General features: G+C 42.6%; 4 protein-coding genes across 5 annotated transcripts in view; 2 read left to right on the forward strand and 2 right to left on the reverse strand.

The window, feature by feature from the left end:
• Positions 1–2,521: 2,521 nt before the first annotated feature.
• On the forward strand, positions 2,522–38,585 carry crlf1a (cytokine receptor-like factor 1a). Of its 2 annotated transcripts, none has more exons than XM_079573862.1 (8): positions 2,522–2,807; positions 3,473–3,602; positions 4,348–4,517; positions 13,379–13,536; positions 27,158–27,232; positions 30,432–30,525; positions 36,331–36,516; positions 38,498–38,585. In XM_079573862.1, exons 1-8 carry the CDS (start codon positions 2,567–2,569, stop codon positions 38,512–38,514), a joined length of 1,071 nt encoding a protein of 356 aa, XP_079429988.1. In that variant the 5' UTR covers positions 2,522–2,566; the 3' UTR covers positions 38,515–38,585. The 2 variants fall into 2 exon arrangements, with proteins under 2 accessions (XP_079429988.1, XP_079429987.1); XM_079573861.1 differs by having other exon boundaries at positions 36,331–36,512.
• A 7,159-nt stretch (positions 38,586–45,744) lies between these two features.
• Positions 45,745–53,275, forward strand: odf3l2a (outer dense fiber of sperm tails 3-like 2a). Its single transcript, XM_079573672.1, has 5 exons — positions 45,745–45,943; positions 48,381–48,491; positions 50,673–50,786; positions 51,276–51,417; positions 52,861–53,275. The coding sequence occupies exons 1-5, from the start codon at positions 45,892–45,894 to the stop codon at positions 53,204–53,206; spliced, it is 765 nt and encodes a 254-aa protein (XP_079429798.1). The 5' UTR covers positions 45,745–45,891; the 3' UTR covers positions 53,207–53,275.
• Positions 53,276–55,473: 2,198 nt separating this feature from the next.
• ebi3 (Epstein-Barr virus induced 3) lies at positions 55,474–58,865 on the reverse strand. Its single transcript, XM_079573673.1, has 6 exons — positions 58,740–58,865; positions 58,547–58,661; positions 58,374–58,473; positions 56,798–56,915; positions 56,542–56,705; positions 55,474–55,652 (listed from the first exon to the last, which is right to left on the reverse strand). The coding sequence occupies exons 1-6, from the start codon at positions 58,822–58,824 to the stop codon at positions 55,506–55,508; spliced, it is 729 nt and encodes a 242-aa protein (XP_079429799.1). The 5' UTR covers positions 58,825–58,865; the 3' UTR covers positions 55,474–55,505.
• Positions 58,866–62,649: 3,784 nt separating this feature from the next.
• Positions 62,650–71,298, reverse strand: part of LOC306976331 (rab GTPase-activating protein 1-like) — a gene marked incomplete at its 3' end in the record, with an annotated part of 11,458 nt that continues 2,809 nt past the window's right edge. The window contains exons 4-8 of the mRNA XM_079574251.1: positions 67,010–67,114; positions 66,850–66,933; positions 66,692–66,763; positions 64,871–65,107; positions 62,650–62,919 (exon numbers count right to left, since the gene is read on the reverse strand). Of these exons, the coding sequence (XP_079430377.1) occupies positions 62,650–62,919; positions 64,871–65,107; positions 66,692–66,763; positions 66,850–66,933; positions 67,010–67,114 (768 nt within the window). The remainder of the gene's footprint in view (positions 62,920–64,870; positions 65,108–66,691; positions 66,764–66,849; positions 66,934–67,009; positions 67,115–71,298) is intronic.

Below are 71,298 nucleotides of genomic sequence, written 5' to 3' on the forward strand. Positions count from 1 at the left end.
AACAACCTGCTGTGAGAAAATATCCATATGGGCCCGGTTTATACCTGACTATATTTCTATGTGATAAATAAGTTCATATTCCACCAGAAAATGGCTAAAAAGAGTGAAAAATTGTGTTTCTCAAAAGATTCTGTTTTCCCCCTCGGCGAGGCCACGCCCCCTTCTATGACGAGATGCCGTCTGTATCTATACATATTCTGAATGTAAGCTCAACAGTGAAGGTGCGCTCTGGTGTTTGGGGAACAGAAATGTATGAAAGACATTGCATGCTGGTGGTGAATATTCTCACGAGGCCTAAAAGGGGAAGCCTCGTCCGCAGGCCGTCCCGGGACGCTGCACTGCGGTCGCCCACTGCTCCGATCTATCTTGTGCTGCTCAAACACGTCAGCGGTGTTTGAACATCGAACCGCCAGTGGTTTGGGTCAGTCACATGGCAGCATTGTGAAAAGTGGGTGTAACATAACAACGGCAACACTTTTATTTGTCAAAGCTAAATATTTAACGGATTTGTTTGTTTTTAAGACTTGACCGTGATTGAGGAGAGGACAAGCCTTTTGGCGCTGCATTTGCTACTGATTGGATCGAGCGTGCCGCTGTTTATTTACAGTTATTTTTCTTAACATTAACAGCAGGAGAGAGAAAGAAAAACACCCATCCCACACCAAAATGCCTCGCCAAACGATTTAATATGATTTAATTATGATAGTCTGTAAGTTCGCAAAGTGAGGAGCGATAGGGTGAAATTTGAAAGTCAACAAATTCCTCCCCTCTTTAACCTCTTAACTCCCGCCTGAACCGAGAGGATCTTTTTCCTCACGTCAGATATTTTTTCCATCATTTTTTTGTTGGGTATTCAACTAATTTTTGTAACTTTTTTGTCATTTTTTTGTCATTTTTTCGTCAATTTTTTAAATCAAATTTTTAACATTTTTCTCTCACATTTTTGTCAATTTTTTTGTCAATTTTTTTGTCAAATTTTTGTCATGTTTTTGTCTCATTTTTGTCATTTTTTTGGTCAAATTTTTGTCATTTTTTTCTTACATTTTTGTCACATTTTTGTCAATTTTTGGTCACATTTTGTCACATTTTTGTAATTTTTTGTCACATTTTTGTCATTTTTTCGTCAATTTTTCAAATCAATTTTTTTATCACATTTTTTTTTTCTTATTAAATTTTTTGTCAATTTCTTGTGACATTTTTGCCATTTTTTCATCAATTTTTCGTCACTTTTTTGTCAATGTTTTCTCACTTTTTTGTCACATTTCCATCATTGTTTTCGTCTCAGTTTTGTTGCTAATTTCACAGCTTTTTTTCCAGAAGCTTTTGGACTGGGGTAAAGCCAAACAGCAAAAAATGTGCTCGGTTCAGGTGGGAGGTTAAGGGGTTCACCAGAAAGCCAGTCCCAGTTTGCAAAACGAGCACGAGCAGGAACAGAATCTTCAAAAATAAATGATCGAGCTCCCTCCCCCTTCTCTCCTGATTGGTCCTGCCAGGCTGCTTCACAGGAAAGCTCGTCTCATTGGCCAAAGTGGTGCCCCGGAGATTCCGATGAAGGCAGGGACTTTACAAAAACGATTATTATTTAACATTACTTTCTTAGATTTTTTGATTAATCTAGCCCCTTTAAAATAGTTAAGATAAGAGTAAATAAAGATGTTTGACAGTTTTATTTTCACATGAAGTAACTTTTCTATATCCACAATGCTGATCTCCTGGGCAGCATTATCCAAACCCGGGCAGACTGACACAGATGAGTCACTTCGCTGCTCCCTGGTGTCGTGACGCGGCTCAGAGCTCTGTTTACTGCTGTGGAGTTGTATCCTTTCATTAAATGTTTAAACCCTTTTCCCATTAAACTTTAGTGCATTACTGTATAATAAGCCTGCAGTAAATGTGTTTGCTTTTACAGCAGCTGCCACTCATGTATTTACCGACTAACCGCAAAAAGTATATTATGCTTTTTATGGCTCTCATATCGCGCTCACTTTGTTCTTATTGTTCGCCTTCTGAATCACACCAGGCCGCAGAATATTGCAGGCCGTAAATTTGATCTTCGAGCTGTAAATCTTACATAAACTGACGTGAGACATAACTGTGCTGATAATATTTGTGATAATAATGCCTTACATGGGAATGGTCTGAATGTCACAGAGCAGTTGAGAGGAAGCTTTAAAATCCTATCTCCAGATCAGAGCATTCAAGTGGGGAGACACATGAATCAAAATAGCTGCTGCTACTATTAAGTCATGTTAGCATGAAGGGTGTGCACGCAGCTCACAAATGCCCTTCCCAAACTTTAAGTGCAATTTTCAAATGCACAGAAAAAAGTGTTCTTATAACATAGACCTGCGGTGATTGTTCTGGTCGGCAGTCCCTCTGCAGGGCACTTCTCAGTGAATCAGTGTGTTTGTTGTGGGATCCTCAGTAAATTAGGGACTTGATCATATATGGCTTGATGAGATGGTGCCACAGACACTCTCTTTTGGAGCAGTGGTTATAGTCAGTGACATGTGCGTCTCTGTGTCCAGATGTGGCTGCCGTCTATCCCCAGGATCCAGTGCTGCGCATGGGCTCCAACCTGACGGCCAGCTGCTGGGTGCACCCTGAGCTGGGGGTGCACGCCAGCTCTCTGTTCTGGACTCTGAATGGACAGCCCCTAGCCAGCTCTCTGTACAGAGTGCTCAGCCCCACCAACCTCAGTGTGACCCTGGCTGGACTCAGCGCTTCCAGGCAAAAGTCTGGTGACAACCTGGTGTGTCACAACCACAAGGGCCACATCCTGGCCGGCTCCTGCCTCTACGTCGGCAGTAAGTGCAGCCTGACTGAACCCTGTCTGATGGTGCATGTGCTCTCTGTGTGAGGATGATCAGGGCAGATAGGGCAGGACAGGGCTGTGGTTGTGTTTCAGTTTAATGTGTGCTCTCTGTGAGGGGCCTCTACAGTGTCACTGCTCTGACCACCTGTGTGGTCCATTACTCGCACTATCACTCATCAACAATAGCCTGACATGTGCACACACCCACGCACACGTGAACCCATGTTCCCCAGGAGACTACATTGCATAATGCATTCCTATCTTTCCAAAATAAGACATCAGCTTCTTTCTTCTTTTAACATTGTCAAAGTGTCTTTGAGACACTGTGTAAAGAACATCACTGCTGACGTAGTCCAGAACCAGAAAGTCACTGCGGAGTTATTTTGCACGTGGCTGGCCTTAGAGGGCACCACATAGTGAGTGTTCCCATAAAAAAGGCTCAGAGGTTCATGAAATTGCATCCCTGCTCTAATGCTGAGAAGCCTGTGTTCTCACACATAATCGGCCCTGGCAGGGGCCTGTGCTGCAGGGACACACCGAGGTCACTGCCCTGGTGGCTCTCTGGGCTTCCCTTTTCACATTTACAACTAACTGTACTAACACTGCTGGCCTTTTAAATCTGTGCATCACTAAGTGTGTGCTCTGTGTCCTGTGCAGTGCCTCCAGAGAAACCCGTCGCTCTAACCTGCTGGTCCAGGAACACCAAGGACCTGACCTGCAGCTGGGCCCCGGGGGGAAGAGGAGAGACCAACATCAGCACGCACTACACTCTGAAGTACAAGCGCAGGTACATACGACACTCTGAAGTACAAGCACAGGTACATACGACACTCTGAAGTACAAGCGCAGGTACATACGACACTCTGAAGTACAAGCACAGGTACATACGACACTCTGAAGTACAAGCGCAGGTACATACGACACTCTGAAGTACAAGCACAGGTACATACGACACTCTGAAGTACAAGCGCAGGTACATACGACACTCTGAAGTACAAGCACAGGTACATACGACACTCTGAAGTACAAGCGCAGGTACATACGACACTCTGAAGTACAAGCACAGGTACATACGACACTCTGAAGTACAAGCGCAGGTACATACGACACTCTGAAGTACAAGCACAGGTGAACACTATACTCTCAAGTACAAGAGCGGGTAGATCATACTTTGTAGTTGAAGTAATGAGATGCAAAATGTCCTACACTTCCGCTACAAAGTACAGATGATGTCAACTCAAGCTATGGTGGACAACTCCTGTACGACTGAGAGCTCTCCCTTCTTTTTCCGAAGCACAAAATAAACTGCCGTGGAGCTGAAAACAGGAGAAAATATCAAATCCCATCCCAATGTCTTTGGCAGACTGCACTTAGTACAATGCTGGTGGAAGCCAGAGGGTAAAGCCTATTGTTCATAGCAAGTTAAACTTTACGAGAAAAGCAGCCTTTCATTTGGCACCAGTGCGACGTGAGCAATGGCTTTCACATGGGCTGTAATTGAACCATTGTCGTCTGCTCTTTGTGCTGTGCAGGTGGTACGACGAGGAGAAGAAGTGTGAGGACTACAACGTGGGCCGGCCCTACTCCTGCCGCATCACCAGAGACCTGTACCTGTTCACACCCTACGAGATCTGGGTGGAGGCCTCCAACCAGCTGGGCTGGGCCGTGTCAGACGTGCTCACCCTTGACATCCTAGACGTGGGTGAGTTCAGGAAGTCACCTCTGACCCGTGTGAGGCTCCAGTGTCAGGCGGCCTGGGGCTCAGGCTGGGCCGCACAACAACAAGGACATGCCAGATTTACAACGCTCTTTTTATCTTCTGCGCTAAGCTTACAGGTTTCAGTGACCCGAAAATAAATAAACTGAAATTCTTACCTCCTAAAATGAACAGTATTAAAGGCTTAAATGGAAACGGCCCTCAGTTTGTTCCCTTTGTGAGCATTGGCTCTGAGCGGCCTGTTGCCAACAGTTTGCTTTGTGCTCACTGAACAGTGAGAACTTCTCTTTTCTTTGTATCCCCAAATCCTCCACATTTAGTCCAAACACATGTAGGCGCACGCACACCTGAGTGGGCTCACACAGGCAGGCCCTCCTGTGAACCTCGTTCTGTGGAGTCGGAATGTTCCGGACTGATCCTTATACCTAATCCCCCTCTCAGTCTCTCGCCCAGAGACTGCCCCTGGGGGCCGTCTCTGGGCTTTGAGGCTTTAGGACTTGGAGCAGAAATAACACAAGATGATGAGCTTGGAAGGATTCCCCTGGTTTGCTCTGATTGTTCTAAAGCCTTGTGTGGCAGCCTGTGCCAGTGTCCATCTCCCTGTGTGCTCTATGGATGAGCCTGCTCCCACACACCTGTTCACACAGCCTCAGGGCAGGGCTGCTCCGCTCCCGCTCACTGGAGCTGGATTGTTTTGGAGCGCCGTTGCCCGGTCGTCCCCCATTCACTGTTACCACAACATGGCCACACCTGGGCAGGCTGAGTCACTCTCCATATGCGCTCGGAGGCGCCGGAAACACCTACAGCCATGCATTCCACCAGCACCGACGAGAGGCAACATGAAGCTGTGTTGATACTGAGATGACACAAGGCCTGCTCATCCGCTCCGGCAGACGTCATCTAACAACACGCTGACAACACAAAACATTTACAAGTGCGTGGGCAGATGTGGAGGCTTCCCGGCATTTAGGGGTTGCCTCTATGAATCATCTCATCCAGAGGCCTTTCCTACTTCCTATCGTCACCATCTACCCAAACTTGGGAGTGAATCCGTCCCAGTACATCCTTATGCTCTTTTAGCAGTTTGAGCTTTTACTACATTAGTGCTGTTTCCCCTTTAAAACATACCAGGACTATATTTTTGATTCATTTTCACGCCTACTTCTTTTTGGTGCCTCTTAATCAAAAGCCCAGACACTTTGCAAAGATGCTTTCTCGTCGCTTTCCCCTTTTTTTCATCCTAGCGCCAAAGCGTCAATCTGTTAGCGTCATGTTTACAGACATGTTTCTAATTTTGTATTTATAAATTGCTATACTCCCCTACTGTTGCCAGAAGAGGTTGTTAGCGCCTCATCCAAGTATTTGAATGAATAGTTTGATTATTTATCTATCTATTAGTTTGACATGGACCAAATACACTCATTCTCAAAACCTGGCAAGCAGTTCAGGACCCCCGCTTTACTTTGAGCACCTGCTTTAATACTATAGATTTACATAATATGAGCTTTATTCACAGAGTTTGCTGTTTTCAAGCCAGAATTTGATGAAATATAACGTCAATAACTTTCTTTATATTTTGGGACCCCGACCTTGTGCCTTGCAACCCCCTGAAGGATCTCAACCCCACTTTGTGCAACCACTGCATTAATTCACACTGTGTGCATTTATATGGGGGAAAGATACATTTAGAGAGATCAGTTTAAATAGTTTGAGGTAGATCACTGGCATAAATGTGAGGTAAAAATGCACAATGTATTGATAAGATAAGATAAACCTTTATTGATCTCACAAAGGAGAAATTCACTTATTACAGTCGGCGTTCGAGAAGATCACTCAGTTAATAAAGTGCAGCTGATACAGAGATTATTGTTACTTCACAGTCTTATTGTCCAGTCTGACAGCAGTGGGGATGAAGGCTTTGCGGTAGCGCTCCGTCCTGCACTGAGGGTGTCTCAGTCTGCCACTGAGAGAGCTGCTCAGCTCTTCTACAGTCCCGTGCAGTGGGTGGGAGGTGTTGTCCATGATGGAGGTGAGCTTGGCTAACACCCTCCTGTCCCTCACCTCCTCCACAGAGTCCAGGGGGCAGCCCAGGACGGAGCTGGCCCTCCTGACCAGCTTGTTCAGTCTGTTCTTGTCCCGCTCTGTGCGGCCCGGGGCCCAGCACACGGCAGCGTAGTGGAGAACAGAGGCCACCACAGAGTCATAAAAAGTCCTGAGCAGAGGCTGCTCACTCTGAAGGACCTCAGTCTCCTCAGAAGGTGGAGGCGACTTTGGCCCTTCTTGTACAGGGCGTTGGTGTTGGGGGACCAGTCCAGTTTATTGTTGAGGTGAACACCCAGGTACTTGAAACTGTCCATCTCCTCAATGTCCTCCCCCTGGATATATCTGTATATCTGATATCTGTCATTTTAAGTTTTTGCGTAAATATAGGCCATTTTATGCATAAAAATGACCAAAATTCATGAATTACTTAATTTCAGTGATGAAATCTAAATAATGATGAAGCCAGCTTTAAATGGGGTTTATTTTGTTGACATTTCAGTTACAAAGACTTTTTAGAAGGATTTTGGATCTTGTTTAGTAATTGGACATGGAAAAAAACTGTAAAAAAATAAAATAAAATAATAATAATATTATTTTTTTTTAATTGTTTCTTTGCGGATCAAAGCTAAATAAATCAGGCTAGGAATTAGATCTAAACAAATCTTTTTTTAAAAAAAGTCGATTTACCGTTAAATGGGAAAACGTTTGTAGTCGGTAGGAGCTGCTGAAGTGGTGATGATGTTGCCAGATTGTCGACGAAAACCTTTGTAAAGACGACATCCATTGCCATTTTTCTCTTCGTTTTTTTTTGCTACTGCTGTCTCCAAGAAAGGAAATGACCAGACTTAGAAAGCAGTGTCATCTCGGTCCCCTTACGTGCTTCACGTGGATACCAAACATGCCCATATTTATGAATGATGAAAAATGAAGGAGTGCCACCACGCTGGTGTCGTGATTCCCTGGAAAACTCCATTGCCAATAACAAAACATCATGAAAAAAGCATTGTTAAAGGGTGAGATAGGCCTAGTTATTACTCTGACATTACATCCAAGATGTTAAGGGATTTCTCGCCTTAACTATACTTATAGTTGAAAAGAAACTCGAGTTTTGGGGTTTTGGTACAACTAACCCCTTCCAGGAGCCTCCATAATCCGATGAGGTTCAGTTCTTGGTACAAATTTCCCCAAATAGATTCATCAACCGAAGTCAGTCCACTCTTTCCTGCATATTTGTTCCCGTTCCCTCTCCTTCCCTCCTCGCCGCCGTCCCGTCTGTTTAAAGCAGCTCCTCTCGAATCCGCGGCGCTCTCAGAGATCCCCCCGAAAACCCAAACGCAAAAGGAAACTTCAAATAATGGACTGTCACCGCGTGTTTGTTTGTTCAGAAAGATAATCGTTGTCAGATGATGAAGCCCCTCCGCTCTCGCAAAAATCAAGCCCCCCCCCCACAACAAACCGCAGCGCTCACTATAGAGACATCACTCCCATCCCTCCCCAACGCCGCCGCCGCCCGCGATGTGAAGGAGATGGATCGCCTGACCTCCCCGTGCAACCTTAGGACGGAGAACAAGCCCCCGAGCTGTTAGTTTTGCAGGCAGGACGGGGGGGGGGGGGGAATCCTAATCTGCGCCATGTGTTGGGCTTTATCTGGACACTCGCGAGAGAAATGGACTGGCTTTGAAGGACTGGAGGAGCGGTGAGTGCTGCTCACGGCATCTGCGAGCATTAACGCCGCACTTTGAAATTCAGTTGGTTTGTAAAAGAAGCTTCTGAAGTGGAATCCAACGCTCATGATGGGACTGGGAAATTGGGAGGATTCTTTGTTAAATCTTAAGTAGAGGCTGGTCTGGAGCCCGTTCTGTGGCAGTAACAGCTCGGGGCTTGGAGTAAAGTTAAGAAAAATATGTCATTAAATATCAAGTTGGGCCTGACCGATCTATTGATATTTGGGGATTTCCCATATCGGCTATCGGCCAACATTGGCTGGCAAAAAGGCCGATGTCTCCGGAAACAAAAGTGATAGACTCCCCGTTTTTTGGGCATCGGCCTCCAAAAAACCCACATCGGTCGACCTCTAGATATTTCCATATATTGTTTGTTTTACATTATTGTCCCCGTAAGGAAATTTGTCCTCTGCATTTAACCCATCCTTCGATGCCACTGGGGCAACCCGTAAGGAGCAGTGGTCGACGGCCGTGCCGCGCCCGGTCAGAATCACCTGGCTGGAGGATTCACCTATTGCACATATTTTTAGTGGTAGCGGAAACCAGAGAACCCAGAGGAAACCTACGCAGACACGGGGAGAACATGCAAACTCCACACAGAAAGGCCCCGTCCTGGTGGGAATCGAACCTGGGACCTTCTAGCTGTGAAGCGGAGGCGCTGACCGCTGCGCTACCGCCCAATATATTTCTATGACTGATACCTTTGCTATAATAATACATGTTTAAAGCAGTACTAAGTAACTCACGCCTCAAGAGGCCATATGCGCCACTGCAGGTGTCGTAGCATGTTGTGTTTTTTTACTCATTAATTGTCCGTGACAATTAAACTCAAACTTGGCTGTAAATACTGTTTAAGTGGTGCTAGCCCGCAGTTAGCTTTGCCCGTTAGCCTTTTAGCTTCCTCTTCCTGATTCCATTAGTGTGTATTGGGGCCTCCGGGTCAGTGCAGGGAAAGCTGCAATTGTGGTTTTCTGGCCATCAACACTTGTATTACCCCCAGAGGGACTACGGAAAGGATTAATTAAGGAAACAAGTTACTTAGTTCTGCTTTAACTAGAGGCTAGTTAAAAGATTAAAAAAACAAAATGACATCAAATTAAAAGATCGATACTTGATACTTAACCTCTTAACTCCCACCTGAACAGATCCCGTTTTCTCCAGTTTGGCTTTACCCTAATAAAATAATAAAAAGCTTCTTGGGGAAAAAAATGAGAAGAAAACAAGGATGTGAATGCGACAAAAATGTGACAAAAATTCAACAAAATGTGACAAAAAATCAACAAAAATGTGACAAAAATTCTCCAAAAAAAATAAATAAAAATTCAACCAAAATGTGACAAAAATTCAACAAAATGTGACAAAAAATTCAATTTTTTTTTTTTTTTTTTAATTCAACCAACGGATCCCATTTTCTCCAGTTTGGCTTTACCCTAATCAAAAAGCTTCTTGGGAAAAAAGCACCAAAACAGCCACAAAAAATGAGAAGAAAACAAGGATGTAAATGCAACAAAAATGTGACAAAAAATCTACCAAAAAGTGACAAAAAAATCAACCAAAAAGTGACAAAAAAATCAACAAAAATGTGACAAAAATGAAAAATAAAAAAACAATGAAAAAACAAAACAAAAAGGTGACACAACACAGCAACAACGCAAGGAAAAAGATCAGTTTTGTGGGTGTTACACAGGCCTGTATAACAGCCAAAGAGGACAGAATGCATTTGGTTTAGGCGAGTGGTAAGAGGTTAAAAGTAGTCATTTGTGAGAAAATCAGCCTGATGCGAGAAGTTTGCTCCATATTATGATATGCTGATGTTGGTGAATGATGGTGTATGGCCAACCCAAAGAGCCAATATGTGACTAAAAGGGGTTTACCTGTTTTCATCGCATATGACTCCGAAGGACGACCGTGACAGTAAAAATACCCATTTCGTTTGACTAAAAGTGTTGAAAATCAGGTGTAGTCCCTTGAAATGACTTAAAATATCGGCCTATATATCGGCTATCGGCCTTTCCAACCCCCTTCATATCAGTGTCGGACCCAAAAATCACTCTCGGTCGGGCCCTAGATTTTTTTCTCCTTCTTGCCCCATCTGATTAAGCTATCATGTTGCTTTGGAGTTGTGTTTTATTATGTTGAACCCGTCTTCCGCCGATGCACACACATATTTATACATTTATTCCTAATATTAGCGTTTCAGTTGACATTTTACATTACACAGTATGGCACACGTTGCAGACATTTTTCCCCGCATCGCAGAGTTGTTATTTGACTTCACGAAAGGCAGACAGACGTTCCTCATTCTTCTCGTTCTTGGCAAAGCATCAAAAACGTGCGTTGAATCATTCCTGACAGCAACATCGTGTCTACATTCCTGCGTGCATCGCGATGACGATCCCCTGCAGGGACGAGCATGTTTCCGCACCACATTCACAAATGTAAATCGGAATATTAAAGCGACACACGTCGAAATGAAGGAGCACGCCCCACTGCCGCCGCGGGGGACACGTATCATGACCCCCCCCTGCCTCACCGTGTAATGTACATTCAAAGTTAATATTTTGATTATCATTTAGACCAGGTACGGGGGTTTTTGAACTCACCAAGAGGGCCGGACCTTTTTCAAACAAGCACAATTCCCAATTTGACTGTAGTCGCCTAAACGCATAACAAAAGAGTTTAACCATTGCATATCAGGCCTGGTCAGGTCTAGCGGGCCAGATTGTAGGACTGGGTGAGCCGCATTTGGCCCACCTCTGGTTTAGACGATCTTTAAAAATCTCTAAAAAATATAAAAAGGGTGACGTATTTTTCTCGCAGAGGCAAAGGCACACCGCGTAGAATTTTCCCCCCAAAATAAAATTGAAATGCAAGGTACAAGATATTTTCATAATTGGAAAATACCTCATAAATGCACAAAAAAACATGAGCTTTTGCTGTGAGCGGCTCAGCTCAACTAAGCCATGACTGTAACTTTACCAGGAGTGGGTACGTCTCCAACTCGTCTCTATGGAGATGTGACTAAAGTCAGCAGAATTTGAGATTTAAACAGGTTAGGCCCTCATCCAAATCCATTCAAGTTCAAGTTTAATGGTTTTGTATAGCCCAATATCACAACAGAAGTCGCCTCACGGCTGCACCAAACATTGAGGCAATAAAACAGAGCAATAAATATGACAATTAAAAGTTCAGGTGAATCCAGGCAAATATAATGTCCCATAGGAGGTAGCGATGAGCGGCGTGGGCGTCCCCCGTCCTTAGACTCTCCAGCACGGCAAGGAAAAACTCAAAAACCCGGCGGGGGAAAAGGGAAACCTTGGGGAGAACCACAGAACGGGAGATCCACTCCCATGGACGGACAGGCTATAGAGACCCAGGGCCGAAGGATCCCTCAGCAGACGGGCCAATCACAGACCGTCCAGTCCTCAGATTCCAGAATGCAGGGTTCCTCCGTTCGATCTAGACAGGCACTCCCGAGGGGGAGTGGGACAGGAGACACCATGTGAATAGTGATGAACAGACTACAGATAAATTAAATATTGTATCTTGATAAGACAAAGTCTGCAGTAAGAAGAAGAGGATAGAGCTCAGTGGACCGTACTTCCCAGCAGTGTTTGATTATCCACTGCAGCAATTGCATTTTTTGTGTCGAACTACCATGTTTTGCACTGATGGCAAAACGTAGTCCAAAATGTTACGCAGTGTACCTTTAAATACTAATTTACTAATTAGCTTATCTTCATTTGCACACAGGCGAAATAAATGCTAAAGCACAGTGCAAACTCATTTATATCAGATTTGCACCACAAATGATATAAAATGTTTCCCATGATGTGACACGATATCATTTTGTATTTATTTATCTATTTATTTTTTAGCCGTGTTGCGATGATGCCAAAAAAAACATACCTGGAGTTGTGTTTGGAGCTGCTAGCGCATCTTTGACTCTCTCAGTGGCGAGTCTCCATAAAGCTCCTCCCTCCTTCCTCACCTCTCGATCTCTTGCTAAGCTTAACCCTTTCATCTAGAGGTCAAATCGCTCACCATAGCTTCACCGGTGGAGCGGTAGAGTGGATCGTTTCTTTTCTCTTCATTGAAACAGCTGCACAGCAAAGGGGAGCAAAGAGGAAGGGGGTGGGAGGACGGAGATCGTGTGAAAATTCAGATTTGTGAATTTTCACACGAAAATTCCCCCCCCTGAACCGAGCACATTTTCTCCAGTGCAACATGAGTGTTGAACCGGAGCTGTTAAGGCGAGACACTGCAGGTGAATAGGGAAAAAATGTATATTTACAGATATCAATTTGAAACTGTTGCTGTCGATCACTGGCATAAATGTAAGAAAAACATACATTGCAAGTTTTCTGTCATTTTATCTTTTCTTATAAGAACAAGGTGTTTTATGCCTAAAAATGCCCCAAATTTCCCATCTTTTTGGCAACGAAATCTGAGTAACGGATAGAGCTACATTCAAATGTATGGTTTAATTTTATTGATAAATGAGTTGCCAAGACTTTTTCAGAGGGGATTTTGGATTCTTGTTTAGTTTTAAAATAAGCTGTTTTTTAGTGGAAAAATTTGCAAAAATTACATTTTCGGCTTATTTTTTGACATTCAAAACTCAATAAATGGGGCTTAGGGATTAAATAATAAAAAATCCCTCTGAAAAAATCTTTCAAATATTGTTCAGTCCAAGGCTGGAAAATGTGAAGTCTTTAGGTCCGACTGACGTGGACATAGTGTCGCCACAATGACAGAAAAATGTGTTTTGAGAAAAAGGCCCTTGAAATTGCATTCTCCCATATAAGTCTATGGGGGAACATGGAATCAGCGCAATATTTAAACATGCTATTGTGAAGATTAGGCGTATTTTCTGTTTCCGGGTGAAAGCTTGTATGTTCAGAGACCAATTTGGCCCAAAACCTGAAAACTGAAAAAATTGAGTTTTGCCTGTAAGATGGATATTCTGTTAGATCACAGAAAACATCCCTTCATGGGCTCTTGTTATGAGTAACTAAACATTTGTTCGACTCTCACATTGGGATATTTCTGACCCGCGTCTTTCTCCCCTCCCCGCAGTGACCACGGACCCCCCCTCCGGCGTGTCGGTCGGCCGCGTGGGGCAGTTGGAGGACCAGCTGAGCGTGCGCTGGGAGGCTCCGCCCGCGCTCAAGGACTTCCTCTTCCAGGCCAAATACCAGATCCGCTACAGGCTGGAGGACGGCCACGACTGGAAGGTAACTGAACCGGGGGGCGGTCCGCGGCGAAACCCGGCCCCAGATGTGGCAAAAAAAATAAAATAAAGAGAAAGTGTTAATCAGTCATCTGGATGGGATCGGTGGGAATCGCGCTCCAAAAGTGTGAATGGATGGGTGTAGGGAACGCAGCCGTGCAGATGGGGGATTTATCACCGACTGTGGTCCTCGGGGGGGGAAACGCGGACATTGTTTGGTAATTAAAGGGGAACTCCGCAGATGGGATACACGCAGCGAGGGATCAGGAGCTCGGGGCCCGCGGATGAACGGGAGAGATGAGGGATTACGGCTAATTGTTTCTGCATACAATCCTACCATATTTCTGCAATATGGGCTCTGGAACACGCCGGGTGCGCAAGCGTGTCCAGCCATATTTTGCAATAAGCCGGCAATAGTGACACAGTGCGGTGTTTTTTCTTACCAAATGTGTGAGTAAAGTAAGAAGCAGCACGTCGGGTGTGCATAGATTTCTGATAAGTCTCTCAGTGCACTACAAAAAGTAAATATCAAGCATTGGCTTAAATGACTTGAATTGAGGAAATGTATCTTGTTTTGAGCGGTTTTCACTTATTTAGACACTTTTCCTGATCGGACCAAGTTTGCTTTGCTTGTTTGAGGACATTTCAGACCAGTTCTAGGGTAAATCTCGCTTGACATAAGAAAGTAAAATTGCCAATGAGATAAGGCCAATATTCTTACCCCATTGGCAAAGAAAATGACCTGAAATAAGGACGAAATGTATCGAAACGAGTCAGAAACGTCTACAAGTGAAATAATCTCAGACAAATGCCCAAGAACTTCTTAACTAGTCAAAACAACTAAAATTTGGATTATTTTGCTCAAATTGAGATGTTTATACTGATCTAGTTAAATACTTTTTGCAGTATGTGGGAATATTCTCATGCTGAATGTTACAATCAACCGCTGTGTGTGATATTTTTGGCCTCAAACTTAAAGGGGCCGGTCACTAATGATCTTTTAATAGCAGACTGAATCCATACTGATCACGCAGGCTGATCTCCCATTCTGTTTACTCAGGCTGTAGACCCATTTCATGTGACTCGGTCGCAAAACTCTGGAAAAACTGGCATTTGTTTACGTATGGAAAAGCAGCACAATGCCATCGTGTTGCGCCGTTGATTGCACAAATAGGAGCACCAACAATCCAGGACTTACGTTGTATAACAAACCGGCAGGTGTGCCCCGTTTTCAGAAGGACAGATTTATAGTTGCGTGAGTCAAACAAGACGAATGGTCCGAAGTTGAGATCAAGAATGCTCATATTTGTGCTGCTCATTTTATATCTGGTTGGATTATTTTTATTTACAATGAAATGGTTTGTTATGATATAAAATAATTTTGTATTTTAAAGCAGAAATAAGCAACTCATGCCCCTAGAGGCCATAAGCGCCACTGCAGGTGTCGTACCACTCAAACTTGGCTGTAAATACTGTTTAAGTGGTGCTAGCCCGCAGTTAGCGTTGCCCGTTAGCTTCTTCTTCGTGATTCCATTAGTGTGTATTGCGCCTCCGACCCGGTGCAGGGAAAATTGCAAGGGTGGTTTTCTGGCCAGAGACACCGGGGGGAGGTGAAATCATCCCAATCATCCCAGTAACACTTGTATTACACCTACGCAAAGGATTTATTTAGGTAAACCAGTTGCTTAGTTCTTCTTTAACGTTATCGTAAACCAGTTCAAAGATCTGCATTAATATGGCCGATGTCATGACGGCAACCGTTGAAACTAATGTCGATTCCAGTATTTAAGACGTGGGTTATATTTCTTGGCCTGCATAGTTTGACGTGGGGCCAGGAGCACACATCGGCTTACCATCACTGGTTTTCGGGAATGCTGCACGGGACCCGCAGTCGTTCTCCTGTGCTTTAAGAGAGTTTCCTGAGCTATTTTCGAGTATGTAAACAATGTAAACGACTGATAACTAATATAAATAACCAATATATGGTATTGGAAGCTCATGGTTTCTGCACAGAGTATGCGCTAGTTTTGAGCTAGTTAACTCAATAAATCATGATAGGAATTATACTGTTTAGTACAAGAAAGAAAAATTTACGTAATGTAGGTGCGAAATTCGATTACAAAATTAGCATAATATAAAAGAGATTGTATTTTTTTTATTTTTGCATTATTTCAAGGCGCTGGGATTATTTTCCCTTCGCATTTCACGTGCCGTGGCTCATGCTTTTGCCTGACATAAAAAACAAACTGCGCTGTATGATGATGTCATCAGGCCGCGCTGCTCAGTTTACTTGCGCAGGTGTGAGGGCTGGCCAGCAGGGGGCAGGTGTGAAACAGAGACCTCTCCTTAATCGAGGCAAACTTGAAATTATTTGTACTTTTATGACTGTCCAGAAAACAGAAAATATTCAGCATAGTATTTTTTTTATTAATAAAGATATCAATGAAATAAAGGCAAAAAATAATCGCTTGAATAATCGTGATTTCAATTATGACTAAAATAATCGTGATTATTATTTTTTCAATAATCGAGCAGCCCTACTACAAATAAAAGTAGCAAAAAATGGCCCTTGGAATTACAATGTCCCATATAAAGCTATGGAGAAACGTTGAATCTTAAGAAGAAGAAGAAGAAGAAGAAGAAGAAGAAGAAGAAGAAGAAGAAGAAGAAGAAGAAGAAGAAGAAGAAGAAGAAGAAGAAGAAGAAGAAGAAGAAGAAGAAGAAGAAGAAGAAGAAGAAGAAGAAGAAGAAGAAGAAGTTCGCCTGCAGTAACTTCATATAATATAAAAATGCAGAAAAGTATCTCTATATTTACGAATAAAACCCAGCATAAACCTCTTTTATTATAGAGATTATACTCTCGGTTCGAAAAGGCCAGAACAAAATGGTTGAGCCAGCTGTGACAAAAGATCCCCTCCGTGTTCTTGAGATTGCCTCATTGGAAAAACAACAATTTACAGCTCCTCTAATGCCGCTTTAATCACATCCACCATTTACTTCAAACTTGGTTACGATGCGTTTTTAAATGTAGCTCTGCAGGCGCGCTCCCCTCTGTCAAATAACTCCACGGTCGGCCGCCGCGTCAACAGAGCGAGTGTATTTTGATTTTCCCCTTTCAACGCTCATCAAGTGGAGAGCGGGGGGTGGTGGGGGCTGTACGTGAACACGAGCGGCTTTTTAAGGGCTAGTGCTGGAGAAAAATAAAACGTCCATTTGCAGGCAGAGTGTGGAAGCAGCTCTAATCATGAGGTCATGCTGAGGAATGGAGGGATCTATCTCGGCTGCTAATGTCTTCAGCATGTGGGTTTAGGCCCGACGATCGTGGGGAGGGAGGGGGGGGTCTAATTGTGAGGTTTCTGACAGGTACGGATACAGACGGCATCTTTGCAAATGCCCATATATGCCCATGTAGCAGCCAGAGGGGGAAAACAAAAATAAAACTTTCTCCTATTTCTCCACCATTGCTTGAACAAACGCTGAATTATGAATATATTTTTCTTCTAAATAAAGATACAGAGACATGGAGAGGAGCAAAGTGGGTCAACAGCCCATAAATACTTAAAAAACAAACCAGGCTAACCAGGAAACTATGCCAGCTTCATGCTACGTATGCTAATGTTAGCTAAGCGAGTGCCTTTTTTCATTTCTGCTGAACCATTTGCTGTAAACAATCATCTTGATAGCCCCAATTTTGGCTTGACTCTATTGGTGTGAGATAAATATGGTAATAGTCCACCAGAAAACGGCTTCTTCCCCCTCGGCTAAGCCACGCCCCCTCGTATGACATGCATCCGTCTGTATCTGTTGCTGTTAGATTCCCAGTTTATTTGACAAAATTTCAAAGGGAAGTATCATGCAAAAATGTATTTGGATTGTTTCCTTAGCTAAACCATACTTTAAAGGGACTATACCGAGTTTAAAAATGTTAAAAAACTAAGTATTTTCATTCCCCTACTACATGTTTCAGCCATGTCCTATTGTGTAGAATGAGCTCAGACCTGTTCACCACAACTGCCTCTAAAATCCTGCACTGTCACTCAAAAAGTTGTTGCTTCGGGTCCGAAGTGATGTCATGCACGAGCTTAATATAGAGACTGCAGTTACACGTAAGACCTGAGGTGGCAGTAGTGAGCATAAATGAACTTCAAATCAACTTGCATCTAGTCTCTTGAAGTCGCATTTCACTTCATTAACACAAATCCCAACATTTCTTCTTTTGAAGCATAAAGTACGCTGACATGGACTTCCTGCATGTTATCATGTTAATAACTAGAAGCCTGATCAAACCTCCACGTGTTGAAAGTCAGTAAATTGTCACCGGGCCCGATCAAAAGTGTGTCCATTGATTTGCTATCATGCCGTTAGCTAAATAACAGTGTTTATAGTTTCGGTTTTCTGTTTATCATTCCCACTGTTGTCTGCAGAGGGCGTTCTGGCGCATTTCTATCAACACGGCCTTCTCTAATACACTGTCTTTACAAAACATGGACATTAATTTCAGTTGTAAAAATGTAAAATAACCAAAAGAATGTTTAGAAGTCTCAATTATGCCTGGTATGTCCACTTTAAACTAGATGTATCAAGTTTGTTGAGCTTTGAACCCTGTTCCAACGTTGTTTCCTCATCAAAAACAGACCTGGAGCTAGTGTTTGGCTTCATTGACGCAAGCTTGAGTAATCTCCTTCACTTTGATAGTTTTTACCTCTGCTGCTGAAATGCTCCGATCTGTGTTTCCTGGATTCTTTTGTGTCATAGATAAAACGCAGAACTGTCCTCGTTTTTTACCGGACCTGTTGTGAGCTTTTTTGTGCTAGTCTTGTTCCAATGCCGACACTTGGGCGAGTAGTAGAGTAGAGTAGTCATGATCGATACAGACGGCATCTCTGGAATTGTCCATATATGGTCATGTTTGAAAACAGTTAAGGGGGAATACAATTGAACAACGTAAACTTTCTCTAATTATTCAAAAACTACTTTGACAAACGCTGAATTATAAATATAGTTTTCTACTAAATAAAGATACAAAGACATGGAGAGGAGCAAAGTGCTTCAACAGCCCATAAATACATAAACAACGGAGAATGCTAACATGATGCTACATGTTAGCATCGGGCTAATGCTAGCGGTTAGCTAGCGCTAGCAACAACTGCCGTTTTCTCACTTCTACTGAACAATCTGCTGTGAGAAAATATCCATATGGGCCTGATGAAGTTCATATTCCACCAGAAAATGTCTTAAAAGAGTGAATATCTATAATAACCATAGCGAGGAGCTGCAAGGATGCTAAGCTCCAGACCAAATGGCTCAATATGCTAAATAAAGTCTTGGTCGCGCTGCTTGATTCGGCCAATGTTCTGCTTCCACTCTAAAGACAAAATAAAGGTGCTAAAAAAACAAAGCAGAAAGGCATAACTGTCCAATTTTTAGGATTCAGCCATGAAAATCAGTGTTCGCTTTGTGTGAACAGCAATAGCAATAGCCACTCCACAGTAAACTGCTGCGGATTAGCATTGGTTCAGGTACTCACAGAAACGGTGGCATCAGTGTAAGATCTGTATCAGTATCGAAACTTGAAGTGTGTGGATTTGCTAGCGTTAGCGAGCAAAAGCATGTCATCATTGTTTTATTTCATCATTCCCACTGCTGCCTGCACAGGGCATTTCAGGCCATTGTGAAATCCTGACCTGCTCACTCTCCTGCTCCTGCCTTTTCTTTGTAGACATTCACATTTGTAAAACTGTAAATATCACTGCGGGCACTGAGGCACCCCAAAAACATCTTTTTTTTAAGCCTCAATTATGCACTTTGAAAAACAAACTGCGCCGTTCCGATCATTTTGACCGAGCTAATTGCGATTACGGTAACTTGCCACTGATCCCGCGGCCCTGGTGTGGTTGCAGGAGGCGGCGGGCCCCTCTTGTCACGTCGTTAGCCTGTGATGCCTGTAATTTCCCGGCTCTGTTTTGTGTTGGAGCCGCTCTTAACAAGTGTTTACAGTGGACATGCCAGAGAGAGACTCAGCCTATTAGCTCCATTATTAACTGCAGAGGGAGCGCTTTGTTTTTCCCCTTTCGGCACTCGGACCAGCACCTGCACTGCAAAAAACAAAAAGAGAGAGAAAAAAAGCAAAAGAGGAGAGTAGAATGTTGTGTTTATGTAGTTATTGGACCCATTTGGTGCAAACCACTCCTGCCAAGCCGCCTCCTCTAACATATGTACACTTTTTAATACTTTACTTAAACTGTTAAATGCTCCTTCTCTCGTTTGTAGACATTTTATGTCTTAAAGAAGAACTAAGTAACGTGTTTACCTTAATAAATCCTTTTCATAGTACCTCTGGGGGTAAACAAGTGTTAGAGGGACTAAATAAAGTTAGCCATTTTATACTCACTACTGCCACCTCAGGTCATACGTGTAACTGCAGTCTCTATATTAAGACCCGAATTAACACCTTTTTGAGTGACTGCAGGATTTTAGAGGCAGTTGTGGTGAACAGGTCTGAGCTCATTCTACACATGAGGACATCGCTGGAACATGTAGGGGGAGGAAAATACATCATTTTAACATTTTTAAACTCTGTATAGTCCCTTTAATGGGATGATTAGGGGGTCTTTCATCTCCCCCTGGTGACTCTGGCCAGAAAACCACTATTGCAGCTTTCCTGCCTCCATGTCGGAGCCACCAATATAGACTAATGGAATCACGAAAAGAAGCTAACAGGCTAGCGGGCAAAGCTAACTACGGGCTAGCACTAGGGCTGAAAGATATCGTTGTCGTATCGCTATCGGGATATGAACATTCAAGATATCAATATCACAAAAGAAAAATATATCGTTATTGTGTTTATATTGAGATATGAACATTTAAAAAAAATAAAATCGAAAAAGCAAGATATAAACATTGTAGATTTTCATCAATAAAACTGCACTCTTGTATGATTTTATTTTTCCGAAAAATTCCGAAAATTTTCTCTCAGTGTAGTATTTACTCTCACGGACAATTAACGAGTAAAATAACACGACATGCTACGACACCTGCAGTGGCGCTTGTGGCCTCTAGGGGCATGAGTTATTTAGTTCTGCTTTAAGGTGCATTGTGAAACTTTTAATGTGGAAAAGAAAGGTGATATTTGTGTGTATTGGCCCTTGTCGTGACCCAGCGACACAAATGTAAACTTTTAAAAAGTTGCTTGATGCTAGACTGCTGTTTTCCATTCACTACTAGCATTTTGCAGGTGTTTGGTAATAATGTCAGACACATCTTTATGGAAATCTTTGTTGGTTAGAAAATGCAATATTGATCTCCCCATAACCTGCCCTTGCTCCACTTAGCCGTTTCAATAAAGGGAAGGCAGAAGACCATGTGGCTGTAGTCAAACTATGGCGAGTGTTTTTACTTCACGATGAGAGCTTGGTGGGAGATCGAGAGGTGCGGAAAGCATTTTCTGGAGGGTTAGCTGTTAAGAAAAGCTTTGTGGGAAGTGTACTCAAAGAGGCGCGAGTGGGTAGAAACACAGTTCCAGATTTGTTTTTGATGAGAAAATAACATTGGAACATGTAAAATCTGCGTTTTAGAGCTTTTTATCACATGTTCCCCCCTTTAAACATGTATTTAACTTTCAACATGTACATGTGATTTGAATGTGCAAAACAGATCAATAACAGATTCAATTTATTATGGCCATATTTAAGTACTTCCTACAGCAAATACTTCAGTACTTTTACTTGACTGAGCGACGTTTACTGTTGTTTTATCTGCAGAGAAAATAACTGTGTATTTGAAACCTCAACATCTTCCAGTCTTCTCTCTAATGTTGACGCTCCAGGCTGGGCATGTTCAAAAATGTGCACTCTGAAGCGAATCCTGATTTCATAACATGCATTGCAAATCAATTCACAATCTGACAACGCTTAACATAAATTTCATCATTTCGGATATTTCTCCAAAATTGCTCAGCCTGAGTTTGAAACGCATCGCATTGTTTTTTCCAGCTGAATGCCCTGCCAGTATGGAGGACCGTGGCTGCCAAAACTATAAATATATACATAAATAAATAAATAAATAAATAAATTTAAAAAAGATAAAATTTGCAAAGAAATGCGTGCAATTATGAGAATAAGTGCATTTATTTCTGTATTTATTTATTTATATATTTATTTATTTCTGTATTTATTTATTTATTTACATATTTATTTATTTTTGTATTTATTTATACATTTATTTCTGTATTTCTCTATTTATTTCTCTATTTCTGTATTTATTTTTGTATTTATTTATTTATTTATATATTTATTTATTTCTCTATTTATTTATTTATTTCTCTATTTATTTATTTATTTTTGCATGTATTTATTTATTTCTCTATTTATTTTTTTATTTATGCATTTATTTATTTATTTCTGTATTTATTTATTTATTTCTGTATTTATTTATTTATTTCTGTATTTATTCATTTATTTCTGTATTTATTTATTTATTTCTGTATTTATTTCTGTATTTATTTCTGTATTTCTCTTAATGAGATGCAAATCATGGGGTGGGTCGGGATGCCTCTGCTGTAAGCTCATTGGTCAATCTTTTTCCTTGCTCCAGAGCTTGTCCAGCATAGACGGCCATGTTGAGATCACTGTGTTCTCGCTATAGCCATGTCAGAACGGAAAAAAAAAGCATTCTTCCATATGCAGCAATTGCATTGTGTGTGTGTTTTTTAAACAAATAAGTAAATTATCCTTTGCTCTGTGTCGCTGAACAGCCTCCATTTTGGAGTGGTGAACGGTTGCATGTTGGACCTCAAGCATATCTAGTTGGGGACTGCTGTGCTATGTTCTAATGAGCTGAGAAGACTGGCGGACAGGAGAATCTGTAGTGTTGACTATATTATTTTCCGTTTGGATCAGTTACGTAAAGTCCCGTCGCCAGACGTCAGTCTTAAGGCGGCATTAGTATTACTATAAAGAACATATTTTTCGGTATTCGCGTAGCCCTGGCGCACACTGATCATTACATTAAACATAATCAACAGCAAATATGACCAGACCAACTACAGCTGTAACATCAGTCCTCGTGGCGGAAACGTCAGTAGGCCTACATACGTTTCTCCGAGCTGAGCCTCCTCATCAACACATCCTTCTACTCAGACTTGAACTTATGAGTGAGGCGGACTTCAGCGCTTTGTAGTAAAATACACAGGAGCACCTGTCACTGCCTTTGCCAAAAGTCTCTCACGAGCATCGTGGACTCTCAGGGCGGAGGATGATCGTTGATACCCCTCTATCATATCAGCTATATTTTATTTTGTGCCCAGACAACACGGGCACGGCTCCCGTGGAGGGAACCGTGCCAGAGAAAGAGAGAGAGTGATGAAATGCCGCCGGTCCTCTCTCTCCGTGAGGAGGAAATAGTTAGGTTACTTGTTGTGGAGTTTGGGCTGGTCTAATCGGGCAGAAAGCGCGAAAGTAACACTGTGCAAATGAGTGATCTTTGCCCAATTTGTAGTGGCTATACAGCAGGCCTTCTCGTGGTTATACGGCGTATGTCTGCGTATCACGTAGTCTACTAAACCACATCTGTGTCGGGGGGGCGGGCATGGCCCCGTATGGCCAGCCCATAGCGACGGGTATAACCACTAGAAAACATGCAGGATTGCCGGATAACCACGACAAACCGGGCCAAGATACGTATCACTCATGTGCGAAGTGTTACTTTGCGCTTTCAATCGGTTTAATACACCGCACGCGACGAGCTCTCGCGCAAAGTGCGTACATGTACATTACAGGCGTGCGCTGAGAAGCGCCATGCTGTCAAGATGCGCGTGCCCACTACAAACCACTACAAATTGGGCAAAGATCACTCATTTGCACAGTGTTACTTTCGCGCTTTCTGCCCGATTAGAGACCAGCCCAAACTCCACAACAAGTAGCCGAACTATTTCCTCCTATAGCACGGAGGCGGCATTTCATCCCTCTCTCTCTTTCTCTGGCACGGTTCCTTCCAAGCTGCGCTCGTGCGCGATTGCGCACGGCTCCCGTGTTGTCTGGGCACAAAATTAAATATAGGTGATATGATAGAGGGGCATCAACGATCATCCTCCGCCCTGAGAGTCCACGATGCTCGTGAGAGGCAAAGGCAGTGACAGGTGCTCGTGTGTGTTTTACTACAAAGCGCTGAAGTCCGCCGAAAAGTCCCCGCGTTCGAAGTGTGCGTTTTACACTCAGACACTGGAGCTTTCAGTGAAGGCTGAGAGAGACTGAAAAGTGGACGCGGCCACAGCACTGACCGAGCCATATTCATGGTACAAACGGTGGCGCGAGTGTGGGGGTGTGTGTGGGGGGAGTGTGGGGGGGAGTGTGGGGGTGCAGGCGCTCGTTCTACAGCCCCAGGGTCCGGTCGTTTTCCACGCTCAGAAACGTGTTTTCGTTGCATCGGCGCAGTATTCTGCACAGACGCAAAGCCCAGCTCATTCAGCTGCTTTTGAAAAGGACCTCACTCATAAGTTCAAGTCTGAGTAGAAGGATGTGTTGATGAGGAGGCTCAGCTCGGAGAAACGCATGTAGGCCTACTGACGTTTCCTCCACGAGGACTGATGTTACAGCTGTAGTTGGTCTGGTCATATTTGCTGTTGATTATGTTTAATGTAATGATCAGTGTGCGCCAGGGCTACGCGAATACCGAAAAATATGTACTTTATAGTAATACTAAATGTGCCCCTGCGTTGATTTCATATGCCCCCCTGAAGACTGACGTCTGGCGACGGGACTTTACGTAACTGATCCAAACGGAAAATAATATAGTCAACGCTACAGTTTCTCGTATGCCTGTCCGCCAGTCTTCTCAGCTCATTAGAAATTTCACTCCAAAGCGAATCCATTTCTATCTCGAGTCTCCGACTTGTTTGGCAAGCCACTAGTTGTTGTAAGGGGTAGTAACATAGCACAGCAGTCCCCAACTAGATATGCTTGAGGTCCAACATGCAACCGTTCACCACTCCAAAATGGAGGCTGTTCAGCGACACAGAGCAAAGGATAATTTACTTATTTGTTTAAAAAACACACACACAATGCAATTGCTGCATATGGAAGAATGCTTTTTTTTTCTTTTCGTTCTGACATGGCTATAGCGAGAACACAGTGATCTCAACATGGCCGTCTATGCTGGACAAGCTCTGGAGCAAGGAAAAAGATTGACCAATGAGCTTACAGCAGAGGCATCCCGACCCACCCCATGATTTGCATCTCATTAAGAGAAATACAGAAATAAATACAGAAATAAATACAGAAATAAATAAATAAATACAGAAATAAATAAATAAATACAGAAATAAATAAATAAATACAGAAATAAATAAATAAATGCATAAATAAAAAAATAAATAGAGAAATAAATAAATAAATAGAGAAATAAATAAATACATGCAAAAATAAATAAATAAATAGAGAAATAAATAAATAAATAGAGAAATAAATAAATATATAAATAAATAAATAAATACAAAAATAAATACAGAAATAGAGAAATAAATAGAGAAATACAGAAATAAATGTATAAATAAATACAAAAATAAATAAATATGTAAATAAATAAATAAATACAGAAATAAATAAATATATAAATAAATAAATACAGAAATAAATGCACTTATTCTCATAATTGCACGCATTTCTTTGCAAATTTTATCTTTTTTAAATTTATTTATTTATTTATTTATTTATGTATATATTTATAGTTTTGGCAGCCATGGTCCTCCATATGCCAGCATCATCAAATTGTCTCACACCACTTTCCAATTTCTTCTTCTTTCGATACAATTTGGTGAAAAAAATTCAAATTGCTTGTGATTTTTATTAAAGTCTACTGTATTGGATTGAAACGGTTCAGTAAAAGATGGCAATAACATCGTTACGGCATTCAAGACAATTATCCTATCGCTACTTCTTTCCTCATATTGTGTAGCTTTCTAGTTTTGCATCGTTGATAGAAGTTCTTAAAGGCCCTATATATGGTTTTTGTATTAAGTAATAAAAAGAGAGTGAACGTTTAAACTGTTAGGTGTGTCCAAACTCGTTCCTAACATTCCCAGCACATTTCTAACATTCCAATTCATCACAATGATAAGTTTATAAGTGCATTTCACAACTTTTCATCGTCACTTTTCAGGGTCACCGTCAGGTTAATGCTAACGAAAACTAGCCTGCAAGTTCACAATTGATAAAAAATGCTTCATTAAGATGACAGTCTTTTTCACAAACCACTGCTTATTCAATATACTGTCAAATTAAAAGCTCTGCTCTGTAAATTTAGTTCTAAATGGAACATTAAAGGGATATTTCAGGATTTTTGACATAGGGCCTAATTTCCTAGTTATCCAGAGTGTTGCTGATTTCTGGAGATATTTTTTTTTGTAATTCTTGCAGTTCTTATATTTGAAGAGTTACGTGGCGCTAGGTTAATGCAAGGCTAGTCCATTTCTACGGTATCAGCTAGCCTGCATTAAAAACAGTCTGACCTGCTCCACAGAGCACCTGAGGCAAATCACTTATAACACCAGACTAACCATATAAATGTCTGTGTCGGTGGAGTAATTTTAACCATTTTGCATTTAAAATAACTTATATTTGAGCAGCATCTGCAGTGATCTGCTAGAAAATAGTCCCTCAAAATGCGATCATTCATGTGATGCAAGGTCAGTTATATTGCAAAAATTATTCTATCAACACAGACATTTATATGGTTAGTCTGGTGTTATAAGTGATTTGCCTCAGGTGCACTGTGGAGCGGGTCACACTGTTTTTAATGCAGGCTAGCTGATACCATAGAAATGCGCTAGCCTTGCACTAGCCTTGCATTAGCCTAGCGCCACGAAACTCTTCAAACATAAGAACGGCATGAATTACAAAAACAAAAAATCAGCAACACTCTGGATAACTAGGAAATGAGGCCCTATGTCAAAAATCCTGAAATATCCCTTTAATGTTTTAAATGCCAAAAAACACAGACTTGCACAAAAGTCACAGTTCAAGTCTTAGAATGTTTACTTTGCTGCATATTTGATTTATTCTGCTTATAATAACAAGATTATTGATATTCCCTTGTGTGTTTGAACGTAGCACAAGGGCAGTGTGTGGAGGGGAGTGAGGGGCGTGCGTCACAGGTGAGGGGGGGCAGAGCAGGGTTCAAACTGACTGACAAAATAAATTCCAGGAGTGTAAGCTGAGGGCAGCTTTAAACACGTCTACAAGCATCAACATTTTGAAAGACGACTGAAAGAACCGAGTTGATGGGACTTGAATGTACAGTAAACTAGAGCAGTAGCAGCTGTTACACAAAACAAGACCCAAAGGAAACACAAAGGGCATTATTATATGAATCTGCTAATAATGACTAATGCATTTTGATATTGCATTGTTCTCCCGGCCCCTGTATATAATCTAGGTCCTGTCACTATGTCAATCTAAATCAGGTCTTTCCTTTTTTTGCAGTGCTCTGTGTGCTTAGGAGCACATTCACGCCGAGGGGCACGCTCAGGCCCTCGTGTTTTCATAAACACGCTGATCAAACGCCGCGGCGGTGGACACATGCGTACTGCGGTCCTTTCGGCTCAAACCCTCTCTCTGCTTTCCCTCCGTTAGGTCATCGAAGACGTGGGGAACCAGACTTCATGCCGACTGGCTGGGCTCCGACCGGGAACAGTCTACTTTGTCCAAGTATGTATGAAAAGTATGTGTTCTGGAACTCGGAGACTAGGAGAGGAGGAGGAGGAGGAGGAGGCGGCGTCGTTGCCGATACCGTTTCGTGGAGTTTCTGTGAGCCAGGGTTCAGCCACAAGAATGCTACGTCGCGTTGGCCTGTCAAGAGGCTGATTGCTATTTTAGCATCAGGTCCAAAAGGCTGTCAGTCACTGGTCCCATACTGTGCCTTATTGTGTTAAAGCCACAATGCGAAACATGCTCATTCCAGAAGAGCTGCTTATTTGTACACAAACTGATGCACTTTTCCCAATTTCCGACTCGTTTCATTTAATTCACGGTTTACACATAGTAATAGATATAATTGAATAGGAAGCTGTTTTAGCCAGTTCCCCAGTATATTCCTGATTTGGTCTTAATCTAGGCCTGGTGTTAGGTTTTTAACTCTCTGTGGTCTGACTGCAATACTGATATAAAAAATTCGCCTGGAATATTTTCCTTGTAACTTGTCTTGTAGGGCCAAAAAAAGAGATATCAATGTGTGGTTTGGAAGTTATTCACAAAAGTACCACTTCTTTATATATTTAAAGTTTCAATAACATAGCATTATTACTTAATGTGTAATTGCTGTTGTAAAAGAAGAACATTTCAAAAAACGGAAATTAATTTTAGCCTTTTTTATTAGGCAATAAGAGAAAAAGCATCAGGAACAACTGTGTAACACAATAAATTAGATCCTAGAACCATATTATGCATTCACACAAAATAGAATGTTCACTAGGCTTCTAGTTTAGCTTGTACAGTCTTCAATATGAAGAAAATTCCAGGCGTTTTTAGGTTGACATAGCTGGCCTAGGGTAACATTTTAACTTTTCAAAGAAAACAATTCTTGGCAAAGCATCAGGGCCAACTGAATAACACAATAAATTGGATCCTAGGACCATATTATGCAATCACACAAAATAGAATGTTCACTAGGCTTCTAGTTTAGCTTGTACAGTCTTCAATATGAAGAAAATTCGTAACCTATCCCTAAAATGGCTGCCATCAGAGTTTGTACAGATGACTCAAAAATACGTGAAGGCAACACTTCAGGCATGTTTTTAATGAGGGAGTGACATAATAACATGATGGAAAGCTCGAAAAAGTCGATTTTGCATAATACCCCTCCTTTAAGAGGTGATTCTTTGTATAAGAAGTTTGAGAAACACTCTTTAGAAAAGGACCTAATCGTTTCTCAACCTGCTGTCAAAGGAAAGCAGCAACTTCTCCATGGAGACGAGCTGGTTTATCCCATTTTTTTGGGTGAAATGAAACGCAGCGTGGTTTTACATTTGTCAACGTCATGCACTCTGCAGGCCTTACAGCGAATGAGCAACAAAAAAGTATTGTTTTTGTTCAACATTAACAGTAATGTGCACGGACTTATTGTTGACCATTTCCCATTTGGTCATGTAAAATGCAAACCACACACAAACGATTGACTACAGGGTATTTTGTATAATATGCTCAAGTAAGTCTCCCATCTCTCCGTTCTTTTGATCAACTCCAGCCGCATGAGGTTACAAGCCAATTTTCTTTTCCAGTCTAAATTAGATTGTTTCTGGATGGGCGTGAAATCCAGTTTGAAATTAAAATCACGTTGAATGAGTACAGGTGCCGAAAACACCTTTTAAACAACTAAAAACATGCTTTTGAGTTGTGTCCAATCTAGTGCCTTTAAAGGAACAGGCCACCGCTTTCCCACACTGAGATATGTTCGTACCTGAGCTTAGACGAGTTGATGTGTACCTGTCTGGTCTCTGTGCCCGTGGAAGAGCGTGGTCGCTTCTAACTTCAACCCGTTTGGAGCCATAGGAATACATAGGGAGAGGCCAAATGCTAACAACACCTTTGGTCGTTTTCCGTGACTAAGCACACGCACAAAGACCAGACAGGTACGTATCAACTCATCTAAGCAGGGCCTCTCGCACTAAGTGTCACCAGCACTGAGCCGGACCGTCCAATTGGCTGACCGGCAAGACACTGGATGACCCTTGACCCAAATGAAGGCCATTACTGGACGTTTGCGACTCGAAGAGACCTGCCGGCTAGAGCAAGACTTGACTTGACCTCATGACCAATTGACTTGGACTTGCTTGGGACTTGCATTTAGTGACTTATTTATATGTATCTTCATATACTTTATCGGCACACCAGTTAGCGCTCGTGCTTCACAGCTAGAAGGTCCCAGGTTCGATTCCCGGCTGGACGGGGCCTTTCTGTGTGGAGCTAGCATGTTCTCCCCGTGTTTGTTAGGTTTGTTCCGCTTTCCCATGTGGGGCCAGGACTCCCCTCAAAAAGAGAATCCTAAACTTAGCGGGACTTTGCTGGTTAAATAAAGGTCAAACAAAATAAAATAAAACAATTTCTCATTGTTTTTAGATGTTTCTGGCGGACTATAAGCATGTTTAGCGCACACAAACATGGCTGGAAAGTTGGGATGATTGTCCAGTAGAAGTGAAAAGATGTGGCACTCAAAGCTAGCTCTTAGCATATAGCATAAAGCTAGCATTAGTATTATGACTAGCATACCCTGTTATTTATTTATGTATTTGTGGGCTGTTGAACCCATTCGATCCTCTCCATGTGTCTGTATCTTTCTTTGATAGAAAATGCATCCATAATTCAGCGTTTGTAGTAGTAGTAGTAGTAGTTGTGTTGTAGTATTTTCCCTCTGGCAGCTTCACCTATGACCATTTGTGGGCGTCTGCATCTATGTTACACAATGAAGCATTCAAGAAGCCGCGGAGGCAGATCTGGGACACCGTGCCGTTGACAAACACATTTCCAAATATTCCTGACATTTACTTTATAGTCCTGCGGAAATCAACATGTGGGAGACAGTTCTTATTACGCGTACAGCAGTCGAGCACTTAGATCCGCCATGAGAGAAATTGCCTCTTCTGCGGAGCTAAGTTGTTGTTATTGAACTCATCTTTGTTCAATAAAAGGGACACAGTGTCCAATCTTTCAGCAACAATACGTGATCTGTGGCTCGATGACAGCGCTTTTTAACTTCTCACAAATATGTTTCTCATTGGGGCCTATTGTTTTTAATTCTGCCATAGCAACAAGTATTTTCCGTCTTTGCTGCAGTCTTCTCCCTCTCTCTCTGGTGTCCATGTGTCCAGATAATTAGCCAGCTCTTGTAATGCGGTGCGTGTGTTGCGTTCAGGTGCGCTGTAACCCCGTGGGCATCTACGGCTCTCGCAAAGCTGGCATCTGGAGCGAGTGGAGCCACCCGACCGCCGCCTCCACCCCGCAGTCTGGTGAGATCCTACACACGGAGTTCGTCCTTAGACTCAGCCCGGGCTCGGACCCAGTGGAGCGCCGTTATTTCCACAACTCAAGAGTGTTGTCGTCATTTTTAGTCAAAGTCATATTTTTGCAAGCTAAAATGAGACTGCAGCTATCATCATTGGCACTTAAAGCTGCATTATGCGACTTTTTATATGGAAAAAAAAAGTTGATATTTGTGCGTATTTCACCTTGTAGTGACCCAAAGTTACTAAAATCGTCAGATGTTTTTGGTGAGTAATAGAAAGTAAATTAAAAAAAATTAAAAGAAGGAACTAAAGTGTCTGTTTGAAACATTCAGGAACATGTCTTTCGTTAATGTGGTAATATGATTTAATAGGTTTGAAAATAATAACACAAATGTAAAGTTGACCAAAATATGTTTTAATTTTTAATTTAAGTTTGGTTTTACACTTGGTTTACCTTTATGATGTCGCTCCAGGGTCCGCCATTGTTTACGCTGCAAAAAGTCATATCTTGACGAGTTGAAATGACTGGAATTAAGAATATTTTACCCTGATATGAGTTATTTTGACTTGCGAAGTAGAAAAATCTGCCAGAGCCTTAAAGCAGTCCTAAGGTCTTTCATCTCCCCCGGTGTCTCTGGCCGGAAAACCACAATTACAAGTACTACTTAGTTGCCACCAGGTCGGAGCCACCAATACACACTCATGGAGTCACGAAGAAGAAGCTAACAGGCAAAGCTAACTGCGGGCTAGCACCACTTAAACAGTATTTACAGCCAAATTTGAGTGAAAAAGAATCATCTCCATCGTGTAATTGGATGTACAACATTCCTCTCTCCCTTTGTCCTTTCTCTCAGCGTAGTATTTACTCTCATGGACAATTAATGAGTAAAATAAAACGCAACATGCTACGACGCCTGCAGTGGCGCTTATGGCCTCTAGGGAGTTACTTAGTACTGCTTTAAAATAAGAAAAAAAAATCCATATTTCAAGTAAAATTTGATTTATTATCTAAAATTAGGTTTATCATCTAATTTTAAGCGGAATGAGATATTTTTTCTTGTTTTATGTGCAAAAATACTTCTACTATTACTACTATTATCTAATCAAAGGCAAATAAACTTATTTCAAGCAAAATTGACCTATTTTTAGATTGCTTTTTTGTAGTGTGCATTGCTAAAACAATGACATCTTTCAAATTAAAATTACCCAAATTAAGATTATTGGACTTTAAAGTGATAATCTGTAAATTTAAATGTTTTACAAATGCATTAAATTGTGTGTAATTGACCGCATGGGCCTGCAATTTGACATAATTAAGTAACATCATATAAATATATTTCTTTTAAGTCCCTCCCTTTGCTGATCTCAACGACTAATCAGAATCCCCGGTGCCATCACTTTGACCAATGATATGGTGGAATACTTGGATACTTGTTCCACTGGCACTTTTTTAAATTAACCTACTAAAAGAAAGTTGAAGAAAAGTTTAGTGATTTCTTGAATACTTCTTGTAGTCTTCGATGAGTCCTGGAACAGATTTAGTCCTGGCTCGGCTCTAGCTTTAGCTTTAGCTTTAATGCTAGTTTGGGAGTAGGACTAAACATACATGCCTTGTTCCTTCCCATTGTCTGGAGAGCGTTGCACCGCTTGGTACCAGTGTGCGCTGTTTTCCATCTTTGGCACAGGCCACATTCCCCTGATCAGCCTGATGAGAAAACAGGCCTCCTATTCTTTTTGGCAGAGGCTCTGGTCGAATCAAAATAAATCAAAGTAAATCCTAAACCAAACATTCTTTGTATGTAATGTTTGGTAGCAATAGGCTTTACGCAAACGACTTCAAGATGGAATATTTTAGTAATCAATAACAAAAGGCCACATTGAACTGCTGCGTGAGGCCGCGTGGAGGAGGCGCAGCTCTGACTACCTGCTCTGCTGTTGGATGGGCAGTTCTGTCTTGGAACAAAGGTTCTTAGGCTGTCATCTGTCCTGGGCTGTTTAAGTGCCCGAGGAGGACATTGTGCCATCTCAAAAGGCTTCGTCAGCAAGTAATGACCTTGTGGATTTATTCTGATCTGAATAGGGAGGTGTTTACCGTGTTATTGGTTCCACTCGTCTTTATTCTAAACGGCTACTCCAACTTGTGGAATATCAGTTAGTGACACACAACTGTGTCTCGCTCATTAGCGCGATAGTCTCGTTGATATTGTGGTCTGGACGAGGGGCGGAGAAGGCTATTGCAAGCCCACATCTGGATTCCAAAGTCCCATCTTAACACCATTCATTTGACCATAGTAAAAAAAAAACAGGGATAAACAGCATATTAATGTAATGGAAGCTTTTCACATGACACAAGTCCCCCAAAGCACTTCACACAGGGTAGGGGATTTGTGATATTAAGAGGTTTAAGGTGATTTATGCAACTTTTTATGTGAAATTAATATTCGTGCGTGTTTGACCTTGTAGTGCGCTTCAGGAATTGATCCTGGAGTGTCCTAGAGACCACAGTGATGGAAAGTAAAGGCGTCATGCTGACCACTGTTACAGCTGCTGGGTCACTACAAGGTCAAATACACACGAATATTTACTTTTTCTCACATAAAAAGTTGCATAATGCAACTTTAAAAGCTCAACAGGTGCTAAAAGGCTATGGGGCAACTACTAATCATAGGGCAACATGTTCAATGAAAGAAAATATCAAATATTTTGAAACATTACTAAATAGTACTAGTTCACTGTTGTCTCAATAGTGCGTTTTATGGCTGGTTTAGCCTCTTAAAACTCTTGATTTATTTATTTTTTGTCCTGAATATTGACAAAATGAATAGGAATTTATATTTATTTATTTATTTGAAAAGGAGGGACAATACATATTAATGAACATTGTTACAAATGTAAATATGCCAGATTATAGCCTTAGGGTAATTTCCATCTGCAGACCCCCTGGCAGGTTGATGTTACACACGAGTTAGTAAAAACATACAGAGACACTATATACAGACTATGTACAGAGACAGGAATGAGAACAGTGATCACATCATGTTAAAACAAATAACAATAACAAGAGTGGACAATATTCCAGAACCTCGAAGGGGGCGGGCCCTAACGCCAGGCTCACATTGAAGAGCGGTTATGGTACAGCCCCCGCAAGCAATCAAAACTCATTGAACTCGATGTTGATGGCTCACTGTGGCCCCGCACAGCAGCTCCAGTGACCCAAGCCATAAGGCGCTACAGAATCTGCCAGGAGTTGTTTTTTTGCCACAGCATTCTCTGTTCCTGGCACCAGCCAGCGAAGAGAATTTGATGATGTTCAGACTAAAATCAGGCACAAACCTACGCTAACGTGGCCAAAACAGAGACTTGCGGTACAGAGGAGCTGTTAGAGGATCGCGGAAGAAAAACTATGGCTGTATTTGGATCATGTGGTTTTCCGAGGCAGCAGCAGAAAGGAGCAGGCGTTAGCTGGACTTCACAGTGGACAGTGTAGCTCAGTTCTGACCGCAAGTTTGACCTGTCTGTTTTTGTTTATTCTATTTTTCTTTTGTTCCGACGTGAGAGGGTTCCACACAGGAATGCTCTGCAGAGGCAGACCCAGGCGTAGGCAGACCCAGGCGTAGGCAGACCCAGGCGTAGGTGACTCAGGCGTAGGCAGACCCAGGCGTAGGCAGACCCAGGCATAAGCAGACCCAGGCATAGGCAGACCCAGACCCAGGTGTAGGCAGACCCAGACCCAGGTGTAGGCAGACCCAGGCGTAGGCAGACCCAGGCGTAGGCAGACCCAGGCATAAGCAGACCCAGGCATAGGCAGACCCAGACCCAGGTGTAGGCAGACCCAGACCCAGGTGTATGCAGGCCCAGGCGTAGGCAGACCCAGACCCAGGTGTAGGCAGACCCAGGCATAGGCAGACCCAGACCCAGGCGTAGGCAGACCCAGACCCAGGCGTAGGCAGACCCAGGCGTAGGCAGACCCAGGCGTAGGCAGACCCAGGCGTAGGCAGACCCAGACCCAGGTGTAGGCAGACCCAGACCCAGGCGTTGGCAGACCCAGGCGTAGGCAGACCCAGACCCAGGCGTAGGCAGACCCAGGCGTAGGCAGACCCAGACCCAGGTGTAGGCAGACCCAGGCATAGGCAGACCCAGGCGTAGGCAGACCCAGGCGTAGGCAGACCCAGGCGTAGGCAGACCCAGACCCAGGCGTAGGCAGACCCAGGCGTAGGCAGACCCAGGCGTAGGCAGACCCAGACCCAGGAGTAGGCAGACCCAGGCGTAGGCAGACCCAGGCGTAGGCAGACCCAGACCCAGGCGTAGGCAGACCCAGGCAGAGGCAGACCCAGGCGTAGGCAGACCCAGACCCAGGCAGACCCAGAACCAGGCACAGGCAGACCCAGGCGTAGGCAGACCCAGACCCAGGCAGACCCAGACCCAGGCACAGGCAGACCCAGGCATAGGCAGACCCAGGCACAGGCAGACCCAGGCACAGGCAGACCCAGGCACAGGCAGACCCAGGCATAGGCAGACCCAGGCGTAGGCAGACCCAGGTGTAGGCAGACCCAGACCCAGGTGTAGGCAGACCCAGGCGTAGGCAGACCCAGACCCAGGTGTAGGCAGACCCAGGCATAGGCAGACCCAGACCCAGGCGTAGGCAGACCCAGACCCAGGCGTAGGCAGACCCAGGCGTAGGCAGACCCAGGCGTAGGCAGACCCAGACCCAGGTGTAGGCAGACCCAGACCCAGGCGTTGGCAGACCCAGGCGTAGGCAGACCCAGACCCAGGCGTAGGCAGACCCAGGCGTAGGCAGACCCAGACCCAGGTGTAGGCAGACCCAGGCATAGGCAGACCCAGACCCAGGCGTAGGCAGACCCAGACCCAGGCGTAGGCAGACCCAGACCCAGGCGTAGGCAGACCCAGGCGTAGGCAGACCCAGGCGTAGGCAGACCCAGGCGTAGGCAGACCCAGGCGTAGGCAGACCCAGGCGTAGGCAGACCCAGGCATAGGCAGACCCAGGCGTAGGCAGACCCAGGTGTAGGCAGACCCAGGCGTAGGCAGACCCAGGCGTAGGCAGACCCAGGCGTAGGCAGACCCAGGCGTAGGCAGACCCAGGTGTAGGCAGACCCAGGCGTAGGCAGACCCAGGCGTAGGTAGACCCAGGCGTAGGTAGACCCAGGCATAGGCAGACCCAGACCCAGGCGTAGGCAGACCCAGGCGTAGGCAGACCCAGGCGTAGGCAGACCCAGGCGTAGGCAGACCCAGACCCAGGAGTAGGCAGACCCAGGCGTAGGCAGACCCAGGTGTAGGCAGACCCAGACCCAGGCGTAGGCAGACCCAGGCAGAGGCAGACCCAGGCGTAGGCAGACCCAGACCCAGGCAGACCCAGAACCAGGCACAGGCAGACCCAGGCGTAGGCAGACCCAGGCATAGGCAGACCCAGGCGTAGGCAGACCCAGGCGTAGGCAGACCCAGACCCAGGCAGACCCAGACCCAGGCACAGGCAGACCCAGGCATAGGCAGACCCAGGCACAGGCAGACCCAGGCACAGGCAGACCCAGGCATAGGCAGACCCAGGCATAGGCAGACCCAGGCGTAGGCAGACCCAGGCGTAGGCAGACCCAGGCACAGGCAGACCCAGGCACAGGCAGACCCAGGCGTAGGCAGACCCAGGCGTAGGCATAGGCAGACCCAGGTGTAGGTGACCCAGGCAGCCGCCTTGGTCGCCATCTGCTGGAGGGGCATGACTTAAGCATTTTAGTTTAGGACTGTCGGCTAAATGAACTTCTTGACCATAAAGCTCATGGTCCTCTCTGCTCTCAGTGATCATGACCGGCTCGTGCGACTCCAAATCCTCGGCGGACTCCAACTCCACTCTGCGGCGCGAGCTGAAGCAGTTCTTCGGGTGGGTGCGCAAACACGCCTACGGGTGCAGCACCATGTCCATGAAGCTCTACGACCAGTGGAGGGTGCTCATGCAGAAGTCCCACAAAGCCCGCAACCAGGTAGGTAAGCATCGCCAGGAGCAGCAGCCAGAACTCACTACGTTTACACAGGTTTTTCCAACGCACTGTTTGGTTATAGTCGTTTCTCCAGAGAACAGCCACTGGAGAATATTCAAAGATTACTCAAAGATGCGCAAGTGGCTCGACTAAATAATTTTACTCCAGTACAAGTAAAAAGTAGTGACCCAAACTATTACTCAAGTAGAAAAAGTACTTGGAGAAAAATTTGAGCGAAAAAGTGTGATTTATTTTCAATGATGCCATAGATTGTGTGAAACAAAACAATTATTATGTGGAAATCGTGAAGAAAATTCCAAGTAAATACAGAAAAACTCAAGTAATTCTGACTAACAAGGAGCACGAGACGATCTGCATACATTTCATCAATCAAAATGAAGTGTTACTCAAGTAAGAGTTCAGATACTTCATAATAATAATAACGCCTTACACTTGTATTGTGCTTTACAAGGCTGTATCACCAAGTTTCTCAAAGCGCTACACTGTCGTCATTATTCATTCACTCAATACTCGGTGGTGGTGAGCTACTGTTGTAGCCACAGCTGCCCTGGGGTAGACTGATGGAAGCAAGGCCAACCAGTCTGTGCCAATCTCGGCCCCTCCGACCACTCACTCACTACATGCTAGGCTTCCTGTTCCCAAACGGTCTCCCATCCAAGTATCGACCAGGCCCTTCCCTGCTTAGCTTCCTAGAGCTGATTGGGCAGGGCAAAGGCAGTGTGGTACTTCATTATAATTGTACTCTAGTAAAAGTGAAAAGTAATGTATGTTAAAATTACAATTTATTCAAAAAGTTACATTTACTTGAGGTAATTTATTATTATTCATACAGTGTTTTGTACAGTTTACTGGGCACAATGTTAGTAATGTTGGTAATTCTCTATTTAGTTTGGCCCAGTGCAAGCAAATATCCATCCATCCATTTTCTTCCGCTTTATCCGGGGCTGGGTCGCGGGGGCAGCAGTCTCAGCTAGGGCTGCTCGATTATTGAAAAAATAATAATCACGATTATTTTTGTCATAATTGAAATCACGATTATTCAAACGATTATTTGTTGCCTTTAAAAAAATCCATCAAAAAAGTGCCAAAATCCATCAAAAAAGTGACAAAAATCCATAAAAAAGTGACAAAAATCAATCAAAAAAGTGACAAAAATCCATCAAAAAAGTTACAAAAATCCATCAAAAAAGTTACAAAAATCCATCAAAAAAGACAAAAATCCATCAAGAAAGTGACAAAAATCCATCAAGAAAGTGACAAAAATCCATCAAAAAAGTTACAAAAATCCATCAAAAAAAAAGGCAACAATCCAGCAAAAAAAAGACAAAAATCCATCAGAAAAAAGACAAAAATCCAGCAAAAAATGACAAAAATCCAAAAATTAAAAATTAGGAAAAAAAAAAAAATTTGAAAAAAAAAATTTGAAAAAAAAATAAAAAAATTGAAGAAAAAAAAATTAAAATCGATTTTTTGCGATTATGCTAATTTTGTAATCGTTTACTGTTGTAATCGAAATCGTAATCGAATTTTGATTAATTGCACAGCCCTAGTCTCAGCAGAGATGCCCAAACTTCCCGATCCACACACACCTCCTCCAGCTGTTCTGGGGGGACCCCGAGGCGACACCAGGCCAGCTCAGAGACATAGTCCCACCAGCGTGTCCTGGGTCTTCCACGAGGCCTTGTCCCACTAGGACATGCCTGGAACACCTCCCGCGGGAGGCGACCAGGAGGCACAAATAGTCACAAATAGTCACATAGAAATGACTAATGAAACCCGGTGTTATCCAGCCCATGACTAACATGTAAAAGAGAATCATTTATTTACAAAAACAAAAGTAATCGTGCAGAGCTTTTCCTGCCATTTAGAGGTCATAATAAACGGGGGTATGGCAGTAATCCGTTTGTGCACGTAAACATGTTGACTGTGGTTAGTGACCAAACTAAAATCTGTCTTCTCCTACTCAGGTTCTTCAAGGGGATAAGTCATAGCATGGGATTTCACTCGGAAAACGGGACTTAAAAATGACTGTGGACTACGTTCCGGGGCACATCCGTATGTAAAAAAAAAAAAAAGAGACACTTATATGGGTGTGCTGCATTCCCAAATGTATGCGAGGAGAGTCAACACAAAGCAGAGGGGAACGCGGACCGGAGGCGCCATCTGCTGGCTGGGAGAATGCACCGACCACATCGTCTACATTCAACACGTCCCAAATGGAGCGTCTGAGAAGCTTCCAGGAAGGATTTAGTGTCTGTGGAGAATCTGCTGACTGATGCAAGGCCTATATTTTTGTACTGAGCTCAAGGGGGCATATTTAAAACTGTGTAAAAGTCGTGTTTTTTTGTTTTTTAAATGCTTAAATTATGTTAAAGATGACTGACTGAAGGATTTCCCTGTACTCCTTAGTCCATTGTACATTTCCTATGTTGTGCTGGTGCTGTGTGAGTGTGTACGTGTAAGCCCCGCCCACTTCAAAACCCACCCTTAGAGTTCAAACCTCTTAACCCCCCACTTTAACCGAACACATTTTTTTTCAGCTCGGCTTTACCCAAATTTAAAAGCGCTTTTTTTTTTTTTTTTTTTTTTTGCTTTTTCATCACCCTTTCGTCACCTCTTTTGTGTGTTTTTGTAACTTTTTGTTTTGTGCCATTTTGACTCTTTTAAGGCGAGACACTGCAGGTGAATAGGGAAAAAATGTATATTTACAGATATCAATTTGAAACTTTTGTTGTAGATCACTGGGATTAATGTGAGAAAAAAATACATGGCAAGTTTTCTGTTTTTTTATCTTTTCATATAAGAACAAGGTGTTTTATGCCTAAAAATGCCCCAAATTTCCCATCTTTTCGACGACGAAATCTGAATAATGGATAGAGCTACATTCAAATTTATGGTTTCATTTTATTGATAAATGAGTTACCAAGACTTTTTCAGAGGGGATTTAGGATTTCTTGTTCAGTTTTAAAATAAGCTGTTTTTTAGTGGCAAAAAAATTGTAAAAATTAAATTTTCGCCTTATTTTTTGACATTCAAAACTCAATAAATGGGGCTTAGGGATTAGATAATAAAAAAATCCCTTTGAAAAAATCTTCCAAATATTGTTCAGTCCAAGGCTGGAAAATGTGAAGTCTTTAGGTCCGACTGACGTGGACATAGTGTCGCCACAATGACAGAAAAATGTGTTTTGAGAAAAAGGCCCTTGAAATTGCATTCTCCCATATAAGTCTATGGGGGAACATTGAATCAGCGCAATATTTGAACATGTTATTGTGAAGATTCGGCATATTTTCTGTTTCCGGGTGAAAGCTTATATGTTCAGAGACCAAATTGGCCCAAAACCTGAAAACTGAAAAAAATTGAGTTTTGCCTGTAGTGTCTCCCCTTAAATTTGGGTAATGCCAAACTGGAGAAAATGTGCTCAGTTACGGTGAGGGATAAGACGTTGAACAAGTTCATTTTTTTCTTCTCATAGACACAGAACTTTGGAGGCAAATCAGCTATTCAATCAAATAGTGCATATGACTGGTTTGAATGCTTTTTAAAACATGACTTATATATTTAGAAGGATTAGATCAATTGCATGATTATAATTTAATTTCACTGAAGAAATGTTGGGCAGAAACGCTATTTTTATTGGATTTTTAAAGCTGCTGACAGGAAGTGACATTGATAGAGGTAAAGTTCATAGATACAGACGGCATCTCTGGAATCGCCCATATATGGTCATGCTTTAAGCAGTTGAGGGGGAAAACAAAGAGAAGAATCTAAACTCTCTATAATTACTCCAAAACTACTATAACAAATGATAATAATATGAATATAGTTTTCTACCCAAAGACACAAAGACATGGGGAGGAGCAAAGTGGTTCAACAGCCCATAATCGCATAAATAACGAAGAATGCTAACGTGCTTCAGGTTAGCATTAAGACCACCATTGTTTCCATCCACATCGACCCAGTTTAGACTTTAGACTTTATTTGTGTGTGATGAATGTGTTTAAAGGGGCTGGATGCAAGTTGGCCATTTTACACTCACTACTGCCACCTCAGGTCATACGTGTAACTGCACCTTCTATATTGAGCTCGTGCATGACGGCACTTTGGACCCGAAGTGACACCTTTTTAAGTGACAGTGCAGGATTTTAGAGGCGGTTGTGGTGAACAGGTTTGGGCTCATTCTACAAATTAGGACATGGCCGGAACATGTAGGGGGAGGAAAATACATCATTTTAACATTTTTAAACTCTGTAAAGTCCCTTTAAAGTCCACCAGAAAACGGCTAAAAAGAGTCTCCCAAAATCTGCCATCTGAAAGCCTCTATCTATGTCACTTCCTGTCAGTGTTCAATAAGGAAGTGAAACTATAAACATCACAAAATCTTAAATATATTTGTGCTAAGTGTGTTTTAGCAAAAAATGTGTCTAATGTGTCCCATGCACTTTAAACACATTTCTTATATCCGACTAAAAAGAAGCATGTAGCTACATATTCAGAACCTCCATCTTTCTTTTCCTACTCTTATGAGACAAACGTAAGGAAGAATGCCTTTTTGGAGTGGGCGGGCCGTTCTCATCACAAAGAGTGACCTAAATACACATCTGACCTATGTATACTAACTTAGGTGTTTTATTTATTATGTACTGTATATTTGTATTTGTATAAACCTTTTGAATTTGTAAAAATACATGTCAACACAAATATCTGTTCGACCAGTCATTCATCCTCAGACCTCAATGCTGATTCAGGCTTTGTTCCACAGACACAGGGTTAGAACTACAATATAACATCTCTTATGTATTTATGAAAGTACCACCGGGTGGAGCTGTTATCTTACAAAGCCGCACTTCCCTCACTGCTTCCTTCCTAGCCTGGTACTGGTCATTAGCCTCTACAGGTGTCGGTTGTTCCTAAAGGGGAGACTTCCAGAAAGAATCCGGTGTCAGTGGCTTGAATCTTGGCAGAGGGACTGGAGCCGGGAGCACAATGCGACGGGAGAGACCCGATCTGTTATTTAATATTTAACAGTGCGCCGGGTACTTTAGTTACATGTGTAGGATATGATGCATGAATCGGAGAGAGGAGGGGGGGGGTCGGAAGCTTCTGCCAGTAGAGTGACCCACTTTTTCAATACAGTTTAATATGCGTAGACCAGGGGTGTCGAAGTCGTTTGGGTCGAGGGCCCCACGGCGGGTCCCGGGCCGCATATACTGTAAAGGACTGTGGCCTCAAAAATAACAACAGCTTAAACTTATTGTGCTTTGTCAGCCTGTGTCACATGTTTAAGTGCTACATGAAGTCATTATTCATTCACTCCACACTCAATGGCAAGTTGTAGCCACAGCCGCCCTAGGGCAGACTAACCATTTGCCACGTGGCTATAATGTGTTGTTTATATCCTGATCTCTTATTATGTGAGCGTCCTCTGCTGGACACATGGGTAATTCTTTCCCTTTTTTTTATTTAGGCTGCCCCCTTGTGGCTGGAGTGACATGCTCAGGAATTCATGGTCCTCAAAGGGCCAGATTACATAATTTCGTGGGCCGCATGTGGCCCGCGGGCCTTGACCTTGACACATGTGGCGTAGACAATGACAGATTTCTGATCCATTAAAACGTCTTAGCCCTCCACCTGAACCAAGCACATTTTCTACAGTTTGGCTTTACCCAAATCTAAAAACCAAAATAGTGATGAAAATGATGTGCCGGAAAAGCAACAATAACTCAATAAACAAGTGACACAACTAAAAAGTGATGAAAAATCCACAAAAAGTGGCAAAAACATGACCAAAAAAAAACAATCCAACAACAAACGCTAAAAAAACACAACAATGTAGCATCAAACAAAAGATGAAAACGCAACAAAAACGTGACATACGTAAACGTGCAAAAAGAGCGTCGAAAAACGTGCGGGAAAAGCAAAACTGAGGCAATAAAAAAAGCAACTAAAACACGACAAAAATGTGACAAAAACACAACGAAAACACAACGAGCAAGTGTCAAAAAAGTGATGAAAAAGCAAACAACAAAAAGAATCTAGGAAAACGTGACAAAAAAGTAGATTTGGGTAATGCCGTACAGGAGAAAAAGCGCTCGGTTAAAGCGGGGGGTAAGACGTTGTGCCAAAATGACCAAAAGGCACTAACGTTGTTTTGAGTGGTCATTAAATCTACATTTCTTTTTTTTTATTTATGCCTTAAATTCATTAAAAATACAAACAAATATGGTCCAATCCTCCTTCAGCTGCATCTTTAGGGTTATTATTTTGTATGTTTTGCTGAATATCCAAATTTACCTCCATTCTTCTGCATAGATGTGTTGCATTTAAAGCTGCATTATGCAACTTTTGCATTAAAAAAAAAAGTTGATGTTTGTTTGTGTTTGACCTTGTAGTGACCCAGCTGCTGTGTGAGTGGTCAGCATGGCGCCTTTACTTTCCATCACAGTGGTCTCTACAACGCTCCAGGATCAATCGTTTTATAGGTTTTCCGGTGAGAGGCTCCGTCAGCAGAGAAAACCTTCCAAACAAGTGATCCTGGAGACTTTATTTTCCACCTAAAAAGTCGCATAATGCAGCTTTAAAGTTGAATTTGTCGAGTCTGTCCCTCCACATCACAAGTTTCCACAAATATATCTTTCTCGGCAGCGCGTAGTGAGGCTGAAAAAGCATCAACGTCATGCTCCGGGTTTGCTTTGGCAGCCTCCAGCGAGCGTCGGGAGGATGGATCATTTATTTATCATTCGACAGCAGCGGAATAATATTTAGCAATCTGACACAAAAGGAAATGCATGAATAAACAAATTAGGCTTCGATCACATTATACGAGAACAGAAAACATCCAATGCTGGAAGAGGAGCATCGGGAAGCCAGCGCAGTGAGCTTCTTTCTGCTTCAACTGAAAGCATAGAACCAAACCTGGCCTTGATTATACAGTGATTATATGGTTCCATTCACACTAAATCTGGGAAAAAAAAAAAAAAAAAATGATATAAAGCTGGTCCTGGGGCATTTTGTTAGTGTTGTGAACACATCTGGCATTGCATTGTTACTATTTTGCCCTTTTAATCTCAAAAAGCAAAAAAAGTTAAAAAGGTTTGTCAAATTTCATGTTGATTCTCGTGACAACCTGCCCCGAGCCTCGTGACAACCTGCCTCGAGCCTCGTGATGACCTGCCCCGAGCATCGTGACAACCTGCCCCGAGCCTCGTGACAACCTGCCCCGAGCCTCGTGACAATCTGCCCCAAGCCTCGTGACAACCTGCCCCGAGCCTCGTGACAACCTGCCCCGAGCCTCGTGACAATCTGCCCCGTGCCTCGTGACAACCTGCCCCGTGCCGCCTCGTGACAACCTGCCCCGAGCATCGTGACAATCTGCCCCGAGCCTCGTGACAACCTGCCCCGAGCATCGTGACAACCTGCCCCAAGTCTCGTGACAACCTGCCCCAAGTCTCGTGACAACCTGCCCCGAGCCTCGTGACAACCTGCCCCAAGTCTCGTGACGACCTGCCCCAAGTCTCGTGACAACCTGCCCCAAGCATCGTGAGAACCTGCCCCGAGCGTCGTGACAACCTGCCCCAAGCCTCGTGACAACCTGCCCCGAGCCTCGTGACAATCTGCCCCAAGCCTCGTGACAACCTGCCCCGAGCGTCGTGACAACCTGCTCCAAGTCTCGTGACAACCTGCCCCGAGCCTCGTGACAACCTGCCCCAAGAAACTGTTTGTATTACATCTTACTGTTTCAAAAATACCGAGTTACTACTTTCATTTACTTTTGGCAAAATATAAACTGAAAATAGTAAAAATGCCACTGAGCAAACATTTCCTTTTCCTTCGCTTTCCCTCATTCTTTCTCATGTTTTCTTTGACGATTTTAGCTGCACACTGCAGATCTTGTACACATGTGCCCAGCTTGATTTGGTGTGTTGCGATATATTTGGGGGAGTTTGGCTGTTTTTGTTCACAGGTGATGCTGATCCGTCTGTCGATCTCACGCTCCATCCGTCCCTCACTCGTGAACACGAACCCGAGATACTTGAACTCCTCCACTTGAGGTAAGGACTCCCCACCGACCTGAAGAGGGGAAGACACCTATTTCCGGTGGAGAACCATGGCCTCGGATTTGGAGGTGCTGATCCTCATCCAACTCCGGGAACCACCACCTTTACGTGGTGGGGTTGTTTGAGTGCCTGAATGGATCGAGGAGCTATGTTGCCTGAGGCGTTATGCCCCAGGTCGGCTCTCCCATGGCAGAGTAAGAGCAGTTCAGAAAACCTCTATGGACAGAACATCAACAAGGACCATGACATCGCCCGGTATGTGAGCGCCTAGTGGTCGGGCCTATCCCCACGGGGCCCGGCTGGGCTCAGCTTGAAGGGACGACGTGGGCCCGCCCTCCTGTGGACCCACCACCCACAGATGGATACGTAGGGATCGGGTGCACAGAGGACTGGGGGGCCGTCGAAGCAAGTGCCTCCACGACCCGGTCCACGTGAGCAGCTTCTGACTAATATATTACCTTTATATGATAAAAGTTGCTGCTGATTGCATTTTGTATGAGAAAAATATTTCACAATGAATTCAGGAATATTGGCTTGCATTACTATTTTAGGCTGTAATTTTCCTGTAGAAAACCTTTATAATGAGGAGGATCCGACCGGTCGCACTGGTGAAACCAAGGCAAACACTGAGATGTGGATCTGGAGCTCTGGTATTGCGACGTGTAGATAATTGTGATCGACTTTCCAAGTTTATTGCTCTGCCATGACATTTACAAAGCTTTTAAATTCATATTCTTTCATTTCAGTGTATCTGATCTTTTCATTTCCTTCAGTCTGTCTTTATTTCCCTCAACTGTGGAGAATAATATTAAAGCGAGTTTCCCAAAGTGCCGTGAACTGTTGGCTCATTGTTTTGGTCATTTCCAGGACGACTCTGCTCCACTTTAAACTTTAACCATGTTGACTTAGTTGTTATTAGTTACATCATATGAGCTGATGTCACGTGGTTCACCACACTTCTGCTCAGTAACACAACTCCTGGGAATAGGATTGCAACCATTACATCGCCGACGTCACCTGACTGCTTTGTAATGTCTCATCTTTACCAAATCCAACTCTGGTAAATAAACGTTCTTCCCTATAAGTCTTCTCAGGCCTCTGCGGGATTTTTCTTTTTTTTCAGTTTGCTCCCTTGTAAAGGATAGGGTTTCCTTCACTTGAGCTCATGTATTATTTATCAGGCCTCAAACATACCGAGAGAGCGCCGCGCTGTAAGAAAGATGCGCTTTAAGTGACAGCGGCACAAAGGAGCCCCGCACAAAAGCTCTAAGAGGCGAACACGACGAGAAGCACGAGGGGAAAGGATGGAGGAGGAGACGGTCAGGAAGCGTCCCATCATCTCGGCGCGGGAGAGAGGTTCGTCCTCCTCATGTGGACTTTATTACAATCAGACGTGTGGCGTTTGTATTAGACGGGCATCGGGCTGTGTTTGGAATTAGCTCGTAAACAAAGGAGGGGGGGCGGAAATGAAAGAGCGTAGAAAATAAGCTGCACGTGGGAGTGACTGGGTGGGCTGAGACTTAATGAAATGTTCTGCTGCTTGTTCTGTGTGTACGGGGTGATCATTCAGAGCCGGTGGTGTCAGCCCTATAGGAGCCAGACTCTGTGGTTTCATCTGTTAGTGGTAGGGCCGGGGGCACCGTTACATTTTCTAACCGATACCGGTACTTTAACGATACTTGGTTTTCGATACCGGTACCTGAACGATGCTTTTTACGATACCTACACAGTAAAAAGTACCCTCCTAAAAACAAGGGAAAAAAATCTTAAAATAAGACATTTTGTCTTGTTTTAAGGAACAAATTCTGCCAATGGGGTCAGCATTTTTTTCTTGCTAAGAATTCTTATTTCTAGAATATGTTTTCTTATCATAAAACAGGAAAGACACACTAAATTTAAGCAAATAAAAAGCTAAAATTAAGCAAAATGTCCTCAGAAAATGGAATAATTTAAGGAAAACATTCTTATTTAGTGAAAAAATTTGGATATTTTACTTAAATGTTGCTTGATTTAAGCAACATTTTCTAAATTACACACATTGTTGAGCAAAATGTTCTTAATAAATACTAACATTTAAGGAAAATATTGCCCTCGCCCGGGGTCCCACCTCCATGATGTGGAGCCAGGCTGATGGTCAGAATCACCTGCTGGAGGATTCACCTATTGTACATGTTTTTAGTGGTAGGGGAATCGTACACAGACACGGGGAGAACATGCTCCACACAGAAAGGCCCCGTCCTGGTGGGAATCAAACCCAGGACCTTCGAGCTGTGAAGCTGAGGCTCTAACTGCTGTGCCATCGAGCCGCCCACTTTAAAGAATGGAATGTATTTTCTCTCTGTGAGAATCAGGTCTTAAATTAAGAGTTGTTGTGATCTTAGTTTCTCTTGAAATAAGAAAAAATATTCTTAGTCTAAAGCTGAAGAAGATTCAAAAAGTTTTTCTTTCTTGTTAAAAGAAAAATCCGCATGTATTTTAGCAAAAATATCTGAACAAGAAATGGCTAGATTTTATTTCCTAAAATAAGATTTTTTTTCTCAAGAAAACTTTGCTACACAAGACATTATTACTTTTTAGGGAAAAAATAAGAACTTATTTCTTAAACTAAGACATTTTTTACTTGCTTAGAATCCACTTTTTGCAGTGTATAGTCGTCTAGAACCAGAAAACAGAAGAATAAAGTATAATAATAAGTGAGTAATAACCAGTATGCACATTGGCAGCTTAAATTAAAACAAAAAAAGGAGAAGAAAGAGTTCCACACGTGTCCAGCAGAGGGCACTGACCTAATAAGAGATCAGGATACAAACAGTATAGCCACACAATACAAGTGTAAGCCATTATTATTATTTTTTACAATCCTTTCTTGCTTTTATTTTAAAATTGGGAATCATTTGGGGGAAAATTGAGAGACATTGTGGCAAAAATAAAAATTGCAAAAAAAAAAAAAAATTAATTCAACAAAAATGTAACAAAAATGTGACAAAAATGTGACAAAAATGTGACAAAAACTCAACAAAAATGTGACAAAAATTCAACAAAAATGTAACAAAAATTCAACAAAAATGTGACAAAAATTCAACAAAAATGTGACAAAAACTCAACAAAAATGTGACAAAAATTCAACAAAAATGTAACAAAACTCAACAAAAATGTGACAAAAATTCAACAAAAATTCAACAAAAATTCAACAAAAATTCAACAAAAATTCAACAAAACTCAACAAAAATGTGACAAAAATTCAACAAAAATGTGACAAAAATTCAACAAAAATGTGACAAAAATTCAACAAAAAAGAAAGAAAAATAAAACATACAAAAGGTGACACAACACAGCAACAGCGCGAGGAAAAAGGTCAGTTTTGTGGGTCTTTCAAAAAAGGACAGAATGCATTTGGTTTAGGCGGGTGGTCAGAGGTTAAAATATGCATTTGTGGAAGTGTCGCATTTACGCTAATTTGGGCCAGGCTGGTCAGAGTCCAGGGCTGTTTCTCAGTCCCAGTCCGCCTCTGTCTTGATGTGTAGAATGAGCTCAGACCTGTTCACCACAACTGCCTCTAAAATCCTGCACTGTCACTCAGAAAGGTGTTACTTCGGGTCTGCAGTGCCGTCATGCACGAGCTTAATGTAGAAGGTGCAGTTATGCGTAAGACCTGAGGTGGCAGTAGTGAGCATAAAATGACCAACTTGCATCTAGTCTCTTTAAAGTGCCGGTATCGGAAAAAGAAACCCTCCTATTTGTGTTTGGGGACAATGCATGTGTTCAGTGTAACCAGTGGTGTGCTGTGTTGCAGGTCCCGGGCCGGGTCGATATGGCCTGCCCCCCACAGTGGGCTACATCAACCATGACTTCACCAAACCCTCTAGCCCGGCCTACACCTTCCACAGCCGCCAGAGCAGCGCCAGTGAGTCACTTCACCTTAAACACTCCTTTCACTCTACCCTGCTATAAATAGGACTTGTCATTATTCCTCGGCTCTCCCACTCTCACCGTTTCACTGTAATGTATTCACTCTTCTCTGTAGACTTCAATGAAAACACAAGCAATGGCTCCCCCTGCTGGTCATGTTTCCGGCGTATGTTACTACATCTGCCAAGACAAAATGCACGACAATTTCAACCTATCTGCGCCAGCACCTTCACTGGTTAAAAAACTCTGCAAGCAGCTCACTGTCACAGCCCTGTTCAGAGGCACCAGCCCGTCTTCATCTTCAGTAGTTCAATACTAACCCTAATTTTTACTGGCTCGTGTATCTGGAGCCTTGTCAAGTCTTTGCAACATATACGGTCCCTCTGACCGTTGGCCGTCATTCATTTACACACACACCATTCAGCCTGGTCTATTGTGCATGTTTTTAGTGGTAAGGGACACCAGAGTGCCCCGAGGAAACCTACACAGACACGGGGAGAACATTCAAACTCCACAGAAAGGCCCCTTCCAGGTTTAGCACAAAAGATCAAATCTGGTCACATCAAATTATCACAGAGTCAGGAAATAACTAACAATTGATCAAAACAGTATCAAGGAAGTCAGTGGTGTTTCCCATTTGATTACATTGCAGTGGGGCCAGTCACAACATGGCCGCCAGAATTGTCATTCATTCCAACATATTACTATGGCCAGGTCCTGTTTAGAGTTTTAATCAATATCTTCACCTAGATGCTAATGATTGTAGTTTGAAAGCCTACTGCCTTTGTCCATTAGAGGGAGCCAGAGACCACCATGCATGAATGCAGCTGCACACCTGCAGCACCAGGTGGAACTGATCGATGGCGAAAGTGCCGCTGATCTCAATCACCATCCTTCTTCTTCTTCTTCTTCAGTCCAGGAGCGCTCTTAAAGGGGGGGGGGGTATTATGCAAAATCGACTTTTTCAAGCTTTACATCATGTTATTATGTCATTCCCTCATTAAAACATGCCTGAAGTGTTGCCTTGGCACATTCACGTATTTTTGAGTCATCTGTAAAAACTCTGATGGCGGCCATTTTAGGGATAGGTTTGCCTGAGTCCTCCTAGGAACGCCCCCACCTCCTGGAGACGCCTCCGACCTTTCGTCACCAGCCGAGTAACCAACCACTGCTCCTCAGCAGAACCCCCTCCCCACTGATGCCACAGACAGCGTGTGGAGGGGGCGTGTCGGAAAGGCTCAGAGGTTCTTAAAGAGACAGAGGCCTATTTCAAGACATTCACTACAGCCATTTTGAGAGAGCAATTTTATACAAGGCAGTTATTCTAATTTACTGCATTTACAGACCAACAGGAGGTTTGGTCATCATTGTAGTGTGATATAGACTGGTGCTACGTGATTGAAAAAAGCATAATATCCCCTCTTTAAAGCTCTTATAGTCCCTTGGAAGGACTTGGTAGTGACTGAAGACTGACACAGTTGACTCTGTGCATAACTTGAAATCATAGCAACGCTGCCCAAGACGTGACTTCCTGTTTCTATCCAGCACACAAAAATAAAAGCACCATCTTATTCTTTTTGCCTAACTATTAACAGACAAAACACTAATTATATTCTTGCACACGTTGTTATGATTTGAAGTTTTGCACAGAGTAAGTTATTCTGAGACGAAGGCGCAACCGCTCAAAAAAGCTCAGCTCGTTGAGTTTTATACGCTGGACAATCAATAAGAACATGCTTGACAGTTTGATCTTGTTTGCAGTGTTGACATAAACCATCAGGGTGTTTCCCGACTTTAACCAGATCCCACCAAAGTCCACAATGCTCCAATCTAAGCCTGGTCAGAATAACAGCATTGTAAGGATAGTAATGGCGACCCCTAGTGCCGCGCTCCCACACTTTCTACCAGGCAGCTGAAGTATATTCCTGATTGTTGATACGGATGTGGACTCTCTGAAAGACCGAAGGAAAAAAAAACAACAACTGTGGAGCCACCAGAAATCAATGATCTTCCAGTGCTGCCATTTTCAGCAGCTGTAACCGACCTGAAGTGTCCAGAAGTACAGGGTTTACAAAGTCTGAGAGTTTGATAGTGGTAGTTTTGTTCCGAACAGGGCTCGTATTTGTGTGTAACACGCTGTGTCTTTCTCTCACTCTCAGTTGCGTCTCCTTTGCAGTGGTGTCGGTCGACTCCAGCCCTGGCCCCAGGTACAGCGTGAACGCCCAGGTGACCAGGTTCGGGCGCATGCAGACGCCCTCCTACTCCATCCTGGGACGAGGGAAACGTTTAGGTCAGTCCGTCACTTTCGTTTGTTTTTAGGTTCTAGAATATAATGTCATAGAGAAACCTGTCCGCCATTTCTTTAAACACAAAACACCAACGATGCATGACCTTAATACAAAATAGGCTATTGAATTGTTTTGGAAAATAAGCATTTGATCCACATTTGCCACGGTTCAATCAGCCAGATGACAGCTACACCGCATTTATTGAATATTGTGACATGTTGTTCACTGAAACGCTGTAAAAGGAGCTGATTATGGAGCCTAAATTACCAAATGACACTTTTGACCTGGCTCTTCAAGCGTGACTGCTGCTGTCAAAATACTGAATCGAATTACATGGGGGTCGTTCGCGGCAATCAGCGGAGCGGAGACAGACCAGACGGAGTAGAAAAGGGCAAAGCAGAGAGGAGGCACAGATAGCAGATGCTCGTGGCTCACAGTTATGGATCAACAATGAGGTGCGTCTCTGTAACTCTTTACTCTGTGTTATGTAGGGCATCAGTCCCAGACTCCAGGGCCCGGGTCCTACAGTCCAGAGCGGGCCCCTCCAGTGAACGCCCACCGCAGACCACCTTCCTACACCATGAGCACTCGCACCCGCTTCCGCACTGTGGATGACGTCCCAGCACCAAACAGGTACGGCCTACGAGACCAAAGAACAGTTTAGGCATCAGTGGGACCGGCGAGTGTAAAACCATGATGTCTGGACAAGGGCTGAGCCGACCAGGACAGAACCAGTCTTAACCAGATGTAAACAGAAAAACAAACAGATAATTGTGGCTATGCGTTCAGACTGTGTGCAAAGTTTGACGTGTGTAACCCATTCTAGTATTGGCAGTCACAAGCATAGGTGATGGAGTAACGGGTCAACCCAAAGATCTTTAAAGAGGGGGTATTCTGCTTTTTTTAATCACATAGCACCAGTCTATATCACACTACAATGATGACCAAACCTCCTGTTGGTCTGTAAATGCAGTAAATTAGAATAACTGCCTTGTATAAAATTACTCTCTCAAAATGGCTGTAGCGAATGTCTTGAAATAGGCCTCTGTCTCTTTAAGAACCTCTGACCCTTTCAGACACGCCCCCTCCACACGCTGTCTGTGGCATCAGTGGGGAGGGGGTTCTGCTGAGGAGCAGTGGTTGGTTACTCGGCTGGTGACGAAAGCTCGGAGGCGTCTCCAGGAGGTGGGGGCGTTCCTAGGAGGACTCAGGCAAACCTATCCCTAAAATGGCCGCCATCAGAGTTTTTACAGATGACTCAAAAATACGTGAATGTGCCAAGGCAACACTTCAGGCATGTTTTAATGAGGGAATGACATAATAACATGATGTAAAGCTTGAAAAAGTCCATTTTGCATAACACCCCCTCTTTAATAAAGCTCTAGATAGGACATGGCCATTGTATTACATTGGAATGAACGGCAATTGTGGCGGCCATCTTGTGCCTAACCCATCTAACCCAGTGCAATGCAATCAAATGGGAAACACCTCTTATTTCCTTGATACTGTTTTGATCTATTTTGACTTATTTCATGACTCTTTGATAATTGTGACTGACATTGTGTTACATCTGGCAAGAAAATAACCTTTTTGCAGGTTTTTGCTTTTATCGTTAGCAAAGAGTTGTTCACGGATTTTCCTCTGTCAAACACTTCAAATGATTCAGTTCTATTCATATCAAATATAACATGCGTTTCCTACTTTAAAACAGTATTTCTGTACTTTTTGACACTACACGGCCAATATTCTTCGAACATAGGACAGTGATACAATGAATGCTAACCACCAGAATGCTAACCGGTGAACCATGGAAATGCATGGAGAAAACAATGCTAATACGGCTAAACAACACGACCAAACAGACAGAGAAGTCACAAACAATGAGTGTGTCACATTCTATTGTTGAATCAATGGAAATGTTGCTCCTGGTTTTGCATTGGTAGGGGTTAGCCTTCCTGGCCAGTCACAAGATGGCCGCCCCCCGCTTGCCACGTCAACAGAGACTAGAAGCAGCTACTACCATTAAGAACTACTTAGCAGTGTTAATGCTAATCCAAACTTCGATCTTCTCTCCAGCTACATCTTACCCAACTTACTGGGCAGCCAAGTACCCCACAAACCGTCCAGTGCCTGCTTTAGCTTCTCGGGACGGAGGACAGTAGGAGCCCCTTCTGAGGACCTGTCCAAGAGCCCGGGGCCCGCCAAATACAACTGGACCCACCCGGACACCTACCGCAGCCGCCAGCCCTCCTTCTCCATGCAGCCGCGCACCAAGAGGCCCAACTACACCTCCAGCAACCCGGGCCCCGGAACCTACAGCCCGGAGAAGTTCTACCTACACCTGCCCAAGAAGCCCGCCTTCACCATGGGCATACGGCACTCCGACTTCGTCACGCCCCTAGTGGTGGAGGTGGTGAAGTGACGAAGGAATGTGCTTGTTAGTACATTTTTTTGTTCCGTTTGTGTAGATATAATAAAGCCATGTTGCACTGAAAGATAAGTAGTCAAGTCTTTTAAAGGGGGTCCGTGTATTCAAAGTCCAAAAACATGTACAATAGGCTCATCTCTGGTTGCTGGTTATTAAAAAGAGTCAAATAAATATATATATAATAATTATGACTGTGTTCAAATGACCCGTGCAACAACTTAGCTTTGTCAACGGCTCCAAATGAACGTGCTTTTCCACTTTCCACTGCCCTCTGCTGGCGTTTTCTATGACTACATTTCAAAACAACTCAGTTCAGCAATTTTCTAGACACGCACATTATTCTTACTTTACACTACGACGAATACAAGGCTCTATCCAAATGGTTCACAGAGAATGTAGTGTATGATGCTTCATGGACGGCTGAAGGTTAAGGCTACGGTTAAGGTACACTTTATTAATCCCCGTAATTGATTAAATTCTGTTTTTCTTTCTCATCAATCTACACACAATATTCCATGATGACAAAGTTAAGCGAACTCTGAAATATTGCATGTCCATAAGTATCCACACCCTTTGTCATGACACTCAAAACTGAGCTCAGGAGCAGCCTTTTTTCCGCTGATCACCCTGGAGATGTTTCTACCACTTTGCTGGAGTCCACCTGTGCTAAATGAAATGGATTGGGCTTGATTTGCAAAGACACAGACCTCTCGATAAGGTCCCACAGCTGACAGAGCATGTCAGAGCAGAAACCAAGCCCTGAAGTCAAAGGAACTGTCTGTAGACCTCCAAGACAGGATTGTATTGAGGCACAGATCTGGGGAAGGTGCAGATAAACTGTTGCAGCATTGACATGGTCATGAAGAACACTGTGACATCCATCATTCGCAATGGAAGCGTTTCAAAACCACCAGCGCCAGACCAAGGAGCTGATGGTCACTTTGACAGAGCTCCAGCGATATTCTGAGGAAATGGGAGAACCTGACAGATGGACAACCGTCTCTGCGGTCTACCATAAAGGCCTGATTGGTAGACTGACCTTGGGGTTCTTGGTGTCTGTGTAAGCTCTCAGTCGTACAGGAGTTGTCCATCGTCAATGAAGGTTTTCGAAGTCTCGACCGTTTCGCCTCTCATCCAAAAGGCTTCGTCAGCTAACTAAGGTTCACTTCAGCCCGTAGCTTAGATACAGACCACAGGTAGTCGCTAGAGACGCTCTACTTTAAAGGTATTTACTCACAGGTGACAAAGTGAGAGGTAAAATGTTCAAGACTTCAACTCCTGAGTACAGAAGATGACTCAAAGACCTTCACTGAACTTGGGGGTCTTGGTTCTTTCCTGGTTGCTCAGTTTGGATAAGCGGCCAGCTCTAAGCAGAATCCTGGTGATTCTGAACTTTACACATTTGGAGGCCACCGTGCTCTTCCGGACCTTCATTACAGCAACAACAACTTTCTGCACCCTTCTCCAGGTAGTCCATGCCTTGCCACAATCCTGTTTCGGAGGTCTACTGACCATTCCTTTGACTTCAGGGCTCGGTTCCGCAGCGCGACTTTAAATAGAACCCCCTCGACTGCCCAGTAATTGCGCAAAGGTCAGCTCGTCACAGAGGAAACACAACAAACAGCCGATTTTTCACTCTGACATTCACCCATGACAGGACATATAGATTTACTGTTTTAATATCAGTGAAGAGGAGCTTTCTCCCCTCAGAGAGATGATTTTGTTTATGCTTCCACTCAGCTATAAACTGTCACTTATGTCCTGAGCGTAGCTTTTAGAAAACAGCTAAAGTCTCTTTTTTCCTTTGATAGCATGGGGTGAGTAAGTGTTTAGTGCTTGTCTCTTGCCAGGTTCGCAGACGATGTGGGGCCTTTCTGTGTGGAGTTTTTGTTGAAAAATATGATTTTTTTACTGACCAGCTAAATAAAAATGAAAAAAATCATGGTCAATCATCAAAGCAACAACAGATGAGAAACCTTTTTCTACTTATGGAATCGATGCCAAAATATAATTTCAAAATATAGCGTCAGCATCAAAGCATTGATTGTATTTCTATCTTTGTTTTTGCATCCAATCATTTCTATCCAAAATGTGTTTTCCCCCATCAACCCAAAACATATACAATAGGATACTCTTCCACGACCACTGCTCCTGAGGTTGCTGCTATTTTATTCTTCATATTTCTGCAGAGGTAAACATTACAAGTCCACAAGTATAACACAAAAATATATTTATTAATTTAAATTACAAGTAAAGTTGTGGCTCTTTTTGCATAAGTCTATGGGTCTGGCAGTCACAGGGGGACGGTGATGTTGACGGGGGGGCTCCAGTCGCTGCAGTGGCCCAGGCCCAACACGTCTTGGGCACACACCTGTATCTGGTAGGTCCTGCCCCGCGACAGGCCTCTGAGGGGAACTCTGGTGCGCTCACAGAATGGCAACTGCACGACATACACGGACATTAGAGGAGACGAGAAGGTGCAGCAGGAGGAGGAAATGAGTTGTGGTATAGTCGAAGGTATAAGCTTGTAACTTGTAGTATTAGTAGTTGTAATTTTAGTTGTGGTAGCAATATTTAGTAGAAATTGCAGTAGTAAATATAGTGATAGCAGAAGTAACAGTCACAGTTGTTTTAGTAGTAACTTCAGATGTGGGTTGTTTACATTTACTCAAATACATGTACTTTAGTAACTTTTTGAAGAACTTGTACTTTTTAGATTAGTATTACCATACAAAACTATTTACTTGAAAATGAATATATGAATATATTTTTCTTTTATCAAGTATTACCTTGTTGTAAACATTCAAATGTTCGCATTATTTTGAGTTTTGTTAGTCACGTCACGTAGATAGTAACGCATTGTAAATCACATGGCTCTGTGCTCGGAATGTAGCATAGCGACATGATGCTAACTTCCAAGGATAACAACTGTTTCCTGTCCTTGTTTATTCTTAGAGAGAGTTAGCCGTGGCTTATTGAACCTAGTACTAACAACATATAAAAAAATGACACAGGACGTAAATGTAGATGTTTTAACCCTGAAGCTAAAGGCTAACGTTAATTTGATGCTAACAAATGGTAAAACAGTGCCACCATCTGATCTCACTTTAATGGAACATGCTTGGCTTGTGGTGTATCTAAGTTTGCATCTGTTTTTAATTAAAAAAAAAAAAATCTTATTCAATTTACATTAAAACATGTTAGCCAAAAACATTCCACGCCCAAAGCCACAAGGTTATAGTAACAGTTTGAAGTCATAGAAATAGCACCAAAGTGGGAGAGATACTGGTTTTAATAGATACAGTTGAATAATAGTAAAAATATCTCACGTGTTGTGAATGGATCTCCCCATCTCTCCTCCACTGATACATGAGCTTGTACTTGAGAGGGAAGATGTCGATGTTAGTCCACGTGGAGGGAGGTTCCCACTGCACCAGCACCGTCCGGGGGTCAGAAAGGGACACATGTAGGGCCACAGGGGGGTCCGGCTTAACTACAGGGGGGGGGAAAGAGACAGCCGCGACTCAGATATATACAGAAAAGCATTAGACTGAATCACTGTGATGCTAATGCTGTAATGGCTACCGATGTCCTCGGTCATGAAGGTGGAGAGGTGGACGCTGTGGCCGTCTGGGTACAACGCGGTCACATTCAGGATGTAGTCAGTCAGCAGCTTCAGGTCCGGCAGGTGACAGAGCCATTGCTAAAGGACACAACAGAACAAGCGTCACATTGGCTTCATAGGTTGCATGTTGTGTGGCTAACTTCCTGTGTGCTTAAAGCTGCTTCCTGTCCCCATATTTGAGCATAATCCAAATGAAATCAGATTATAGGCGACATTTATCATGCGTTAAATTCAGTGATGCCGTTAGCGTGCTACTTTAATCTGACTACTTTTTTAGTAACATGTAATCTAGTGCATTACTATTTTGTCATTTTCCTTTGTAAAATGATATATTTGCTTTCTTCTTGTGTCGCAAGGATGCACGCTTTCTCACTGAATACTAAAGAGTCACTATTTGTGTAGGTGTTGTATAAAGATACTGCGACGCGCTGTACTCCCTGTGCAGACAACTAAGTGTTATCGAGCTTCAAAAACACTACATCCAATTAAGAAGCATTCTGAGCGGCAGACAAAGCTACAGAGAGACCCTCCAGGTGATGTGAAGCAAACAGCTAATGCAGGAGGAGGTGGTTATTATCAGTGCTCGGGTCTGAGGAAAGACAAGGCCGTAATCTTTGTGAAAATGCATTGGTTTGTTTAGGTACAGCTAATCCAAGTGAATCAGATTCGATCAATAGCAGTAATGTGGTGCCCCCTAGTGGTCAAACACCCAACCTACTGTGGATTAATCTCACTATAAATAATACAATATAAAAAAAAACACTAAACTCGCTCTATAAAATTTGGGGGGTCGCCAGATCATGTAGATAAAATAGCCATATTTTCATTAGCATATAATCTAATATTTTATTGAAGCATTTGTTTGCTATTTTGCCAGAGTGACATTATTTGTTCGTAGTTTGATGACTTTCATTTTAGCCATTTGTTTTTTTTCTTTGTTTTTTAAGAATTATGTGGCTAATGTTTCTATTTCTCACAGCGTGACCCGGGCGGGGGGGTCACGAACCCCTTTAACTGTTATAATGGGGGTCGCGTCTCCAAAAGGTAGATGTTTTAGCCCTGAAGCTAAAGGCTAATGTTAATTGGCGCTAACAAATAGTGCCACCATGTGATCTCATTTTAATGGAACATGTATCTAAGTTTGCATCTGTTTTCTTTGTTTTTTAAGAATTATGTCGGCTAATGTTTCTATTTCTCACAGCGTGACCCGGGCGGGGGGGGGGTCACGAACCCCTTTAACTGTTATAATGGGGGTCGCGGCTCCAAAAGGTAGCACTGCTATAAAGTAACGAGTAATCTAACTTAGTTACTTTCAAAACCAAGCAATCAGTAGCTAAGTTACTTTTTAAAGGAGCAATAGTTTGTAGTCGGATTACATTTTCAAGTAATCTGTGGCAACACTGGTTTGGGTAGGGTTAGCCTTTAGCTTCAAGACTAAAATACCTACATTTACAAACACATCAACACTTACAACATAAATTGGACTTTTATGCTATGATATTTGGTCAGCACCCAAGTAATACCAAGTAAATTTACCTGTTGAGTGGATGGCGGCAGGGTTAGGTTGAGCGTGGAGAGGGAGCCTCCAGGGGGGATGAGATGGCACGGCCTGGTCACTGTCTGCTTCTGTCTTTCACTGAGGATACATAAAGTTAATGAACAAGCTAGGACGTACACAGTGTAGCACTTGTAACAGTCCAGCTCGGTACCTGTAAGTAGCGATGTAGTGTGTGGGTGCAGCCTCAGGAGGGTCAGTCCAGGAGCACAGGGTCTGGTGGGGGAAACTAGAACACCAGCAGTGGACTTCGGGAGTGGAGTGAGCAGCTGAAGAGAGCAACAACAAATGTAGTAAACAAGCTTCGACTTTAAGGACGAATCCAAAGTTGGTGTTGTTTTACTCACCAGTCGAGCTGTGGATGCTGACTCTGTGGAGATCTAAGGCCTGAGCTCCCAGAGCGCACAGAAGGGTCACAAAACAGGCAAACATGGCCGACGGTCACGTAAAACAGCTGAGGTGGGAAAAACCTACACATGAGGAATAAACAATAATTGGAAACCTTTTTTTAAATATTGTGTATGTATATTTTCATAAGGGAGTTTAAGCCGTCAGTTTAACCTGAAGGATGTTTTTGAAATGGACTTTACATGTCAAAATACACACGGCGGGCAAAGTGAAATCAATTCTCTAATCCAGCACATGGGCTTCTTCAGGTTGTACTCAGGGTCATCTACCATTGGACTGCCCTCAACTTCGCACAATGCTTTATATTTGATTGTACTTCCACTCCATTCACTATGAAGTGGGCAAACTGGGCATTTGCTGAGAGGCCTCGATTCGAAGGGGGCCCCAGAACAAATATGGTAACAGCAAAAGGAACAAATGTAAATATTTTTCATGATCTAAACCACAATGCAGGAAACCACATCTGAATGATGGAGGGAGGACCCGCCCCACACACACCCCCTTTAAAGTACACCCATGTACTATTCAACAGTCAGGTATCACTTTATTCTACACTACCTTGGTACATTGTAGCTAATTAGATTTAGTACAATGTAATATACTCTGTAACAATTTGTAATAACTTGAACCTATGCGTTAGATACACAACAGAATAGCTTGTATTAGTACTTTGTAACAATAATTAATTCATCATGAACAATTCATTAGTCAAGTGTCACTAACACTGAATAACGATGAATAAGTGAAGTATGTGAAGAACTATTCAATATGAGCATTAGCTGTAGTACTTAAGGAGTCATTAAGAGTTAGTCACACTTCACTAATTAATTGTTCATGATGAATTATGTGTTAATTCATTATTTTTCAAGGCGAGTAAATCTTTTTACTTCACTGACTGAAGTAAAAAGGTCGGGGCTACAATGGCGCCGCGACCAGAGTGGATCGTCTTGTGATCGGAAGATCGGCAGGTGCATACTGTCGTTGTGTCCTTGGGCAAGACATTTCACCCTCGTTGCCTCCAGTGTCTGTGTGCACTGGTGTATGAACGGGTAACTGGTTCCTTGGTAAAGCGATTTGAGTGCTTGAAGCAGGTACAAAGGCGCTATATGAATGTTACCATTTACTGAGCACATTTTCCTCTATAGCAGGGGTGTCCAAACTTTTTTCATGGGGGGCCGCATATTGAAGCATACACGGGGTGAAAGGCCGTAGATCAGTAGTTAGTGCCGCAAAACCTTTGACTAGCAGAGGTTTAAATTGTGCCCCATACCTTTATTTAAGGCGAGACACTGCAGGTGAATAGGGAAAAAATGTATATTTACAGATATCAATGTGAAGCTTTTGCTGTCGATCACTGGCATAAATGTGAGAAAAAAATACATTGCAAGTTTTCTGTCATTTTATCTTTTCATATAAGAACAAGGTGTTTTATGCCTAAAAATGCCCCAAATTTCCCATCTTTTCGGTGACGAAATCTGAATAATGGGCAGAGCTACATTCAAATTAAGGTTTTCATTTTATTGATAAATGAGTTGCCAAGACTTTTTCAGAGGGGATTTTGGATTTCTTTCTCTTTTAAAATAAGCTGTTTTTTAGTGTAAAAATGTAATTTTGGCCTTATTTTTTGACATTCAAAACTCAATAAATGGGGCTTTAGGGATTAAATAATAAAAAATCCCTCTGAAAAAATCTTCCAAATATTGTTCAGTCCAAGGCTGGAAAATGTGAAGTCTTTAGGTCCGACTGACGTGGACATAGTGTCGCCACAATGACAGAAAAATGTGTTTTGAGAAAAAGGCCCTTGAAATTGCATTCTCCCATATAAGTCTATGGGGGAACATTGAATCAGCGCAATATTTAAACATGTTATTGTGAAGATTAGGGATATTTTCTGTTTCCAGGTGAAAGCTTGTATGTTCAGAGACAGATTTGGCCCAAAACCTGAAAAAATGACTTTTGCCTTAAGCTTAAAACCTTCATGCCAGCTTTGTCTCACAATAAAATGTTAGTTGTTCGGTTAGAATTGTATAGAATTATTACATTTCAAATAAAAAGGTCCATCTCTGGTGATGTGTACCGATACAGCAAGAGGCCGAGGGCCACCATAAATTGGTCTGAGGGCCACATTTGGCCCCCGGGCCGCACTTTGGACACCCCTGCTCTTTAGGTTTATGCAACTCCCGAGGCTGTTTCAAAAAGCTCAAAAATAAATTCATTCCAATTCTGTCCCTGACAACATTTGTAAATTTAGCATTTCTTTTTTTTTTTTCATAGCCTCACTTGCAATACAATTTCCCTTTATAGCCATATCAGTCAGTACAGCAAAAGTGATTTCACATCAATTGAATTCCCTCAAGGTCTATGTCTTCCTGCGTGATCTCAGAGAAAAAACAACCATTCAATAGTAATAAATCACAGTACCTTGTTACAACAGTCGCGCTGGAACACGCCCCTCTCTGCTCCGACAGCTTTCTGCCCTTTCTTCCCGCACTTCAACGTGGAGCAAAGTTCACAGATAAGACTGAAGGACCGACTGCTCCTGCCTCTTTAAAAAGCCTGGGTAAGTCAAGGCCAAAGAGGAAGTCCTTTAGAGAGAAAAGAAACTCAGCGTCCCAATAGTGTCTGAAGAAACCCCGCGCTTCTACGTCTTTCTCTACGTCACATCCCCAGATCTTGTAGAATCCTTCGGAGCGGAAAACACTGAAAAAGTACTTGGAAGGAAAAGTAAAAGCATGCAGAGAGGAGACACCTGACTGTTGTGGAGGGGCACTCCGGGATTTGAAAGCAGCGAGGGGTTGCGGCTGAGGTATCGGTGGTTTGAACGGTATACCCCACATTTGGAGAAGCGGGCATTATATTAGCAATACCAGACAGAAAAGGGACACTGAAGAGAGTGTTGTGTGTGTATATTGCAATGTTAGGCAGTCCCATTGCTTTCGGTTGTGATATAGGCAAGTATTTCAAATAAAAAAATTGGTGGAGGAAAAAAAATCAACCCATAAAGTGTGTTTTAATGTGACCTTCTAGCAACTTCAATTCAAACTTAGCTTTTTTTTCATTAGCATTAGCAATTGTTAATGTTATTTTTTATTATTATGACTAAGCCTAAAAATATTTGTTTGTAATATTCTGGCAAAAGCGCTTAAGTTTTCCTGAAAGTGGGAATAGAACTTCAAATATCCTGAAGAAGTTTTCGAGTTTCCGATAAACTTTAAGTAAGAAAACTGACTGCTTTAACTAATCCGTTAATCTGTGTAAAATGTAGGAAATCATCCAATGCCCAAAAACGTGGCCTCTACAAAAGCTCCCGTTAGCGTGGTCATACAAAAAGCGCGGACAAAACAACAAAATGAATCATTAATCCTCCGCGCGACAACCAACCCCGTCCGAAAACGAGCTCAAAGATGGGTTGATTCACAGCTGCGATGTGTGATGTTTTGCCAGATTTTTCGGAGACTAAATCACCTACAAAATGAAATAAATAGTGAAAAGCATTTCTAGAAGTCTTTCATGTGTTTATTTTGTAACACAAACAACTTATAAACTGTTTTATTTACATAGCTTTTAAGGCGAGACACTGCAGGTCAATAGGAAAAAAAGAGGACTTACATTTAGAGCTATTAGTTTGTATTTGGTTGATTTATTAGCTACAAAGTAAGTATGAAATCTGCTGTAAAGGGTGAGTTTGGTCTGACATAAAACTAGCTAATGTCAACACTGAGCACTGTGTGATTCATCCATGTTCCCCCCGCCGCGTCTCGCCTCACTGTGACTTTTATTGACCTAAATAACAAAACTTGAGCGTACTCCCGACTTGGCAAGGCCCAGCCCGAGTCCGAAGGTCAGAGTTCAAACATTTTTGGAGACGCGCTGCTCTTGCGCCTGTTCCCAGCGCGCCTCCTCCTCCGCGTACAGCTTTAACCTGTAGGGCGTAACCGAAATGGCCACGGGTCCCCTGGCGGTCATGTATGTGCCGTTGTCCCAAATACCAGGAGTGCTCTCGAGGGTGCGGAGGGCCGCGGCGCCGCTGTTACGCACCGAGGTCAAGGCCTTACGCAGCCACGTGGTGCGAGCCGCCTCTAAGCTGCTGCTCAGGATGCCCGCCTCGTGCTCCAACTCCTGACAGAAAGAAAAGGGCATGAGTTTAACTGTCTTTTCAAGCACGTAATTCACATAGCTGATGCTGCCCCAACTCCTTTCTGGCTCACAATACCTCCCACACTCCCCGATAGCAATGTACAGTGCTTTTTTTTCCACTTTGACAAAGAACTGGGTTTAAAAACAGGCATTAGCAACATCAGGCCCTAACCTAACCAGTTTTAGCCTGGTTCCCAAAGAGGATTTTTAGAAATATTGCAAGTATGAAAGATCAAATGCTTACTCTACTCTTGAAGAAAACAAAATCAGTTATCCTAGATTCTAAGGCAGGGGTTTCCAAACTTTTTGGCTGGGACCCCAAAATTGACACGAAAACACGTTATTTGTTTATCTATTTGGCTATTCACCTACGCATGTATCTTTCTTTTGCTTGATTACTGTGCTGAACTCTGTTCCTATGAAGAACTTTGTGGAACTCAGATGCTCAAATGAAAAAGATGAATTGAAAATTGAATTGAACAACTCGGGGCCCCCATTCTATAAAGTTACTGCCTCTTACACTACTTTAGGGGAGAAAAACATGTTATAATCAAGTTAATATATATCTTTATATATAAAATATTTTATCTCATATTTTGAATAATTGAATGTATTTCACTAGTTATAGGCCCGGCCCCCACTTTTTAGGGAACCACTGTTCTAAGGCACTTGTTTCATGGTAAAGGAACATGATAATGATAATAATAATGATGAATGATAATGGTAATTGAGTAAATTCTGTAAAACAATATCATTAGAGTCGCACAGTGCTTCCGGTATATAAAAAAATAAAAACTTCTATCTTTAGATCCAAGTTTTGATGCTGTTGGTCCAGGGACAGCATTAACGGATGTGACTTGGTTGTTTCAGCTCAAATTTTCCTCAATGTTTGTCCGATTTTGCCCCTATGTCTCTCAATTTCCCCCATTTTTCACACATTTCCTGACATTGGAGATTAACCTGACACATTTGCAGATCTTGTTCTCTTTTCTGGTTCTAGATGGCAAACATTTTAGCGCAGGTATCTGAAAAAGCATCATTCAGGCACCAGTATCGAAAAACCAAGTATCGTTCAAGTACTGGTATCGATGAAAATGCAACAGTACCCAGCCCTTGTCATAGTAGTAGAAGTAGTTGTTGAATACACAGGAAAAGCACCACGTAAGACGCATTGTCATTATTAACATTAACTTTGAACGAGTATCCCGTGTTCCTCAAAGGGAAACTGACACGAGAGAAGTGCCAACTGCGAGGTGACGAGGCACTTCTTAAAATAGTCTATTCCAGGTTTTGTCAATGACTGTAATGTTGGCCATGTGACAGCTCATCATCTGGAAAGTACCCAACAGAGAGGCGCACTTCTTTTGCTTTCTTTTGGAATGCGTCTAATGGCACATTTCCGGCACCGTTTACTTTCACTTTGCTGTTTTCTGATCCCAGACAAAATACTTGAAACAGCTAAAGCTTCTGACTTTTACGCACGATTGGCTAGTGACACGTTTCTAAGAATAACGGTTCTTTTATTTTATAAGAGAACTTGGACGGAATGAAAAGAGGAAATGAGAACGCACTCTCCGCTACAGCCACAAGCTTTCCACAAGGCTTTTACTTTAGCAAATATAGCCAAAGGTGGTTAGTTAATAGGGGAATTCTAACACTTATTTTAGGACGAGACGATGCAGGAAATTCTTTTATTGTGGAGTCATCAATTCAAAAGTTTTGCATATCTTTTTGAATGAGCTACTCATAAATAGAAATAAAAAAAACTTTCCAAGCTCAATAAATCAGGCTGGGAATTATTTAAAGATGTTAAGGGAGAAAACTAGCCTAAAAAATCTCAAAAGTGACGACTGCAGGGATTTCTTTTTTCATTTTTAGTCCTTGTTATGACCCATTCTTTGAAGCTTTGTCAGATTATGAGCCTGGCGCTTACCTGGATCCGACACTTGGCCTCCACCATTTGCAGCTTGGTTCGGGCCAGTTCCTGCTCCAGCTCTGTGATCTGCTCTCGGAGGGGCTCCCTGTCTGTGCTGCTGCTGCCGCTGTCCCGCGGGCCCTCGGGGGACGGGGCGCGGGCGGGGGACACGTCCTCCCCCTGATGGTGATGCTCGGAAGACGTCTCCAGAGTCAGTAGCGCGTGTGAACAGCTGCTGCACGGAGCCACTGCAGTCTGTGGGGAGAGGACGGGGACGCTGAGTGGTTCAGTTACGGTGCCGAATGCTGGGGTTTGAGAATACAATAATACAATAATACAATAATACAATAATACTGCCATGACATCATTGTTAGCAGCATTTCCACACAAGACAGACTCCTGCGTACTTTTATATAATAATCATTTTTGCCCATTTTTTTTCCCTATTGTGCATGCAAGAACTCTGACTATTAAGACATTGTTTACTGTAGTATCTTTATAATTGTTTTTCAAGATATTCGTTTTTATCTATTGACTTTTACTGTAACCTGGCCTTAAGTTATTTTTTTTTAACAAATGTACTAAATACGATAATTACATTTGATTTACATTTCACAATAAAGCCTAAATGTTATTATACATTTTCCCCTAATGTTGAACTCTTCCCTGCATGTCCCAATAGACAAGTACTCAAATACTTAAAGCAGTACAAAGTAACTCTTGCCCCTAGAGGCCATAAGCGCAACTGCAGGTGTCATAGCAAGATTTTTTAACCTATTAATTGTTTGTGAGATATTGTACATCCAATTACACAATGGAAATAATTATTTTCACTCAAAACTTGGCTGTAAATACTGTTAAAAGTGGCGCTAGCCCCGCAGTTAGCTTTGAACATTAGCCTGCTAGCTTCTTCTTCATGATTCTATTAGGCAAGGCAAGTTTATTTGTAGAGCACAATTCATACACATGACAATTCAAAGTTCTTCACAGTTGCATAAATACAAGAAAGCAAATAGAATCAATAAAAACATCAACATAAAACTAATCAATGACAGTAAGAGGCACGAGTGTAGATAAAATACTTTCAGTTATATGCATTTTTAAGTCTTGTTTAGATTCGCTCTGTCTTGAGCACTATTTTTAAGTCTTGTTTTGACTCGGTATTAGTGTTTATTGGTGCCTCCGGTCCGGTGGCAGTCAAGTTGCAATTGTGTTTTTTTACCAGAGACACCAGGGGGAGATGAAAGACACCCCCAATCATCCCATTAACACTTGTATTACCCCCAGAGGGACTGCGGAAAGGATTTATTAAGGTACACAAATTACTTAGTATTGCTTTAAAGATGCATTATGCCACTTTTTATGAAAAAACAAACACACAAAAAGTTGATATTTGTGCATATTTTACTCTGTAGTGACCCAGTGGCTGCATTAGTCGTTAGCATTGGCACCTTTACTTTCCTTCACAGTGGTCTCTACAACGCCCCAGGATTAATTGTTTTGTAGGTTTTCTGGTGAGAGGCTCAGTCAGCAGTGAAAACCTTCCAAACAATTGATCCTGGAGCGTCCTAGAGGCCACTGTGAAGAAGAGTAAAGGCGCCACATGCTGACCACTCACACAGCCACTGGGTCACTACAAGGTCAAATACACACAAATATCAACTTTTTTTCCCCACGTAAAAAGTTGCATAATGCACCTTTAAGATCATACTGTAAATTAAAGCAAGATACCAACCACTAAAAAAGTAACATAGAAATGGGCTTTGAAACTTAACTGTACCATGGTTGAACTAACTACCTGTACCTGTAGAAATCCTAGTGTGCAGAAGAACCTCTCACCTTGATGGCGTCCATCTCCTGCTTGTGCGCGGCCTGCTGCCTCTCCAGGCGCTCCGTCAGCTGGGAGCAGATCTGACGGCACGGGGGAAAAACACAATCCTTTATTCATTCACGCATTCGCTCAGCACAACTGCAGCTGCCGTGCTCCGACCCAGTACCTGCTTGTAGTCGGCGGTGATGCCCGACGCCCTCTGGATGTTCTCGTCTGCCTTCTCCAGCTCCCTCCTGAACATATTCTTCAACTGCACAGAGACGACGGAGCATTCAGGCACGCGGTTTTGCTAACTGGTGTCGGTGTGTTTGTGAGTGAAGTCTCACCATGGTCGCCTCCTCCTCCCTGCTCTTCATGTGCTCCTGCGTGGACTTGAGCTGGTGTCGCGTCAGCATGAGGTCTTTGGAAAGCTGGTCCACCTGGTCTTCTGCCTGGAAATATTTGTAACACTATAACACCGATCTCATATTGTCTTCACAGTTGCTCGAAGTTTTTTTTTTTTTTCCTTGAGTTTGTTGACTTTTTTCCCTCCTTTTATCCATGTTTTATAATTGGGTTGTGAGGTCAGTTTTGTATATGCCGGGCCAGAAACTAAAGTGTTTAAAGAGCGGGTGTGATGCTTTTCTTGGTATTAGTTAAAGCAGTACTAAGTAACTCTTCCCTCTAGAGGCCATAAGCGCAACTGCAGGTGTCATAGCAAGTTACGATTTTTTTACTTATTAAATGTCTTGGAGAGTAAATACTACGCTGACAGGAAAGGCGAAGGGAGAGAGGGTTACTGTGCATCCAATTATACAATGGAAATATTTTTTTTCACTCAAACTTGGCTGTAAATACTGTTTAAAGTGACGCTAGCCCGCAGTTAGCTTTGTTAGCTTCTTCTTCGTGAATCCATTAGTGTGTATTGCTTTCTCCGCACCGGTGGCAGTCAAGTCGCAAACATGGTTTTCTGTCCAGAGACACCAGGGGGAGATGAAAGATCCTCCAATCATCCCATAAACACTTGTATCACCCCCACGGGGACTACGGAAAGGATTTATTAAGGTAAACACGTTACTTAGTACTGCTTTAATGTCAATCACTATCTTACACTTTGTTAGAATAGGTAATATTGGTCTAAAACAGCTGAAACTAAACACTACAGATCACTTCCTGACTTTTGGAACAAGCTAAAATAAGTCCCTCCCACTCCTCCCTCCCCTTTGCTGCGCAGCTGTTTCAATAAAGAGGGAAAAATTTGAAGTTCGATGCATTGAGGCAGGAAAATATCACGATGAATGATATTAATGTGACGCCACTGAAGCCAGCTCTAAATCAATTATCAATAATCAAGTACATAGTAACAGATCCTTTATAACACAGTTGCAATTAGGCCCGTCATGATAGCAATTTTGAAGTTCGATAAATTGAGGCAGGAAAATATCACTATAATGTTATTGATACCGGATACTTTTAACTTTAGCATGACCCACCCTAAAATAACACACAAGCTGCAAAAAAACATGAAGTATAATCAGCACAATTTACGTCACTTAGACTTTTACACAGAAAAAAATACTAAGAAATGTACAGACGATAAATATTGAACCCAAAAATGTATAGTTTATCTAACCGGTATGTCATTAATTATCGAACTACTGTTGATTTAGTAATAATCGTGACAACTCTAGTCAAAATTAAACTCAATGAAACACAATTTACTGAGGTAAAATTGTTCAAGTATTAAGAAAAATAGAATTAAATTTGTTTTAAATAAATGTACTGATGAATAAAAATTGTTTTTCTGTCTTTTATTGGAGGATATAGGCTTAGTGGTGGATGTTTTTAGAATGTAGATAGAATGAAGGTCACAAGATGATATGCTCTGATAGGTTGAAGTGGCTCAATGATGTCATCGTGTTTTTCTTGTCAAACTGGTCTAAAACTGATTTTTTCCCCCCCACACTGCAACAGCACTTAACTAAAATTAACCACATCTTATCCTTTAATCACAAAACAAAGAACAAAGGTGCTCCCATAAAATGAACAAACAGAGCCTCACTAAAAACCCAGGCCATAAAATAAAGCAATAGCTACATTCTTGAAACGTTTTAATTTAGTTTTAGTCTTAGTCTTTTGACAAAAATGTAATTCGATTTTAGTCGAGTTTTAGTCATAAAAATATCTTCAATTTTAGTCTAGTTTTAGTCGACTAAAATCGCAAGTAAATTTAGTCGACTAAATTTAAGACGAATTTAGTCGACTTTGCTTTGATAATATTCATTATAATCATATTTAATCTTGTTCCTCTGCTTCATGGAGCTGCTCCACATGAACAAAGCTCAGAGCTGATCCTTTGGCAGAGAATTTACATGATCTGAGGCTCTTTCAGACGGTCATTAGAAGTTTGGATGATTTTAGTCTCTCCTTTTCATATTTATTTAGTCTTAGTTTAGTCGACTAAAATATCTGGACATTTTAGTCATAGTTTTAGTCTCATGAAAAACTTTTAGTCCAATTTTAGTCCTCAAAAATATCACTTTGACTAAAATTAAGACTAAATATTTTAGTCGACGAAATGAACACTGGTTGACAGCCGCCATATCAGCGATGTTTGGCTGACGTTTGTTTCTGTGCTACATCAAAAGACACAGTGACACTGGCTGGATCTGGGTCAGCTCTGTGAAAACCTCTACCTGTAAAAGACACACAATCTGCGACCCACCTGCTGAGCCACGCCCTATAAATGCACAACCTCTACCCTACATCATCCTAATTGTATTTAGCTACAACACTCCTGGACCTCACTGACATCCCCTGTATTTAAGGCGGACTGGGACTGAAAAACGGCCCTGGACTCTGGCCCAAATTAGAGTAAACGCGACAGTTTCACAAAGACATATTTTAACCTCTCTCCTAAACTAAAAGCTTCTCGACTGGAGAGAAACTGAGAGCAAGTGACTGTAACTTTTTGTCACGCTTTTATTATTTTTTTATGGCTTTTTTTTTGGTCACTTTTTGGTCACGTTTTTATGACTTTCTTGGGTAAAGTTCAGTCAAATCGACCGCCTGGTTTTGTAAAGTTTTCACGGGTTACACTTCCCGGACATCGGCAGCTGTTCAGAGTCTAGTGTCCTCCCGTGTTGACCAATGAGACGAGCTTTTCCTGTGAACCGGCCTGTCAGGTCCAATCGGGGGGGAGGGGGAGGGGCTTGAGCGTTTACTTTTCAAAATTCTGCTCCTGCTCTCCTCATTTTGCAAACTAAGAAGGGCTTTCTGGTCCAAGAGAGGAGGAATTTACTTTTAAATTTCACTCTATCTCTCCTCACTTTGCAAACTTACAGACTATCACTTTAAGGGTAAGAGGTTAAAGTGATAGTCTGTAAGTTTGCAGAGTGAGGAGAGATTGAGTAAATTTGAAACTAAATTCCGCCTTTCTTGGACCAGAAAGTAGGGCTGCACGATATTGAAGTGACTTGCGATATGTGATACGGCTGTGCAATATCGCGATAACGATATTATTGCGATATTTCCCCAAACATGATATGTTCCATTTTTTCAGCAAATTGTGTCAAAAGAAGACTTAAAAAAACACCCCATCAGGACCAAAACAAGGGTAGAATTTTACAAAGCTAGTAAATGTTAAACTAAAACTGAACTTTTACACATGACTTCAATTCATGAGTTTGAGTTTGCAAAAAAAAAATATTTTTCGCGATATATTGTGCAGCCCTACCAGAAAGCCCTTCTTAGTTTGCAAAATCAAGCTCCTCCCCCTCCCTCCTGATTGGCCTGACAGGCTGGCTCACAGGGAAAAGCTTGTCTCATTGGTCAACGCGGGAGGATACTAGACTCTGATTAGCTGCTGAGATTCGGGAAGGAGAGACTTTACAAAAGGTAATTTGTATATTATTACTTACTTTACTTCAAAATGCAAGACCAGGTGGTGGATTTTGCACATTTTTATAAAATTTATAAAACATTTAGACCAATTCCAGACTATCACTTTAAGGAGAAAATTGAGGGGCCCTTCTGTGCTCTTCCAGAATGGACATATGGCCAGTCCGCCCCTGCCTGTATTCCCCCAAAAAACCTCCACCTATTCCCCGCCCTGCACTCATTCCCCTCTGTCCGAGTCTCTCCTGTTAAATACATTTCCCTCTGACGCTACAGCCCCCGTAGATCGGACAGTGAGCTGTGTTGTGAATGCCGACGCGTCCAGATGGCATTTCAGATCCGGGCCGCTTGTGTCGACCCAATATTTACTCTGAATAATTGAGGAGGCATTATTTTGCATGTGACATTTAAATGGCGGAGCGTGCGACTCGGGTCGGACAGGTAGCTCTCGCTGAAGGAGGCTCTTACTGGTCAGGAAATGGCAGTGAATTATGAACAGGTAAAGTCCACGCAGTAATAAGAAAAAAACGCGGCAAAAAAGGGAGAAGAAAAGGGATCGGGAAGCTTCTACAATGGTGTAAAGCTGAACTAGAGAAAATGTGCTGGGTTATGAAAATGATATACAGTATATAGCGCGAGCTGCTGTATCAGCCGGTCCCCGTCCCCGGCCCGCTGCCCGTCGCCCGTCACCGCTCGCCGTTATCTGCTCGGCCCAGCTCTGGCGCGGACCATTGTTCTA

This window comes from Gobius niger (genome assembly GCF_951799975.1).
Source record: "Gobius niger genome assembly, chromosome: 16".
Taxonomy (NCBI): domain Eukaryota; kingdom Metazoa; phylum Chordata; class Actinopteri; order Gobiiformes; family Gobiidae; genus Gobius; species Gobius niger.

Bases quoted from the DNA above. Each gene is read 5' to 3' on its own strand.
- odf3l2a (XM_079573672.1), top strand. From the start codon at position 45,892: ATGGAGGAGGAGACGGTCAGGAAGCGTCCCATCATCTCGGCGCGGGAG. The intron at 48,492-50,672 runs GTGAGTCACTTC...TCTCCTTTGCAG, and splicing joins CAGCCGCCAGAGCAGCGCCA to TGGTGTCGGTCGACTCCAGC. The intron at 51,418-52,860 runs GTACGGCCTACG...TCTTCTCTCCAG, and splicing joins GACGTCCCAGCACCAAACAG to CTACATCTTACCCAACTTAC.
- crlf1a (XM_079573861.1), top strand. From the start codon at position 2,567: ATGGGCTCCAACCTGACGGCCAGCTGCTGGGTGCACCCTGAGCTGGGG. The intron at 27,233-30,431 runs GTATGTATGAAA...TGTTGCGTTCAG, and splicing joins GAACAGTCTACTTTGTCCAA to GTGCGCTGTAACCCCGTGGG. The intron at 36,513-38,497 runs GTAGGTAAGCAT...TCTCCTACTCAG, and splicing joins CCCACAAAGCCCGCAACCAG to GTTCTTCAAGGGGATAAGTC.
- ebi3 (XM_079573673.1), bottom strand. From the start codon at position 58,824: ATGTTTGCCTGTTTTGTGACCCTTCTGTGCGCTCTGGGAGCTCAGGCC. The intron at 58,662-58,739 runs GTGAGTAAAACA...TGCTCTCTTCAG, and splicing joins CAGCATCCACAGCTCGACTG to CTGCTCACTCCACTCCCGAA. The intron at 58,474-58,546 runs GTACCGAGCTGG...ATGTATCCTCAG, and splicing joins CACTACATCGCTACTTACAG to TGAAAGACAGAAGCAGACAG.